Consider the following 72,089-nt stretch of genomic DNA (forward strand, 5'->3'; position numbering starts at 1 on the left):
CGACCATTTAGACGGCTTGTCCAAGGTCATCATGTATTGGGGGTGAGTGGTCAGGGTGTACCAAGCCCTCCAGCCGCCTGGGCTCCGGCTCAGGTAGTGCATATGAGCAAACGCCTCCCAGCCGGGGTTGAAACCCTGCATCTCGCAGGCGGCGATGTACCCTAATATATTCACCCAAGAATTCGGGGTGAGTTGCCAAACGCCTAAGCCATACCCCCTAAGTATGGCCTTGATCGTTTTGTGAAGGGGGAAGCGGACACCGGCTAGGAAAACCGCCTCATAGCATCCAAACCAACCGTTAGCGTTGGGCTGGTCATCTTCCCATACAACCGTCCCGAACTCCCCCGGTACGGTCATCTTGTATCCTTCACCAAGCGGCCGCCTGGTGATAAAGTCTTGTAGAGAAGACCGCATGAGGGCGCGGTCCTTCAAGGAGACGGCGATCATGAGAAGGTCATTTCTGCTTTGCCACGAAGGCCTCTCCGCCTCCTCGCTATCTTCTGACACGGTTAAGTAGCTGGAGATACTACTTTCAACCCGACCGTCATCAGAGCTGGATGGGGAGTTGGGAGCATCATTGGCAGCTTCTGGCTGCTCAGCCTCCTCAGCCGGAGAGGTCTCCTCGTTGTAGGAGCCTAGAATGTTATTTCTTGGAGTGGCGGGGGTACCGCCGGATGGTTCTCTAACCTCCCCGTCTGGGCCTCGAGTTTCAGGCGATAACTCGTTCGAGTCCCCGCCTCTGTAATTGGGGTCCATAGCCGTTCCCCTAATTTTGGCCATGGTGTCCTGCACAGACACGGAGTTGGTCGATACAGGCGTTGAAAAGGGGAAATTCCAAAGATCAGAGGCGGTAGATCCAGTTCTAGACTCAGCCGTACTAATTGACCGGCTGAGTTCACAATTATGGTCCGGGTACGGGTATAAAGGGTCCATCTACCTATAGGACTTGTAAACAAAAATGCAAGCAAAAGACGCAAACGAAAATACATGGAAAAGCAAGAAAGAATAGAGACGGTACCTAAAGTAAAGTGTTGAGAACCTCAAGAAATTTCTTGGGATGCTGGCGAAGACACAGGCGGTTTGAATACCGGCTGGGTTCTCTGAGGTACCCTCTCAAAAATCTTTTGCTTGCTTGCTACTGCATAGGCGGTCTGAAAACCGGCTGCTCTTAAAACTATGAAGTCTCCGTGCGCTCTGAATTTCAAGTACCGGATGCTCTCAAAATTCAAGAAATTTCACGAAGTTTGTAAATAAGGCTTCGTGTGCTTCCTCCCCTATTTATAGGGTTTGTCCCGGAAGGCGAAGGGGTGCGACCTTTCCCCTTTTGCTCTTCCCTCTTCCTTCAGTTAGAATTTGAAGGGGTTTCAAAAAAAAATAAAATATTTTCTCCGCCAGCTCTCTTCTCAGGTGCCACGTGGCACCTTGCCACGTCAGCACCTGAGAGGGGCAAATGTTTGGGGTAAAATTACCCAGCCACGTGGCCCAATGGCCGAGCGACACGTGGCACCTTGCCATTGGTCAGCAGGGCTCCAATCCCCTGCTGACACGTGTCCTAGGAACCCTAAATGGGGAACCAATGCTCCCTACTATAAATAGTGGATAATCCTCATCAATGGGGCATTCACTTACAATCAATTGGCATTCAATACTATCATAAATACATTTTACACAAAAACCGAGCAATCTTAATTAAGGAATTCTCCCATTACGCGAGAAGTAATTACTCTTTTACGCACTTTCTTCCTCCCGTACATCACTGACTTGATCGTCGGAGGCGGAGCTCCACCCAACCGGAGTCTTAGTGATTTTGCAGGTATAGGCGGTCGAAGGGCATTCTTGGAATTGTAACTCTCCCGCAGGACACTTCAGAAAACCCCGAAACAGTACCCTACTTGAGATACCGTTCCCCCCCCACTACATATAGTGGGGGCAGACCTCATTAATGGGGATCCAGAAATTAATTCCAACACCCAACCAACCAAAACCCGAGCAATATTCATTGCAAAACGCTCTCAATTCGAGAAGCATTTATTGTTCTATATAATTCTTAGAAAGAAACTAACTTAATCTTCGGAGGCGGAACTCCCCCCCACCCAGCCGGAGTCTCCGTTATTTGTGCAGGTACAGGCGCAGGAAGGAGCAGACTAGGAAATTGTAACTCTCCCGCAGGACACATAAAAAACCCCAAAACAACTGGCGCCGTCTGTGGGGAGAGTACTACTGAGATGACTTCACAGCAGTCTGTACCACCTCTTGACAGGAGGCGGCCTACGGTTGAGTTCAGAAACCGAGTGCCTCCTCCCTGTCCTAAATGTCTGAGCCGGCTCAAACGCCGCCCTACCCAGACATCTTCTAGAATACCTCAAATGCGGTATTCACAATCAAACCATGGGGGTTAGTCAGGCGACATTATACCACAGGCGTCGTGGGGCCGAATGTCTAGTACAGGAGGTGTCATATGACCGAATGTCAAGGGGAGGCGTCATATGACCGAATGTCAAGGGTCAGGCGGTCAAGCTTGTAAGATATTCTTATTTGTAAGCTGACCATCATTATTATGATTTTGATACCTAATCATTATTATAATTCTGATATCATTATTATTTTTAAATCATTATTATAATTTTTACATAATTATTATTATGATTTTTATCTTGTAAAATAAAAATAAAAAAAAATTAATTAATTACAAGGGTTAGGCCGCCTAACTCCCACTATATATATAATTATACAATGTTGGAGCCTCCACGTGCATATTGATATGCATTACAAGAGTAGTGCATGGTGGCCATGCATGAACCCCACAACACATGCACATCTGGCACTTTGACAACAAAGCATCTCATGGCAATCCACTACTATAAATTGCACGAAGGTTACTCTCATGCATGAGAGAAATAAAGCCATGCATTCTTGAGTAGTTTGTTACGACAAGCAACTACAAGCGGCATAAGTATGCGGCTCCGTCTTAAGCTATTTGCACCATATGGGCAGCCAGCATTCCCCGAGACACTCAAGCAAAACTGGCTGTGGTTCTACGTCTAAGTAAGCTAGCATTCGGTAGAAATCAGCATGGTCAGGCGCAAGCTCAACGGTTTGTTGCAACATGTTCGTTGTTTCGAGCACACACAAGCGGCACTTAGTGATCACCGGTTGAGTTGCACATGTTTAAAATATTGAAACCGACCATGAGTACTTGTTTAAGCATTCAGTTAAACACCCATACGGTGCTACGAAGAGTAGGTCAGGCGGCAAGCAGGAGAGCAGCCACCTACCCCATTCACGCATGAGCATTCGGTCATACAAATGCCAAAGTTCGAGTGCATAAGGCCATGATCAAACCGGTTGTACGTGCATGAGGCCATGAATAAGCCAATGCTCAGAAGAATCAATCTTAGTGATTGTAACATCAAGCGGCAATGTGACCAATCCCAGCCTTGCCTTGCATTGTGAAGAACAACCGGCAATATTAAACTCACCATAGCAGCTTTAATCTTACAACCGGCTGTGTATGTTGGGCATTAGTATGGGTTTTTTGAAGCTCTTAATAGCCAAGGGGTCAGCCGTCATTTAGCACGATACACAAGTCAGGTGACAAAGCACAATAAAGCAAAGCGCTCCGTATGTGTGGCTGTGTAATGCTCGAGCTGTCTAGGCAGCAGCCGCATACACCCAGCCAGGCGCATAAGCTACACCCTCAAAGCCGGCTGTAGTGTACTTACCTAATAATACGGTTGTGTACTCGAATAGAAGCCCGGTTGGGTATCATAAGGGAGCTTACTTGCTAGAGTTGGTTGTGAGCGTTTGAGCAATGACCGGCTCCATACCAACCATATCCGGCTGTGTACAAAGCCACAGCGAGTACAAAAGGCGCCTGGGCTCCTTTGATCTCCAATCTTGCACTAACCCAGCCAGGCAACTCACGCACATAGCCAGGCAGCCAGCGAGCACCGCCTTTCTCACGGCTGTGTGTAGGCAAAGTGTCACGGTCCGGGAGTTTGGACCCCAAAACGTGCGGCGCGCTCTAGCCTTTTGGCGGCAAGAACGCTAGCCTTGAGCGGAAGAGGGGCTTGTGAGCACTGATAAGTGTCATTTATGTCGCTATTTTTAAGAGTTTTCTAGTTATTTTTTCATAGTTTTTATATCTTTTTACTTGGTTTTAATAACATTTTATTACATTTGTCATGATTGCGTGTGAAATGTCGTTATTGCTCAATTTTGGCTTTTCTTGCATATTTTAGTTGCTTATGGCATTAGATTAAACTTTATTGGTTTATTCTTATGTTTAGGAACACTTGGATAAGTTCATTGCTCAAGATTGAAGAAATATAAAACATAAAAGAACAAGTAATGAAGAAATGTGCACTTGATTTGCAATGATCGAACTTCAAACGCCTATATCTTTTGATCTACAAAATATTTTGGGGCAATTCCAATTGGAGATGAAATCTTATCTTGAGAGCTTTCCAAAGACAGGTCATATGCCCAGTTCCGTTGTAAAACGTGGGAGATATGCTCATTTGAAGCTGAGCGGTTTAACTAGTCCGATAGGAGCGGGCGCGCATCCTATGAGGAGCGCCCGCTCTAAACTTTCTGGAACGATTCTGCCATATTTTTCTGCAGCTAGGAGCGCCCGTGTACGAAATTGGAGCGCCCGCTCCTCTGCACGCTGCTCGACTTTTTGCGGAGCTTCCTAGGCAATTTAGTAAGGGGTATAAATAGATTTTTTGCTCATTTTAGGGGGAAAATTCATATTTTCAGTAGTTTTAGGTTAGTTTTAGGTTTTTAGAGAGAGAAACTCTCAAATTTTGGAGAGAGAAAGTGAGAGAAACAATGGTTTTCATGGATTTTGGATAATCAAAGGAGGAATTTTATGATTTGAAGATCTCCATTTTATATCAATGAGCATTTCTTACTCTCTTCTCTCTTTATGCTTTATTAATTTCTTTGTTAATCATGTTTGAGTAGATTTCCTTCTACTAGGTGTTGAGTGAAGTTTTGTTATGGTTAATTGAGTTATTTGAGATAAATTTGATGATAATTGTGTGATTAAATTGATTGAATTGATGATGGCATGTTGTTTGTTTTAGATTGGATTGATCTCCCAAGATAGCAAACTTAATTGCATGTTAGTTCTAGTTTGACAAGGGATTGTGAATTAGAATTTATATATTTGATTGCATTTTGTGTAAATTTCTTCTATGCACCTAGTCAATGAGGGATCTAGGCTAGGAATTTGAGAGATTGCTCTTGATGGTAATTAATTCCCATTTTAATTCTTTCTTTGCATGATTGATTATCAAATCGATTCCCATTAATTTGTTAATTGTTCAAAGTGGATCTTTGCCCCTAGTAGACTTTGTAATATCTTGATCTTTATATGTGTGTTAGTGTAGTTGTAGTGTCCACTATCCATAAACCGACTTCGGCGTAGCTTAAGCATTAGATCGAGAACAATCCAACATTATCGTTCCTTGTGGTTCGACTCCGAACTTACCACTAGACTTGTTTAGGGGTTAGTTTAGGATTATAATAAATTTTGTTTGGCCGTGAGGAGGTTAGTCAACGACATAATTTCCCCGCGCTCAAAATGGCGTCGTTGCCGGGGAACGGTGTCAATGCTTGATTGTTTTTGATTTCTTGAGTCTAGGTCTTTGTGTATACTTTTCCTTTTTTTTTTCTTGTTTTTGTAAAAAAATGGCTAGTAACTCGTTTCCTCAATATGACAAGGAGCCTTTTTGTGAATATTTCAATAGACTTGAGGGATATTTGGATTTTGATTGTTGTAGTCTTTGGGAGGCTTGTGAGATTTGTTATTTTGGTTTGAATGAGCAAACTAGGGATGAAGTTGAATGCATGCATAATGGTGAATTTAGAGCATTATCAATTGATGATGCTTGGGATTTTTATGTTTGGTTTGCTTGGGATGTCTATAATAAGGGTAATCATGATTCTATTATTGATATGCAATGTGTTGATACTTCTAATATTAGCATGAATTCCCATGATTTGTTACATGATCCCTTAAGTGAACCTAAAACACATGATTTCAACTCTATTTCCTCTTTTGTTCATGATGATGAGGTACATGCTCAAGTTGATGCTAATGGTGTGTTTCAATATTCTTCATTATTTACCATGCCTTCTTGTGATGTGCTTCGTTCCCTTAATGATGAATCTCATGTGTTTGATTGTGCCCCCACTCCCCAATGTGATGTATATGCTCATGATCTTAATTTTGATTTTTCCAATCTTGGTTGTACTTCTTCTTCTCTTGTTGAGCCTCAACCTTCAACACCTTTTGAATCCCTTATTGCTACTTTTGAATCTCAAATTAGGTGCATTGAGCTTGATAATGAGCTTGAGCCTAGTAAGGAAATGATTCTTAATTCTATGAGAGGTCAATTAGAGATAATGAAAAAGAATGAGGAGCGTCTTGAGGAGGGAAGGAGAAGAAAAGAAGAGTTAGAAATCCAATTGTCACCCTTGATGCTTGTTTGTGAAAAATCCCAATTTAATGTGTGTGTTGAGGATGATGATGATGATTTTGAGCAACCAAGAGAGTGTGAGGATCCCATTGGTGAGCATATGAGTGATGGTGAAGGAGTTGAGAATGAAGAGAGTGTTGATTTTGAAAATCCTAACCCTCTTTCCCATCTTGATGAGTCTCAAGTGCATGATTGTGATCCTTTTATCCATGAGTATTTGGATTCATTTGAGGTTATGTCTAATGTGTTTATTGAGTGTCAAATGAAAACCCATAGCCTTTTGAGTGAGTTCATTAAGAATGCTTGATGGGAGAGAGATGATTTTGAAATGAATTTGCATCCATTCATGCATGGCTTTGAGATTTTAGGCTTTAAGGAAGTTGAGGGAGTTGTTGTTCATGATTGTAGTGAAGGGGATTATTTAGTTCCTCTTGGAAGTTGGATGTTTGAGGGAGATCATGATCATGAGTGTTCTTCTTTTGAGGATTCTATGATTGATTTTCATGCTCATATTGGTGATTTGAGGGATGGTGGTGAAGAAGAGACCATTTGTGAGACCATTGCTCCTATCCCCTTCTCTCATGTCCCTTTTTCTAGGAATTTCAACCATATCCCCTACACTCCTATATCCCTTCCTTCCTTTGTTAATGAGCCTATTGGGGAACCCCTTGCCTATGAAGATTTTCATGTCCCTCATTCGTCTTCTATTGAGGAAAAGGGTGATTTTGCCACCCAAAAAGATTTTTGTGAAGAGAGTTTGCCTTTCTATTCTTCTTCTTATTTTCTTGAATTTTCTTTTGATTCTTCTTCTTCTTGGCAACTCCTTCTTCACCTTCTTTTGCATGCACTAATCTTGGTGCATGCCCTTCTTATATCATTTGCTTACTTGTTATCTTATGAGATGTGTAGTAGTGCATTTGACAATCTCTTGCGATCGTTGCAATATTATTTACTAGAGCGGTCAAGCTTGGACCTTAAGCAAGCCTTTCTCGGGAAGTAACCCGTGTTTTATTGCTTTCATTTTCTTTTCTTTTTAGAATAGATTTTCTCTCATGGAAATTTTTTTGTGCCTTTTTCTAGGTACATAACTTGATATACTTTGGTGCATTGGTTTGGATCAAGAATCAAGGAAGTTTGGCACCACAATTGCTAGCATATGGAAAACAAGATTCAATTCTTGAGAAGAGTGGCTTTGAAAAGTTTAATTGGGTCATTTGCGGGTATATACACCCACCTAAAATCCGGTAATATCATTCCTTGCTCTTTCTCCATTGGTTGATACCTAAAGTGGCTTTGAAATAGGAGATATGTTGGGTTGTTGGATTGATCTCCTTGTTTTCCCCTCCCATGGATTATTTGATTTATGTTTGAGCATGTTGTCTCATTCAAGCTTGGGGGAGGGGATTCTATCATATTTGGTAGATTTTGATTCATATATATTCCATGCACATTTGTATATGCTTTTCCATTTTCTATGTCTTGAAAATCACAAAAAGATTTTTGTTTCTATCAAGGCAAATTTGCAATGTATTTTCTTTTGTTCTTGCTTTGGACATAATACTTTTGGACTTGTATTCTTGAATGTCTTTCTTCCTAAATTTTAGAGGTGTGCACGGTTTGAGAATGTGTTAGGTAGACTCTAGGATATGGTATGCTAAGGTAGTTGGCTAAGAACTTTGGGACCATGAAGCTCTAGTTCACTTGCTTGTGGTAAGATGTAGTTGCTCTCTATAGTGGATATGAAATCAAGAGTTAGTTATTGCTATCCATAGTGAGGTATAATTGTTCTAGCCTTCATCATACTTTGTTGAGCGGCATATTTGGATCCTTGGCTATTGCATTCTCATATCTAGAACTTGACTTTTAGCTCCCAAGATCGCGACTGAGCCACTTTAGGGGATGACGAAGACATTTCTCTTTTTATAGGATTAATTTTAAATTTTAGATTTGGTTTGCATTTGCCCCTATTACTAGCCCATTTGAGCCATATACATTCTTTTCTCTAACCACAATACAAGCCTTCCAGCCTTGGTTTCACTTTAACTCCTACCTTTAGTTTGTGAAGCAATTTTGTTTTGGAGCTTGTTTTATTGTTTATGGTGCAAGTTTAGAATTATGAGTTTATTTGCAAAGCAAGTATATGTTGTATATAATTTTTTGCATAAAACCAAATGCATTTTGAGAAAAAGCCGCCCAAAGTTAAAAGAGGCAAGGACATTAAAAAAAATAGCAAAAGCAAAAGCTTGGAAAAAGAAAATATCGAAAAAAAGTAAAGAAGAATGTAAAGGACAAAAAAAAAAGAGGTTTTGTTATTGTTGTTTTCCCTGTTTTTGTTATTTTGTGTTAAATAAGCTTGGGGGAAAGTTATTTAATAAGCATACTTGGCACTTTTGTTTTGGAATCGTTTGGATCTTGTGGAAGAATTTCCACCCGTGCTTCACATAGGTTTACCGCCAATTTCAAGAGTTCTCCACACCCTTACTCTCCTAGCTTATATGTTACAACCTTGAAAGTCCTTTTGATCCTAGAGGGTTAAGTCATTCAATGATGGCGGGAAATAGGAATCAAGCCTATAGAGCGAGTTTGCATAGCCAAGATGTCGGGTAACCTTCTCAATGTTTTTAACTTCTTATTTATTTTCCGGTTCCTTCGTGGAATCATGAGAAGCTAACTTGAAATTGGATTTGAAACTAGTAGAGAGAACGTGGTTTGATTGGTTGGAACAAAAGGTGGAATGTGTTTCCTTTAGTTCTCTATGCTTAGCATATGTTATGTTTCAACCAACCTTGGACATCTTAGAACGTGCATACCTTTAGTATTTTAGAAATATTGACATTCATTAGTGTTTGTTCCATCATAAAAGTCCACTCTAGAACGCTTGTAACTTTTCTCTTACTTCGATTTATTTTATTTTATTTATTTATTGCTTTGCCTTGATTTTTTTCAAGAGTTATGGGTTAAACTCTTAGGACACCCTTACGAGAGCTTACTCGTCCTCTAGAGAAATCTAAGGGTTTAAAGTGCTTGATGCATACGCTAAATGTATTCGTGATTCCTACGAAAGTGAGTTAGTGTATATTCTTCCCCTTTTAGTTTTCTTTGTTTGTATAAGATGCATCACATTCCCTTGTGTTTCTTTTGTTTTGCTCGAGGGCGAGCAAAAGTTAAGCTTGGGGGAATTTGATAAGTGTCATTTATGTCGCTATTTTTAAGAGTTTTCTAGTTATTTTTTCATAGTTTTTATATCTTTTTACTTGGTTTTAATAACATTTTATTACATTTGTCGTGATTGCGTGTGAAATGTCGTTATTGCTCAATTTTGGCTTTTCTTGCATATTTTAGTTGCTTATGGCATTAGATTAAACTTTATTGGTTTATTCTTATGTTTAGGAACACTTGGATAAGTTCATTGCTCAAGATTGAAGAAATATAAAACATAAAAGATCAAGTAATGAAGAAATGTGCACTTGATTTGCAATGATCGAACTTCAAACGCCTATATCTTTTGATCTACAAAACATTTTGGGGAAATTCCAATTGGAGATGAAATCTTATCTTGAGAGCTTTCCAAAGACAGGTCATATGCCCAGTTCCGTTGTAAAACGTGGGAGATATGCTCATTTGAAGCTGAGCGGTTTAACTAGTCCGATAGGAGCGGGCGCGCATCCTATGAGGAGCTCCCGCTCTAAACTTTCTGGAACGATTCTGCCATATTTTGCTGCAGCTAGGAGCGCCCGTGCACGAAATTGGAGCGCCCGCTCCTCTGCACGCTGCTCGACTTTTTGCGGAGCTTCCTAGGCAATTTAGTAAGGGGTATAAATAGATTTTTTGCTCATTTTAGGGGGAAAATTCATATTTTCAGTAGTTTTAGGTTAGTTTTAGGTTTTTAGAGAGAGAAACTCTCAAATTTTGGAGAGAGAAAGTGAGAGAAACAATGGTTTTCATGGATTTTGGATAATCAAAGGAGGAATTTGATGATTTGAAGATCTCCATTTTATATCAATGAGCATTTCTTACTCTCTTCTCTCTTTATGCTTTATTAATTGCTTTGTTAATCATGTTTGAGTAGATTTCCTTCTACTAGGTGTTGAGTGAAGCTTTGTTATGGTTAATTGAGTTATTTGAGATAAATTTGATGATAATTGTGTGATTAAATTGATTGAATTGATGATGGCATGTTGTTTGTTTTAGATTGGATTGATCTCCCAAGATAGCAAACTTAATTGCATGTTAGTTCTAGTTTGACAAGGGATTGTGAATTAGAATTTATATATTTGATTGCATTTTGGGTAAATTTCTTCTATGCACCTAGTCAATGAGGGATCTAGGCTAGGAATTTGAGAGATTGCTCTTGATGGTAATTAATTCCCATTTTAATTCTTTCTTTGCATGATTGATTATCAAATCGATTCCCATTAACTTGTTAATTGTTCAAAGTGGATCTTTGCCCCTAGTAGACTTTGTAATAACTTGATCTTTATATGTGTGTTAGTGTAGTTGTAGTGTCCACTATCCATAAACCGACTTTGGCGTAGCTTAAGCATTAGATCGAGAACAATCCAACATTACCGTTCCTTGTGGTTCGACTCCGAACTTACCACTAGACTTGTTTAGGGGTTAGTTTAGGATTATAATAAATTTTGTTTGGCCGTGAGGAGGTTAGTCAACGACATAATTTCCCCGCGCTCAAGCACAAAACAACACAAGCGGGCAATAGAATCTCAGGAGCACTCACGTCTATCTGGGCGACGGAGTGCGGGTGGTCGGGGCTTGTGACGGCCGATACTTCAAAGCGGGCACAAGCGGGTCCGAACCACGAGTCCTTAGCGCATCAAGTTGGGTTGGAGGGGAGCTAATATGCAAGTAAGACACAATATCTATAAAGGTCTAACAACAAACAAGCATAAAAGCAAGGCAACACTTGGTAGAAGGCTTTAAGATTTCATTAATCATTCGCCCTCTAAAGAGCTTTAAATGACATACAAGGAGAATCCCTAGTGAACACTGATCTGACAGTAACACAATAATGGGACCTCAAGCTAAGAAAACATAACCTAAACTCTAGGAAAGCACTTAAATGGAATCTAATACATCAAAAGGAGTTGGATTCTAACATCCTCCCCCACTTAAGCTGTCGACGACCTCGTCGACTTACAAAAGTTACAATCAAAATTAGAAAACCCTAAACTATCTCAAGTTTCGGATGCGCCGTTGGTGCGGCTATCTTCTGGAATCTTATCTGACTCTTAAGCTGGATCTTCTTTGTTGACGAGGAGCTTGTCTCTGGAGTCGCTCGGCTCGAACATCTTGTTGAGAGCTTCATCTATAAATTCAGGAGGGTTATTGAGCAGTCTTCATTGCAGAACCCTCCTGACTCAAGAGGGGTTATTACTTATAGTACCCTCCTGACTCAGGAGGGGTTATTGAGCAATCTTCATTGCAGAACCCTCCTGAATCGGGAGGGGTTATCACTTTCCGCACATTACTCCTCAAACACGTTCTAACTTAATCGTCGGAGGCGGAACTCCCACCCTTGGGAGTCTCCGTTGTTTTTGCAGGTACATGAAGCTGTAGGTCAGTCTCAGTGTTGTAACTCTCTCGCAGGACACCTCAAAAAACCCCGAAACAGTATTGCTTGATTATTATTCATCAATAGGTTGAGTATTTATACAACACCAAAGCTCATAAGATAGGAAACAATCTTCCTAAAAGATATACTAGAATAACCATAAATCTTAAAGATATTCTCTAAATAATATCTTAACATAAATATCCCAAATATATTATTCTCTTAATGATATCTACAGAAAATATATCACACATATATTTTCCAATATCTTATATTCTCTTCATGCTATCTACAGAAAATATATCACACATATATTTTCCAATATCTTATATTCTCTAATACTTTGTCTATTTTCTGATTTCATACGGTCCTTGCAATTCATGGTTTTTTTCTTTCCCGATGGATTTTCTGTTCCTGCTATGAGGTCTGCTCTTTTTTTTCCTGCTATGATCTTATAATGAATAAACTTACTCTCAAAGCAGCATCAAGTATAAAGCTTTTCTTAATTCCAGAATTCTGCAATCATCATGCCATAGTTAAATATCCTCCATATATTATGTCAATAAGTCTCTTGAATCCTGTTCCCTTAATTGAACCAGGTATATCCTTAGATTGAAGGTCTTTGATTGACTATTCTGATTTATTTTTTCGCGTTCAAACACCTTATCTTAACTCATAATAAGTGTTCAATAGAGATCACTCAAATCAAGGAGATTTACATAATTAACACAGACTAATCAAAATATTGTTGATTTTACAGTACTAGAGGTGGATAATACTGAAGTTGAAGATGCTTCACGAATTGCTTTGCGAGAAATTGGAGAAGCAGGAGAAAGAAATGATAATGCGGTCCAAAGAATTGCCGAAAATATTGTTTGGTAGACAAAATGATTTAGTTTTAACTTTTGATTGTTTTTTTTCTTAGTTTAACTAGTGATAATTTAATTTTGTAATTTTCCTTATAGATAACAATGTACAAACATTGAATTCATATTAATAAAATTCTAACCTTTTTTTTCTGAAAATTCTGATTTTAATTGTATTATTATTATTATTATTATTATTATTATTATTATTATTATTATTATTATTATTATTATTATTATTATTATTATTATTATTATTATTATTATTATTATTATTATTATTATTATTATTATTGGCATTAGGTATATGCATTGTGTGGCATTAGGTATAGGGAACCGTGGCATTAGGGTATATGCATTGTGTGGCATTAGGTATAGGGAACCATGACATTAGGGCATATGCATTCTGTGGCATTAGGTATAGGGAACCGTGACATTAGGTATAGGAAACCGTGACATTAGGTATTATAGCTAATGCCACGACAATAATGTTTCCGTTGCATCAGGTATTGATCTAACGCCACGGATCATTGATGTCGTGGCATTAGGTGTCATATGCTAGCTAGCTACATCATTACCATGTAAAATGTTACTAACAAAGCTAGCTACATCATTACCAACAATATGCCAAAATCTCTAATAAAAAATAGCACGCATACCGTCAAATCCAGGGGCCTTGCAGGGATGCATCCGTTGCAGAGCTACAAATAGTTCCTCTTTTGTACACGGCCTCATAAGCTGAGCATTATTTTCTTCGGAGATGACTAACTTCACATGGCTCAAAACTTCTTGTATGTCCGCATCTGAGGGCTCCGAAGAGGTGAAAAGATCCCTGTAATACTTGCTAACAATGCTCTGAATCTTCTTCTCATTTTCCTGCCAAACACCATCGGAGTCGAATAAACCCAAGATCGAGTTCTTCTTTTTCCACTGCGATGCCTTGTGATGAAAATAACTCGTGTTTCGGTCTCCATCTCTAACTTCCAAAACTCGAGATCTAAGATACCAGTATGCTTCGTGTTTACAATGTAAATCGTCCAACATTATTTCTAGCTCAGTCTCCTTCAAGATAGGCTTTCTTTCAAAGCAGCTTCTGTTTTCTCAATTTTAGCACCAAGATCATCGAATTTTTCTTTGCTCCACCTCAGCAAAGTAGCGCCTGTGACAGTAAGCTTGCCAACCACATCATGCATTACAGAAGAAGTCCAGGCTTCACGGACAGTAGCTTCACACGAGTCGTCTACGAGCCATGCCGTTTCAAATTTGAACCTCTTTTTTCCCTTCTTCTTTTTCTCCTCCCTCCCCTTAGTTCTCACTATTATTGGAGTGTGGTCCGACCTGTACCGAAGAAGGTGCTCAACACTAGCATTCGAATAGAGTTGAAACCAAGGAGTGGCAATAAATCAATCAAGTCTTTCACGCACTCGGCTTTGGACAGAATTACCCGTCTCCCACGTCCACCATTTACCTTCAAAACAAGATCACGCAATCCACATTCATTCATAGCCTCTCTGAATTGCGTAGAGAACTATGTGAGGTGAAGGGTCAAATTTCTGAGTGCAGAGAAGCTAAAGAAAAAGAAAGAGGCCGCAAAAGGGTTAGGGTTAAAATTGATGATGATGTTGAGGTTTTTCCTAATATTGGACTTGTTCAGACGAAGGTAGCTCAAGGTAAGGTGCATGCAATGGGAATTGAGGTTGCGGTGGTTCAAGGTGAAGCAATTGTTGGTCAGGCTGGTAATGGTGATGGCACTGTTATCGATATGGAAATTAGTTCGGAAGAAGATGAGCCTCAAGTGGCTGGTGCAAAGGAAGTTCGAGGAAATGAGCAGCAGGAAGTGCAAGCTGATGAGGATGAAGGTGTTCAAGCTGATGATGAGCAGCAGCAGGGCAATGCTGATGAAGATGATGAATTTGAAGGTGACGAGGAAGAGGATGCTGCACGTGATGAACAGAGGGGGAGTGATTTCAGTTCCACCAGCAATGGCTATCCGTATCACTATAGGTCGCCAGAAGTTTCAGATGAATTGAAGATTCTGCTGCGTATGGTTTTAAATCAGATTAGAGAAGTCATAGTTGTGGTGGTTTAGGCAGTCTATTATTAGTTAGCTCTATCTAAGTCAATTCATTTTGTCAATATAAGATGAATATTAGTAGTGTAATTATGGGATTGTCTTAGAGTTATAGGTATTGAGACTTTTCGATTTAGGTGTATTTTGCAAAGGACTTTCTTTTTTTTATGTAATGTTTATTGGTTTATCTTAATACATATATATATGTAATAATCTTGAATGTTTGGGCTGTGTTTTTTTTTATTTTATTTTTTTTTTTTATAGTTTTTATAGCTGTATTGTAATTTGTTAGTATTAGTTTCATGATTAAAATTAGAAATGTCTTTGGTTGAGGTGCTCACTTGTCTAATTGATATTACTATCAAGACTATCTAAATGCTTTCTAAGTGCTATAATTAGTATGATGTCAATCTTAGATTATAAGACTTATCCAATGTAAGATAGTATAATCTTAGATTATAATTGGTATATAATTATTGTAATGACTTGTAGTTAGCTGCTTGCATTATAAAACTTGACATCATACATAGTAATAATTATTGTAATGTCAACCTTAGCCTCAAGACCAATCAAGACTATCACACACAATAATTACAATAGCTTAGATTAGATGCTGAAATTATAAGCATTGTAATAGAAGGTAAACTTGTTGAATTATACAATCATTAATTTTAAGTGCTTGTTTTATAGTTTTAATAGTTGATCAAATGCTATAATTATATCTGTTGTATATAGTTAGGGGGGTAAATTTGGCTTAATGGTTTGGTTTGAAGTTGGGCTTATTGGTTTTGGTTTTGATAATAATTTATGATGTCATTTTGCTCTTTATTTCTGATTGTGTGTATGATTATGCCTTCTATATGGGAAATGAACTGTGAGTTTGAACTGTAAACATGTAGGATTGTGGAATTTGGTGCCTTTAACTATGCCAATGTAAAGCTTCCTACTGCCTTACATGTAAAGTTTCAATGTTCTGTTTGATTATAAAATCAGTAAATTATAAACTTAGAAGCAGTTAAGGTGTTTAAGTATTGTATGCAATATCTCTATTAACATGGATAAAGTTATTGGGAAATAATATTCGAATTAGATAGGGTTTAGTTAAGGCTTAGTAAAGTTGAATGGTCAATCAAGCATAGAACTCATACCTTAATTTTGTTTTTAATAATACAATTTTTAAGCTATAGTATAACTGTCAGCACATAAAAGTTTAAGGTCTTTTATTGAAATGTAAAGCTATGTTGGGAAAGCTAATTTTCCATTTATTATAAAGGAATTTAGATGTGAACTGTTCAATTGTAACTGTTGAATGTTTCAATTGAGTTTTACTGCTATTTATAATTTCCTGAAAATAATGTAAAATATGTTTAAACAAAATAAAGTCACTCTGAAAACTTATTCTGTGTTGATTGCTAAGGTAATTTGTTTGTCTATAAATATAGGTTCTTTTTCGTCATTAGCTATTTCACATATTCTGTGTGGGAAACAAAAGTAAGTGGGTGACTGAGGGTAGCTATTCTATTCCTTAACCTCTATATGATTCATTGTTTGTTTTTTGATGAATGATTTATGTTGATTTCTATATAGGTTTTTAAGGATATTATATAATATATGTTTCCTGATTTATACATAGGTTTTTAAGCTATTGAATGCCTTAAGTTCATAAGGGTAGATATTTCTTGTGTTTAAGAGTTTATGTTAGTAGGATTGTGTTTCTCTTTGCTTAGCTATGTCTTTGTAAAGAGGCTAATAACATTAGTATGATGTGTGGAAGGTATTTCCTGTTTTAGGAGTGGTGCTTAGTGTAACCGTACTTTTGTCTATTTACTTTATGCTATGTAGCAAGACAAATAATGTAAGTTAAGAAGTTATTTTTCTTGGTATGTCTTTTTTCCTGGTCAATTATAAGAGTTACTCTGCCGGAGTTTTATTGAGCTATACGTTTGTTCTTAAGTTTAACCTCTGTTGTGATTTTGCTACTATATGAATTATAGCATAGTTTTTGTAAAAATAATAGAATGACTTTGATATCTGTTTAAGAAATTATGTCTAGACAGGTGCTCACTAAAGATAGATAGGTGAATTAAAGTTGGCTAACTAGAACTAAAAAGCAATTAACAATTTTAAGATACTTTGGAGAAGTGTGGGCAAGATTGGTGCTGCAAGCCTGCAACTATTTCCATTATATAATGTTGTCTTCTTCACAAAATGGCAATTTCTCTCTTCCCCATGCATTCTTTCTCTCTCTTCTAATCCTATGCAGCCCCCACCCACACCAACACAACCACACTCTCTCTCCTTCCTCCGCCCCTGCCGCCGCCCCTTACCACCATCACAACAAAGTTCACTCACCTTCCTTCGTACTTGCTGCCACAACAACCCACCACCACCAAACGAACTCCCTTGTTCCCCCAATTCACCAACACCAAATCGCACCACAATAGCAACCGCAATTTTTACCAGGCCACCTCATACACTCCCGCACAGCCCGCAATTGAGCCACCACCGAACTCCAAGCCGTGTAAAACTGCCCATGTTAACCCATACACACCAAATCACCACCAATCACCAAATCGCCACCACCGTTCCACCTTCAGCCCGCAATTGAGCCACCAAATCGCCACCATTTAATCGCCACCAAATCGCACCAAATTGCCACAAAATCGACCAAATCGCCACCACCAAATCGAGACCACGAGGAGAGAGAAGATTGTTGTGATGATTCCTCCTGCATGAGTTGATTTGATGAAGAAGATGATGAAATTGAAGATTGAGGAATACTTCCATTGATGGTGTTGTTAGATAGGTTAGAGTCCGGAGGAATATTGGGCTTCTTATTGGGCTGCCGGGCCGCACCCAATAGTTTGTGTTAATTTATATATATATTTAGGATTTTCGTTAAATTCGGTTTCACCGCCGGAGATGGCGGGGTTAGGGTTTTCTGTGGTGTCGGTGGTTTTGGGCATGATGTTGGTGGTAATGGACATGGTGTTTATTATGGTATTGCAATTCGTTCGTCATTGATGATGGTAAAGGTTGAAGAAGATAAGGAAGGTGGAAGGAGGAGGGAGAGGATGAGTCAGCCACAAAAAAGAATAAAATATTTATAAAGTTGCTATTATTTACCATTTTGCCATGTTAAAAAACATTGATGTTGAGAAACTGAGACATGCCCTCTAAAAAGGTATTATGTAATATGTAGTATGTCACAGTTTTCTTAACCCCAAGTGTTGGATCGGGTTTATCAAAGGTATTATGTGGTATGCCCTCATCAAAAACTCAACTATCATTCTTGTTATTTTTGTCCATGTTTTTTGCATAATTATACAAGATTTCATGCTATTGGTAAGCCCTGGCTAATTCCTGGCTAGCTGATCTTATGATGAGTAATAATTTCTTCCTTTTTTCACTGCATTTGTGCGCATCAAGTAGAGTGTAGTGAACATGCATTGTCTAATATTCAATTCAATTATTAAGTTCTCTTCAATCTTGTTATATCTTGACAACCTTGTAAATGTCTCTCAATTGATGTTATTTGTGATAAATTTTGTGCCGTTGTAACGTTTTTGTGTTGCCAACTTTCAATTGTTTAAAATAGAATTGATCATTTTGTTGAAATCATTATGCTTTAGTTCTCTAGATAACGAAGTCAATTATTGTAAACATTTGACTCACAGTAATGTGGAATGATGCATGCATTTCTTTTTGCAGCCGTGGGAAGATAGAGTTCTCGTCCACTTGGTTACTTGGTTTTGTCTCCTTTTTTAAAAAAAATCAGAAAAAATGGTTTGAACTTTTTTATTGTCGGTTTTCAAAATCACGATGATTCTAATATATTTGACTAATTATTACACTAAAACCAAGAAACTGGAAACTACAATATAATAATACCAAATGAGTCCTTAATATTACATATGTTCTTCCTGTTGGCAGGACTATTTAATACATCTGACTCTAGTGTCCATTTTTATTTCTATATTCATGAGTGCATGAATAGTGTAAAAGTTAAACTGTCGCAGCTAAATAAAAACGGAGAAAAGAAACATATTACACTGTATCTGTTTCGGGGTTTTTTGATGTGTCCTGCGGGAGAGTTACAATTCCAAGAATGCCCTTCGACCGCCTGTACCTGCAAAACCACGAAGACTCCGGTTGGTTGGAGCTCCGCCTCCGACGATCAAGTCAGTGATGTACGGGAGGAAGAAAGTGCGTAAAAGAGTAATTACTTCTCGCGTAATGGGAGAATTCCGCAATTAAGATTGCTCGGTTTTTGTGTAAAATGTATTTATGATAGTATTGAATGCCAATTGATTGTAAGTGAATGCCCCATTAATGAGGATTCTCCCACTATTTATAGTAGGGAGCATTGGTTCCCCATTTAGGGTTCCTAGGACACGTGTCAGCAGGGGATTGGAGCCCTGCTGACCAATGGCAAGGTGCCACGTGTCGCTCGGCCATTGGGCCACGTGGCTGGGTAATTTTACCCCAAACATTTGGCCCTCTCAGGTGCTGACGTGGCAAGGTACCACGTGGCACCTGAGAAGAGAGCTGACGGAGAAAATAAATTTTTTTTTTTTTGAAACCCCTTCAAATTCTAACTGAAGGAAGAGGGAAGAGCAAAAGGGGAAAGGTCGCACCCCTTCGCCTTCCGGGACAAACCCTATAAATAGGGGAGGAAGCACACGAAGCCTTATTTACAAACTTCGTGAAATTTCTTGAATTTTGAGAGCATCCGGTACTTGAAATTCAGAGCACACGGAGACTTCATAGTTTTAAGAGCAGCCGGTTTTCAGACCGCCTGTGCAGTAGCAAGCAAGCAAAAGATTTTTGAGAGGGTACCTCAGAGAACCCAGCCGGTATTCAAACCGCCTGTGTCTTCGCAAGCATCCCAAGAAATTTCTTGAGGTTCTCAACACTTTACTTTAGGTACCGTCTCTATTCTTTCTTGCTTTTCCATGTATTTCCGTTTGCGTCTTTTGCTTGCATTTTTGTTTACAAGTCCCATAGGTAGATGGACCCTTTATACCCGTACCTGGACCATAGTTGTGAACTCAGCCGGTCAATTAGTACGGCTGAGTCTAGAACTGGATCTGCCGCCTCTGATCTTTGGAATTTCCCCTTTTCAACGCCTGTATCGACCGACTCCGTGTCTGTGCAGGACACCATGGCCAGAATTAGGGGAATAGCTATGGACCCCAATTACAGAGGCGGGGACTCGAACGAGTTATCGCCTGAAACTCGAGGCCTAGACGGGGAGGTTAGAGAACCATCCAGCGATACCCCCTCCACTCCAAGCGATAGCATTCTAGGCTCCTACAACAAGGAGACCTCTCCGGCTGAGGAGGCTGAGCAGCCAGGAGCTGCCAATGATGCTCCCAACTCCCCAGCCGGCTCTGATGACGGTCGGGTTGAAAGCAGTAGCTCCAGCTACTTAACCGTATCAGAAGATAGCGAGGAGGCGGAGAGGCCTTCGTGGCAAAGCCGAAACGACCCTCTCATAATCGCCGTCTCCCTAAAGGACCGCGCCCTCATGCGGCCTTCCCTTCTAGACTTTATTACCAGGCGGCCACTTGGTGAGGGGTACAAGATGACCGTGTCGGGAGAGTTCGGGACAGTTGTATGGGAAGATGACCAGCCCAACGCTAACAGCTGGTTTGGATGCTACGAAGCGGCTTTCCTAGCCGGCGTCCGCTTCCCCCTTCACCACACAATTAAGGCAATACTTAGGGGGTATGGCCTAGGCATTTTGCAACTCACCCCGAATTCTTGGGTGAACATTTTAGGGTACATCGCCGCCTGCGAGATGCAGGATCTCAACCCCGGCTGGGAGGCGTTTGCCCATATGCACTATTTGAGCCAGAGCCAAGGCAGCTGGAGGGCCTGGTATACCTTGACTACTCACCCCAAATATATGATGACCTTGGACAAGTCGTCCAAGTGGTCGGACTGGGAGAACCGGTTCTACCTGGTCAAAGCTCCGTCTGAAGAGGAGAACAAGGAGTACCGGACCTACAACCGGAAGCCAGAGCTTTTGGGGCAGAAGTGCCGGCTGCCCCCTGTTCCTGATACCGACCGGGTGGCCATTCTGGATTCTGGTTTCTTCGAGCTGACCTCTACCTCTTTCACATCCGGAGAGATAATAAGGGTACCCAAGAACTGGGTGCCCAAACACGAATTTTTCAAGGACGAGTGTTTCTTGTCCGCCTGTGGGCTTAGCGGAATGTGGAAGACCAAAGGTTACGAACCCCTGCCGGTTAATTTGTTGCCGGCTGAACTTTTTCTCTTGATTGCAATGTAAGATTCATATATCTGACCGGATGTACTTTCGTTTTGCAGAAGAAGCTAAGAAGATGCTACCTTCCGCCAAGACACCCGCAAGGAAGGCTTCAGATATCCGCAAGGAGAATCTGGAGAAGAAACTTGCCGCTCAGGCAGCTAAAAAGGTTAGACCGCCTGACCTTCTATATGTGCTTGGCTTTGATGTTGCTTTGGCTAGTTATTCATCTAACCGCTTGTGGACTTGTTTCAGGATGGTGTTATTCCCCGTTCTTTACAAAAACAGATCCGGCAAAGGCCGTCTGTTGAGGAACCGGCACTCAAGGTGCCGAAAACTGCTTCTACCGACCGGGCTACTACCGGCGGTAAATCAATAAAGACCCCAGGCGGGTCTAACACTGAGAAGGCCTTAGAGGCCACTCCAATAAGGACCGCAACCGGTCCATCTGCTTCTGGAAGCCAAAAGGCTTCCCAAAAAGGTACAAACCCTTTCGACCTCACATTGCTCGACATACCCATGCGGGTAAAATCGTACTCCTCTTCGCAGCCGGGAGATTCTCCGATCAGCCGGCTGTCCGTTGGTGGAGCGTATGCAGCATTCTCACCGTCTGTTTCTGGTGCAGATAGCTCACCACGCTGGCCGGATGCTGCTCAATACGCCCGGGCCATGCTGAAAGCCGTCCCCTGGGACGAGAAGGAGGCGATTCCTGGAATCAATACCTTCAATGCCGACCGGGTTATGGTCGACCTGACCGATGTAAGTAACTGAGTGCCCACCCGACATATAATTTATAATATACCCATCCGGTCATTCAACTAATGCCGGTTGTGTTGTTGTTGCAGGCACTGCTCCGCGTGGAGGGGCTTAAGAAGGCGTACATCCGCAAACAGGAAGAGCCAAACGTTCTGCGGATGACGCACTTAGCGTTGCTCACTATTCCATGATTGTGCATGACTTAGAAACTAAAGCTATAATCATGCAACAGGCGGATCAGGTCAAGTCCCTCCAACGGGCCCTCTCAGAGCAAAAGCTCAAAATGGACAACCTCCAGGCGGCCCTGGATAACGCTGAAGACGAGCTGAAAAAGCATGAAGAGCCCCTCAAGCGGCTCGACCAGGCGGAAAAGGACAGCAAACGGCTGCAATTAGAGAATGACCGCCTGGTCAAGGAGGCTGCCGCTGCTCAGCGTAATTTCCAGTCCACCCTAGAGGCTGATCAGAGCCGGCTCATCGAGAAGAATGAGCAGGACTGCCAAAACAGAATGAAGAGGGCGTTCTCCATCATCCACCCGGGTGCAGACTACAACGTCTGGGAGCTCGCCTACAAGTACGCAGACCTGGCCATTCTAGCTGAAGAGGAGGGCCCGGACCGTATGAGCAATGGGTGGAAGCCGAGTTCCAGCGATTACAGGCGGAATCGGCTGCTTTAGAGACGACAGTCGAGGATGAGGATCCCGGCTCCGTCCCCAACACCGACCCAGCTCATCCGGAAGGGAGCCAAGCTCAAGGCGACCGGGTTACAGTGAATGTAGAGTAGCAATGACCTCCTGGCCTGCGCGCCGTGCATTATCTTGTAATAGCGCCGGAAGGGTCGGATTACTCTGATATTGTCTTCTATTTTGAGCACTGATATTTTCACCGGCTATGCCGGTTTATTTTGTAAACAATTTTAACATTTTCACCGGCTACGCCGGTTGTTTCTGCTATATTTCAACCGGTTGGTCCGGTTTTGAATGAACTTGCTTCTTTTCCTTTTGCTGCTTTGAATGTCTTGAATATTGCATTTTTCTTGCTTTGATAATTTTTGCGAGGATAGCTAAGAAAACCTAGCCGGCATCACCGCCGTCTGTGTCTTCGCAAGCTAGGCAAAGAAATTTTTGAAGGTAGGCAAAGAAATTTGCGAGGGTAGACAAGAGAACCCAAGCGGTACCATTACCGTCTGAGTCTTCGCAAGCAACTCTATTTTTTGCCTTGTGTAAACCATGAATGTTTTTCCGCATGCTTTTTGAATGAAAGTGTTTCCGCATGACTTGTTGGGGTTAGGGTAGGTAATTGCCCCTGGATAGGAGACTGGTATAGACGAAATGGTGCCAGGCGGCTATCCATATGCTATAGCGCAAATGCTAGGGTTTTAGCTAAGTGCTAAGTGTCAACCGTTTGTAACAATTGCCGGTTGGGTTTTCGCAAGAACACCCTTCATAGATTCTTGGCCTAACCCAGATGCTTGCCTGCATGCCTTCTCTTAGTCGATTAGGCTGGACATTAGGTACCGGCTGTCTATTTTGAGATCAGCCTTAAATGGTACTCGATCCAAAGAGGGGGCCGGATGCATGTTTGGGAATGCTAACCCGCAATTCTTTGGTGTTATGGATCAATTAGGCGGTTAGGGCCGCCTGATTTTTGATCACTAGAACAATTTTCCACCCAAATGGGAGATGTTCTCTTCGATGAATTCACCCGAATGGGCGTCACCGACTGATTCATTAAATTTCCGGGCCCGCTTGTGTTAGGCACAAGACAAGGCGCATGGGAAATAAGTAAAGGGAGCCGCTTGTGTTAAGCCCAAGACATGGCGCATGTAAGCACTATATGTAGTAAATCTTTCTCATTAATTATATAGAAATATACAAAAACTATATAATTTCTAGAAGTAGTACTTTTTGAGATTATCTACATTCCAAGTTCTAGGCAGTTTTCTACCGTCTGGGGCTTCCAGGCGGTATGTGTCGTCTCATACCTCTTCAGATATCCGGTAGGGTCCCTCCCAATTTGGAGTCAGTTTGCCTTGTTCATTGGCCCTACCGGTTGCTTCCATTTTGCGAAGCACAAAATCTCCTACTTTCAGGGGTCGTTTGTGAACCCGCTTGTTGTAGGCTCTTGTCATTCTCAGGCGGTAAATCTCATGACGCAGAGCTGCGTTGCCCCTTCGCTCTGGGAGAGCATCCAGGGCAAGCCGCATGGCTTCCCAAGTGGCTGCCTCATCATATAGCATGATGCGAAGCGTTGGCTCATAATGTTCAATGGGGAGCACCGCCTCAGTGTCGTATGTCATGAGAAATGTAGTTTCACCGGTTGCCCCTTTTTCAGTGGTCCGGATGGCCCAAAGGACATGAGGTAGTTCCTCTGCCCATAGTCCATCGGCTCTTTCCACCTTCTTCTTTATACTGTCTGAGATCAGTTTATTGAAGGCCTCAACTTGACCGTTTGCCTGAGGACGCCCAACGGATGCGAAACAATGGGAGATTCCTTGATCTCCCAACCAGCTCTTGAAGACAGGCATTTTGAATTGATGTCCATTATCAAAGACCATAGACATTGGAACCCCAAACCGGGTGATGACATTTCTCCAAATGAAGGAGATCACGTCTTTTGTTTTTATGCCTTTGACCGCCTCTGCTTCAACCCATTTGGTGAAGTAATCTACTGCCACCAAAATGTATCGGCGACCGCCTGTGGCAGGCGTATAAGGACCCAAGATGTCCATGCCCCATTTTGCGAACGGAACCGGACTATGGATGGCTGTCAAGTCAGTTGCCGGTCGATGTATCAGCCGGGCGAACTTTTGGCATTTATCACACCGTTTCACCAAATCCATGGCGTCCGCCTCAAGAGTGGGCTAAAAGTAACCCTGCCGATTGGTTCTTCTTGCCAAGGACCTGCCGCCTATATGTGAAGCACAAAAACCCGCGTGCGGATCCTCCAGAACCTCTCTTCCCCTTTCAGGGGTTATGCACTTTAGATACGGCTGTAGATAACCCTTCCGGAGAAGTTCTTCATGATGAATAACAAAGCTCAGAGCACGTTTCTTGAGCGCCATTGCTTCAGACGGGTCATCCGGTAAGGTACCGTCTGCCAAGTAAGCCCGGATGGGGTCCATCCAGGTGGCACTTCGGTCCAGGATACCTATGGGGTCATGATCGATGCTTCTTTTTCAATGACTTTCCAAAAAACCGTTCTAGGTGCATCACAGGAGGCGGATGATGCCAACTTGGAAAGGGCATCCGCCTGATTATTCTCGGACCGGGGCACCTGACTTAGATGAAATTCGTCAAGTGACACGGCCTCCTCTCTGACCGCCTGCAGATATTTGATCATAGCCGGATGGGTGGCCTCGTAGTCACCATTGTACTGGCTAACGATCAATTGAGAGTCTGAGCAGGCGGCAATCTTTGTTGCCCCTTCTGCCTTACACATGCGTATACCGGCTAGCAGGGCTTCATACTCCGCCTCATTATTAGAGGCTTGGAACCAAAACCGTAGTGCATACTCAAACTTATCCCCTTCTGGAGAATGACATATGACGCCTGCACCACAGCCGTTCACCGTAGAGCTACCGTCTACGAATAACTTCCAAACCTGATCAGGATTTTCCGGTTGCACCGACCTAGTCATCTCGACCTTTCACTGCCCGCCTGGGTTCAAAAGTTATCTCGAGGCTCTATATTTCAACAGCCCACTTGATCATTCTACCGGATGACTCGATGGTGGTCATTGGGTGCTTGAGCGGCTGGTCTGTATATACAATCACCGGATGAGCCAAAAAATAGGGCTTCAACCGTTTGACTACGACGAACAGGGCCAACCCAAATTTTTCGATCATGGGGTACCGGAGTTCAGCATTCTTAAGAACATGGCTGATGAAATACACCAGGAGCTGATTACCGTCTCTCTCAGCGAGGAGAACGGCACTAAGGGCATGATCAGAGACGGCTAGATACATATAGAGGACCTCCCGGGGCAGGGGGCTCACTAGCCTTGGCAACGAATGCAAATGCTGCTTTAGCTTCTGGAATGCCATTTCCGCCTCTTCACCCCACTCGAATCTGGAACTCTTCCGGATGGCTTAGAAGAAATAGAGGCACTTGTCACCTGACCGGCTGAGAAATCTTCCCAACGCCGCCAGGCAACCGGTCAATTTCTGGGCTTCTTTCACAGTGCGGGGAAACCGCATGTCAATGACCGCCTGTACTTTTTCAGGATTAGCCTCTATGCCCCTTTGATCGATCAAAAATCCGAGAAATTTCCCAGACTCAACACCAAATACACACTTCTTTGGGTTAAGCATGACCCGGTGCCGCCTGAGTGTGGTGAATGTTTCTCGGAGGTCCAGTAGGTGATCCGTCTGTAGCTTGGATTTGACTATCATGTCATCAATGTACGCCTCTACATTCCTGCCAATCTGATTGATGAAGACGGTGTTTATCATGCGCTGGAATGTAGCCGGTGCATTCTTTAACCCAAACGGCATCACCTTGTAACAAAATAACCTCTAATCAGTGACGAAGGTCGTCTTCTCTTGTTTTTTTTTCCATAGGGGTATTTGGTGGAAACCTGAGTAGGCATCCATGAAACTCATCAGAGCATGACCGGCTGTAGAGTCGACCAGATTGTCGATCATTGGAAGCGGGTAACTGTCCTTTGGGCATGCTCTGTTCAGATCTGTGTAGTCTACACACATCCGCCAGGTACCATTCGGCTTTTTCACGAGGATAACGTTTGCTACCCAATCCGGGTAGTAGCATTGCCGGATGAACCCAGCATCTAACAATTTTTTGACCTCAGCTGCTGCCGCCTGAGATCTCTCTTCACCGTGATCCCTCTTTTTCTGCCTGACCGGCTTCTTTCTAGGATCCACGGCAAGCTTGTGGACAGCTAGATTCGGGCTGACGCCTGGCATCTCCTCCACTTCAAAGGCAAAGATGTCTTTGAATTCTCTTAGAAGTTGGAGCAAGTCTGCACCCAACCGTTCATAAGCAACCGTCCTAACCTTGACAGTTCTGTCAGGACGGCTGTTATCGAGGACGACATCAATGCAGTCACCAGCCTGCAAAGGTCATAGGTCATCTGACCTTTCCCCGGCTAGTGATTGCTATTTTTTTTGCTTGACGGGATCCGTCTGGCCCGCCTTTCTTTTCTTACCGGCTGCCCTTGGAGCCGGGACTACTGCATCGCAGTTATCAAGGTCTATGGGGTTGTCGTCGGCGACTGCCCCCATAGTAGGTCTGACTTCAGAGAGATAGCACTCCCTAGCCGTCCTCTGGTCCCCCTTAAGGGAACCGACTGTACCATCGTCCTTTTCAAATTTGACAAGCATGAGGGAGGGAATGATGACAGCCTTTGATTCATTGAGGGTCGGACGGCCAAAAATCATGTTGTAGGCGGCAAGCTCTTCTACAACCAGGAATTTGATCACCATGTGGCGTCCTTCTCCCTTTTCACCCAGCCGGATGGGAAGATCTATGCTCCCAACCGGATGCACTACACCTCCCCCAAAACCAACAAGCGGGTAGGGCGCCTGGTGCATGCTACTGGATTTGTACTTGAGCTTGGTCAAGCACTGATAGCTGATTAGGTCAGACGAGCTCCCGGTATCGATTAGGATCCGGCCAACTCTCTGATTGGCAACCTTGCATTTAATGACTATGGGGTCATCGTGAGGCCGTCTGACCTTGCCCCGGTCCTTTTCAGAAATAAGGACCTCAGGAAATATGTCTTTCGATGCCTGGGTCTCCTCGACTGAGTTAACCAGCTTCCTGATGTCATCTTTGGTGCCCCGAATAGTGGGACCCCCTCCGGCAAAGCCGCCTGCTAATGTGAAGATAGTCTCTTCATCCGTTTCTGAATTTGCAAGAACAACTTTTGCCACCTACCCTTTCTTGGCCAGGGTGTTGCCCTTGGCTTTGGGCAGATAAGACTTTAGAGCCCCTTCATCAGCCAGACGGTCTAATAGCCGCCTGAGGCTATAGCAACCATTAGTGTCATGGCCAACATCCTCATGGTACTGGCAGTATTTGCTTTTGTCCCGGCTGCCTACGGGGCTTTTCATAACAGCCGGCTTGTCAAGAGACATCCGGTCCTTGATCTACATGAGGATAGAGGAGCAGTCCTTTGTGAACTCGTACTTGGGAACGTACGGTTCAGATTTCTGTCTGAGCTTCTGAGCCGGCTGACCAGATCGGTCTGCTGCCCAGACCTCCTTTCTCTTCTTTTCTTCCTTTTTAGCCGGTTGTTGTTGTTGTTGCCGGCTGTCTCTTCTGTCAGATTTTTTGAAATCCGACGGCTGCTTTACAGCACAAAGCTCCGTCGCCTGTATGTAGGCTTCAGCTTCCATTAATGCCTCTTGGAGGGTGGCTACCCTTTTCCGGACGAGGTCAAACTTGAAAGTCGACCCATCCTTCAGACCTTTAAAGAAGTCTGTGTAAGCAACCTCATCAGACATTCCTTGAATCTGAATTCTCATCAGATTGAACCGCCTGACATACGACCGGAGTCCTTCTCTGTCACCCTGCTGTATTGCCCCCAGATCGAGGGTTGTCTTTTTAGCCGAGATGTTCATTGAGAAGTTTGACGTAAACAAGTACGCCAAGGTCTTGAAGCTGTTGATGCAGCCGACTGGTAGGTTACCAAACCACCGTTGGGCAATGCCCTTCAGGGTAGCCGGGAAGCATCGGCACCAGACGGCATCATCCAACTCCTGTAGGTACATGAGGTTGGAATAAGCCATTAAATGATCTTCTGGGTTGGAGGTACCATCATAGGCCCCTACCAACACGTTTTTGATCTTAGCCGGCTGTGCCACCTGGGTTATCTCAAGGGAGAACGCCGAGGGCTGTTCTCCCAGATTTAGCAGGCGCTGCTGCCAATCCATGAGTTAAAACGGCTGCTGCACATTTCTGCCAAACGGACCCGTTTGGGTAAAAGGGGATCCACCCAGCCCATTCGGCGAACCAAACAGACCAGGTTGGATCACTTTGGGTCCAAACCGGGCGGATGGTTTGCCCGTCTGACTCCCTAGACTTGTTCCTGTACGCCTGTTAGAGGTGTCACGGAAACTGTCTGGAAAGGTCGACGTTGAAGCCGACGCAGACGCTAGACTTCTCTTTTCTTGAAGAAACGTCCGGGCGTCAGAGAATATCTTTTTTGAACCATCCGGCTGCAAGTGCCGGATGGGTTTTCTGGGTTCCACTTGCGGGAAGCGAAGCCGGTTTTGATCGAACCGGAGGCCCTCCCCCTCCTTCGGCTTTGGATGAGGAGTAGGGACCCGGTCTTTAATAGCCTTCTTGCTAGAAGAAGGCTTCTTGGCCGGCTGACTCTTCTTGGGAGTAGCTGACCGGATGAGGTTCTGGATCTCGCCCTTGAAACTATTCGTGAAGGTCATGAGTTCGTTCCTAGTAACGGGAGCAGAATCCTCTGCCGCTTGGGCAGCCCCAACCGTGTTGCCGGCTGGGTTGCTTGGAGCAGCTTGGATGTTTTCCCGTTCCTTCTTATCCTTGGAACGGGTGTGCTTTGTTCTGAAGGACCCGTCTGGGGTCACATAGGTGTTGAGGTCGTACTCATCACCGCTTTCATGGTCCGTCTGGACCTCAGGCTCAGCTGATGGCCGCCTGTCCTGATCCGGTGGTACAGGGTTAGAAGCCATCTCAAAAGTACTCTCCCCAAAGACGGCGCCAAATGTTTCGGGGTTTTTTGATGTGTCCTGCGGGAGAGTTACAATTCCAAGAATGCCCTTCGACCGCCTGTACCTGCAAAACCACGAAGACTCCGGTTGGTTGGAGCTCCGCCTCCGACGATCAAGTCAGTGATGTACGGGAGGAAGAAAGTGCGTAAAAGAGTAATTACTTCTCGCGTAATGGGAGAATTTCGCAATTAAGATTGCTCGGTTTTTGTGTAAAATGTATTTATGATAGTATTGAATGTCAATTGATTGTAAGTGAATGCCCCATTAATGAGGATTCTCCCACTATTTATAGTAAGGAGCATTGGTTCCCCATTTAGGGTTCCTAGGACACGTGTCAGCAGGGGATTGGAGCCCTGCTGACTAATGGCAAGGTGCCACGTGTCGCTCGGCCATTGGGCCACGTGGCTGGGTAATTTTACCCCAAACAATATCTTTTTTAAGATCAGATGTAGTGTTTTATTTCCCCCTAAGGGCTAATCTGGTCTCAAAAAACTTGGAAAGAAAATCTTAAATCAATTTTAGCCTTGTAAAACTAGAAAGTATCTGAAAACATCCTTAAATTGTTAAGTAACAAAGTTTGTAATTGAGAACAAGAACACTTTGAGCTTTGTTATTGTGAGGCAAAACGATTCATTGTTGTGATGGCAAAGACTATAATAAGAGTACAAAGATATGATGACCTTAGGAAATATTCTGGCTAAGATCAAATAATGCTATATTCTATCCTATGCAAATCATAACATAACATAATTATCATATCTCCACATAATTCTATCTTAACATTTTTGTATGTAAGAGCCTCATATCTTTCAGATACCTAGCACATATTCCTGCAGACTGTAAGAGCCTAAAATTTCAACAAGTGCAGCATAGAAACCTAAAAAATGCATTGCTTCAACAACGCTTAGCTCTTTAAGGAACATCTCCTGTGTTATTTTTAGCTCTCTAATGGCATCTTCGATTCTCATTCGATCTTGAGGTGATCCCACAGAACACTTCACGCCGATGTCTATGACAGACCATACACATTTAACATAACAGTCATATCGTGCCAAAGCTACATATTGACTTCCACTGCTTGCAACAACATTATCATCAAAAAGCTTTGGGTCGATAATCTCTGTTAATTGGTCAGCCAATGCTGATTTTGCATACTTATGAAGGTCTAAATCTCCCTCGAACATCCTATTTGTGGGATATATAGTGCTCATCATCTCTATCAACACGATGCCACAGCTGTACATGTCACCTTCCTTTGATACCATACTTCCTAGGCCGTACTCTATCCAAAACAGAATGTTTCAAAAGTCAGATCAGTAAAAATAATAATAATAACTTGTGAAAAATGCTAAGTTTTCCTTTACTGATTTTTACTCAACTGAAGTAATTTGCACATCAAAACTCATTTTTCGCGTAAATTAAACAGAATGACCTTAAAAGAAGTAGTGTAGTTACCTGGAGCAGCATATCCAATTGTCCCTTTAACTGCAACTGAATTGCTATTATAAGTCCTTGCATCCGAGTGAAATGTAGCTAACCCGAAGTCTCCAACATGGGCAACCAAGTCACTGTCAAGAAGAATGTTGCTTGGTTTGAGGTCACAATGGATTATAGGAACATCACAACTGTTGTGCAGATAATCAAGTGCACAAGCAACATCGATGGCAATGTTCAATCTTTGGAGGAGGCTTAGAGGTTTCGTATGTTGTTCAATGTGAATCCATTGTCTAAGGTTTCCATTTGGCATGAACTCGTAAATTAATGCCTTAAAATCATTCCCTTGGAAGTCAGTACTCGAGCAAGCAGTGACAATCTTAAGCAGGTTCCTATGACGGATATTTTTCAATGCTTCACACTCTGCCATGAAACTCTTCCTCGCTCCTTTCTGTTCAAGGCTGATAACCTTAATGGCTACAACCATGCTGTTTTCTGGGTCAAGGACTCCTTTATAAACAGAACCAAAACCGCCTGCACCTATTAAGTTTGCTTCCGAAAATCTGTCAGTTGCCTTCAGAAGAATATTATAAGATACTTTTGAGAAAGGCTCCTTCAAGTTCAACAACGATTCCTGAGATAGCTTGTTCTTTTTATTCCTAATACACATCAGGAAATATATTGCTGAGATTATCGACACACCAACAACTAATGAAGCTACCGCGATAATCAGGGTCACAGCAACAGAGAATCTACCCCTCCTTTTAGACCCTCTTGCCAAGGTAGTATTGGTTGAACATTTTGGCAAATGAATCTCAGGAATCCCTCCACAAAGCTTTTTATTTCCCAAAGTTGTCACAGCACTTATATTTGTGAAAACTCCTCTTCTCGGAACCTCTCCCTCTAAATCATTAAAAGATACATCTAATCCTAGTAATGAAAAATTAGACAAGAAATCCGGAATTTGGCCTGACAGTCTGTTATGAGATAAATTCAAGGTCTTGATACTAGTTAGAGACTTGAAAGATTGAGGAATCGAACCAGTAAAGAAGTTTTCTCCCATTTGAAGTTCAAGAAGGCCAATGCAACTAGCAATGCTAGATGGAACCTTTCCTGAGAACGCGTTTCTTGTTATGTCTAACACCACTAAATTCCTCAACTGACCAATCTCCACAGGGAAGACTCCTTGCAGATGATTTTGATCCAAATGAAGTTCGAGTAACATTGAAGCATGGAACAGTTGAGAAGATACAGGCCCACTGAGGTTGTTTTCTGAAAGTGTCAAGTATAATAAATTTGTGCACTCTCCTAGACTCGAGGGAATAGCTCCTTCAAAGCTATTGTTATCCATATATAACTCACTCAACCGCGATAAATTTCCTAATGAATAAGGAATATCTCCAATGAGGTGATTGTTACTACAGGAAAAGTGTTCTAATTTGCTAAGATTTTCAATCTCAAGTGGAAGATGTCCTGTTAGTTCATTGCCTGACAATTGTAGTCTTTGTAAGTTAATGAGGTTGAACAATTCAGTTGGAATGGTTCCAGTTATTTTGTTTTGTTGAAATCAATCCCAGTAATTTCTGTTGACAGATTACCAAGAAAGCGCGGCAGACTCCCACCAAATCTGTTAGAACCACATTCTAACACACTTAACTGACTACAGTTAACAAGAGTTTGTACAAAACTCAGATCATCAGGTTCTCCCATCCCCAGATAGTTCATGGTGATCTCTAGGAATCTAAGATCGGGCATGTCTCGAGCACTAAACATGAATTTTCCTGTGAAATTGTTAGAATAAAGTGCTAGAACTTGAAGCTGAGTAAGGTTAGAAAGAGACAGAGGAAGAGTTCCATGGAAAAAGTTTCCACTTATTTTAAAGTTTGTAAGCTGAGGAAGTCGAAACCCAATATCGAATGGAAGAGTCCCTTCTAGTCTATTAAGGTCCAAATCAACAACAAAGAGAGATGAAAGGTTGTAAAACGACGAAGGAATAGTACCTGAAATCTCATTTTGTGCAAGACTGATGTAAACTAAATTTGTTAAAACACTTCCAATGTTGTCAGGGATGCTTCCTTCAAAAGAATTGACAGCTGCAGACAAATAGCTTAACGAAGTCATGTTCGTTACAACTGTATTAAGGAGGTCCCCTGTGAATCGATTTTCTTGCAGTAACAAGTAATTCAAGTTTGACAGACGGCCAAGTTCACGAGGAATGCTTCCTGTTAGACGGTTTCCTCCAAGACTAAGTCTCTCTAGTTTCGAGCATTGAGATATATTGGCTGGAACTTCTCCTTCAAAGGAGTTCCTCTGTAAATTTAGAGACCTTAGACTAAGAAGATGACCAATTTGAGGTGGTATATGACCTTGGAAAGTATTATTAGACAGACTCAGATTCTGAAGGAAACTCAGGTTTCCAACAGAAGGTGATAAGGTTCCTACTAAACCGTAGGAGACAAGTCGTAAGCCAATGACTCGTTGTGAAGGTGTTGCATCACAAGTTACACCGAGCCATTGACACACGGAAATGGTGCTGTTCCAAGAGTTCAGAACACCTTGAGGGTCATTAGTAATTTGAGATTTGACTGCTAAGAGGGCGAGACGGTCTACTGAAGAATTGGCAGAAGTAAGGCAGGAATTTGGCAAACAGAAATAGAACATGAAAAAAATTATGAAGAAGATGAGATTCATGACTGATATATGGTTTCAGACTTTCAGGTCAGCTAACTGCTATAACTAGCTGAGTTATTCCTGATTTCTGAGTATATATCAGTATATAATTATATGAATTAATGAATATATATACACACACGGATACGGTTATCCTGGTAACTTATATAATACTCATTTTTATCAGATTGGAAAGGTACACGACATTGATGGTAAGGAAAGACGAAATGCTAAGTAATTGCATAAAACTATACTTGATACAATAATGTGTGGAGATGTGTTGACTCTTGACTACTAGGGTAATTATTGTACATTTCTAGATGCAATACTGTGTAGGCGTGTAGGAATGTGCTGACTAATTGGATTATTAGTCAGTATTTATCTTTGTAAATATGACAAATAGATGTTCAAATTGGGTATAGTTTGGGTCAATACGTAACAGTCAAATTCAAATGATAAGTCATTCAGCCTAATTTTGAATTACTTTGGGTCATATTTAGATAAAGTAATTTGGTCTTTTGTCAACTTGTTAAGTATTGCCAAAAAAAAGACTACTTTTTTTTGGTGTTTAGAAAGTCACAAGGGCGGGTGATGAGAATCGATCTCAAGATCTCTTGAAATCAGGAGGGAGCTCTAACCACTTGAGCTATACCTCACTCTCCAAAACAAAAAAAACTACTTGTGATATATAACAAAATAATAACCAAAGTCAAAAAAATTAATAATAATTACCAATGTGAATCAAATTATCTTTTAGACTGATGAAGACATGAAGTTGGTTAGTATTGAGATATCGTTGAGATGATAATTTAAACTTAAGGTATCGAACACGAGTTAATTTTGTCAAATTCAATCATTAGTTACGCAAAAGTAATGTTGCTTAATTTCATTAGAAGAACTGTTTTCCTGTTCAATAAAGTTTTGCTGCCAAGTGAGAAACTTCCTGTGAGATTTCGAGGAAAGCATAACCTTTTGAATATTAGTTATGCAAAAGTAATGTTGCTTAATTTCATTAGAAGAACTGTTTTCCTGTTCAATAAAGTTTTGCTGCCAAAGTGCCAAGTGAGAAACTTTCTGTGAGGTTTCGAGGAAAGCAGAACCTTTTGAATATTAATGCCTAGTAGTAATGTAAAAAGGATCTGACAGTTCGGTTTCGATTCGGTTTTAAATCGGGTCGGTTTGAAATCGGTTCAAATGTCTTATGAGTCGGTTTTAGTTCGGTTTAAATAATTATCGGTTCGATTCGGTTACGGTTTATTCTTGAACGGTTTAAATTCGGTTCGGGTTGTAAACGGTTCGGTGCAGACGGGTTGCGGTTTTTTAACGTTTCGGTGTAAACGGTTTTTATCCCAGTTTAAATCCGGTTCGGGTTGTATACGGTCCGGGTAGTAAACGATTCGGTACAGATGGGTTGCGGTTTGTTAACGGTTCGATGTAAACGGTTTTTATCCCGGTTCAAACAGTTTCGGGTTAGAAACGGTTCGGTTCTTTTTTGGTTCAGTTATTTTAGTTCGGTTTATAACTAGTTCGGTTCATTAACGGGTTCGATTCTTCTACGATTTAACATTATTCAAATTGGTTTTATTTCAGGTTTACTAAATTACGGTTCAGGTCTGTTTTTTATTTCAAAAAATCGGTTTTTTATCGAGTCGTTTGGATTCGGGCAATTAAACAGTTTTGGTTTGAAATTTGATACTACTTTCTAACTTTTTGCTGCTTAACAAGCTTTATATCAAGCCGAGACTTCATCACTTCATATTGAGGCATCATATTATATGCAAATTCTCATTAATTTTATAAATACATATCATGTTATGTTTCACGTTTAGCCATACTGATCTTACTAGTTTATTACGAAGTAGATTATAAAAGTTTAGTGCATTAATGTATTATTGTTTTACTATCAGATTGTTATGCGCTTCTTATTTGATCATTTAATTAATAGTGTCATAATCATGATTTGATGAGTTGTTGTGACATCGAAATTTGCAATTTGGTATTCGATACTTAATTAGTCAACAAAACTGATAATTAAGACTTGTTTATCATTATATATTTGCATAAAGTTATATATGAAGATATTACAAAGTAGTTTGATTTGTATAATGAAAGAAAACATTAGTGAATAAGAAGGTAATATTGATTCTTTCAATCGATTATACATATACATAACATCTAACCATCTCATATTCTCATAATTAAATATTTATTAGTACAAAGGGATGAGAATCATAAGATTATTACATTTTTGTATATCCTTTACTAGTTTACCCCAAAGGCTTAAGTCACTAATTAAGTAATTACTAATTACTTAATTAGACTAACAAGTTAATAAGAAAGAGTAACTTTTAACTTGAGTCTAATAGATCAAATACTGAAATGCTATTAGTATATTGCCGAGTAGGATAGTCTAGTACACTGTTAATCTGTTATGCAACTATGCTAAATTGACAATTGCTCATAATAGTCATATTAGTCAATCACTCATGTAGTCATATCTAATTAAGTAATTTGTAGTTATGTACTAATCTACTAGTCAATTCTATCATTTATAAGTTTTCACGATTACAAGTGTATTGCTTACAGGCACAGCTAAACTGATATAAATATAATCATATAATAAATCCATTGTATTTCTAACTCTCTAAGATATGACGTCATTATATTATTTTACGGTCTTCGATTTTTTATTAATCGCAACGCTAGACATTTACACGCTAACCGATTCACATTTTATAATTTAAATAACTTAATAAGTTAATGTGTGTGATAAAAAAATATAAAAGCTGATATATTATGAAGGTATATGTCGTTTTATCGAGATTCGAGAAATGTAATTATTTTTTTTTTTTTTTTGAAGCCATGTAATTAATTAATTGTATAAAAGTTTGTTTAATGTTATTAAAATAAAATTAAAATTTTGATTTTTACAAAGTGGAAAATTGATTTAATTTTTTTTTTTGGGTTGACAATTTCATCAAAATATGAATGGTGGGAAATTTCCCTCCAAAAACCAAAAGGCAAAACAAATTTTAGATTTAGAATTTAGATATTTTGATTGTTAAATAATTAAATAAACATGTGGTTCATATTTTAAGCAAAAGGAAAAAAAAAAACAAAAAAAAAAAAAAAAAAAAAAAACCTTGAAAGTGTGAAACTGAATTACTGAATTAGGTTAGCTGGTTAGGTCCTCTAATGGTTCATCTTTTCTTTTTCTCTCTCCTTCTCTTTCCTCATTTATCTTCCTTTTGTGAAAGTGTGAAACATGTCGTTCATCTTTTCTATTTCACCAAATGCCACTGAGTAATTGCAAAATTTACCAAATGCCATCAAAGTTTTCAAAATTCACCAAATGCAACCGAGTTTTAAGAAAATTCACCGCGTGCCATTAATGACTAACAGCCGTTAGTTGACCGTTAGTTGACCCCACCTCTTGCCACGTGTCACCTTCTGATTGGTCCGTTTTTAAAAAATAATAATAATAAAACAAAAATTAAAAAAATTTCCAAAAAAAAAACCAAAAACATTAAAAAAAAGAAAATTATAAAAAAAAAAGAAAAGAAAAGAAAACCCCAACCCCAGCCACCACCTCGGCATTTTTTTTTTTTAATTTTTTTTAATGTTTTTGGTTTTTTTGGAATTTTTTTTTAATTTTTGTTTAATTATTATTTTTTTAAAAACGGACCAATCAGAAGGTGACACGTGGCAAGAGGTGGGGTCAACTAACGACTTTCAGTCATTAATGGCACTCAGTGAATTTTCTTAAAACTCGGTGGCATTTGGTAAATTTTGAAAACCTTGATGTCATTTGGTGAATTTTACAATTGCTCAGTGGCATTTGGTGAAATAGCCGTATTTGAAAAGTATCTTTAATAGTATTAAAATGTTAATAAAAGTTACATATTTGAAAAGTACAACGATAACACGTATCTAACAAATACTAATAGCGAATAGCTGAATATCCCTATAGTTAAGAATGACAATTGTTTCGGGGTTTTCTGATGTCCTGCGGGAGAGTTACAATTCCGAGACTGGAACCGGACGCCTGTACCTTCAAAACAACGGAGACTCCTGGTGGTGGGAGCTCCGCCTCCAACGGTAAAGTTAGTACTTGATTAAGGAGTAATTAATGCGGAAATTAAAGTGATTGGGTCTCTCTAGGTGAGAGTGTTTAATGTAGGTAATCTGCTTTGTTAGCGTGATCAGCCTGTTATCTCCGTAATCCCTCCTTAATGAGGATTAAGGGAGGTATTTATAACCTTGGGAAACGTGCCCATCCTAGGTTTAGGTTAACCTAGGGCTGATTGGGCTTCCCTCGGAAGTTGGGCCTGGGTGGCCGGTTTCTCCATTAGGCATGGAGTATGCCACATGTCATGACATAATAGGTCCAAGGTGGACGAATAAGCGTGTGCCACGTGGCAAGCCCTGACAGTTCCAACTAGGGGACACTTGGCAGGACCTGATTGGCCCACGTGGCGCATTCCGATTGGTGGGAGCAAAACCCCCTAATCATTTGCCCCTCACAGGTGGCACGTGACTGGTCACGTGTTACCTGTGATAGGTGTCGCACTGTAACAGGCGACGGCCTGCTACAGGTGTCAGTCGGCGAAAGGCCGAGAGATTTTCCCGCCCAAATTTTGAATTCTGAAAGTGACCCTTCGCCTTCTCACTTCGCCTATATAAGGGAGTGTTGACTTCAGTCATTTTCACACTTGAGAACTTTGTGAGAGAACATTCGGACCCCTGAACTTGCTCTGACAATTTGGACCTTTTCTGCCTACCGCCTGTTCTGACAAGCCGACTGCAAAGGATTTTCAGAACTTCATCAATCGTCACTCGTTCAGGTAACCGTCGGTTCTCTTACTCTTAATTTTTTCTTTATTTTATTCTTTTTTGAAATGGCACCACGGAAGCACACGACACGACCTAGGTTAGTGATCAGCCGGTCACCGGGGACGGCTGAATCTAGGACTAGGAGTGCCGCCTGCCCTTTTCCGGACCCATCTTTGCCCTTTATACAAAGTCCGACTGTATCTGTGTCTATGCAAAGCATGATGGCCAGAACAAAAAAGACTGCCAGGATCTCAAACTCAGACGGCTCCTCCCACAGGGTGCCGATTAGTGAAACATCTGACCAGGCGCCAGATGTGGAAGTGAAACAAAGCGGCTTGAAAGCCGGCAGTTCTGAGGGAGGAGTCAAAGTGACCCCTTCCCATTTTACAGTTGACGATTCTTCATTCTTTCCTGCTCCTTTTAAAGGAGAGGAGGCGGGCCCCTCCGGGAGAGGGGAGGAGTCGTCCTCTTCGGACTCGTCAGAGGACGATTCCGAGTCTAGCTCTTCTAGCCATGCTTCTCTGGACACAGAAGAGAAAAACAGTCGCCTGCAGGAGGCGAGGCTTTCTCACGCGGTTGAGAAGGGGGACGATTGGGCGGAGCCATCCGCCTCTCACCGAGAGCAAAATACCCCCTACTACTGCACGGTACCTCGGAGTCGGATCACAGCCATGCAAGAGAAAGTGGAGAGCTTTGTCGCAAACCACACCATGGGCCCCGCCTTTTTAGTGTTTGTGCCGGATCTAGAAGACACAGTCGTCTGGCCGGCTGGTACCAGTTATGATAGCGCCTGCTTTGGCTGCTACGAGGCGGCCATCAAGGCTGGGCTGCGCTTCCCATTACATCCGGCTGTTCAGCGGATCTTGGATGGGTATGAGTTGGGGTTATGGCAGTTAGCCCCGAACTCCTGGGTCAACGTACTCGGCTATGTGGCCGGGTGCGAACTGCACGGGGTGGAGCCGAGCTTCGAGGCTTTCGCCCACATGAACTACCTCAGCCGGACCCCTAAGGCAGGCGGTACCGGCTGGTATCAATTGACTAGCCACAGGGGCTACCTCATGACCAGAGGTAAAGCAAACAAATGGAAGGACTGGCGGAGCACCTTCCTCATCATTGAGAGTTCAGACACAGAGCTGAACAAGCGCTTCAACAGGTGGAACAGGAATCCGCCCCTTCTTGCAGGCGGCCGTAGCATGCCGCCTGTTCCCCCCAAGCCTAAGAAAGAGATCCTTGATAAAGGACTCTTTAAAGTAGAGTCGAAGGTGAACTCTACTTCAGGGCGTCCCGAGCTTCAAATGGCTCTACGACGAATAATTTTTGGCCGCCTGTGGCCTCAGCAGTCGCTGCTCAAGAGGTAGTCGGCCTGTCGAATACTCTGCTGTTCCGTGCATTTTGTTACAACTTTTATTAACTTGCTGTTTGTTTTTGCAGCGGACGCCATGAGCAAAATTACCGCCTCCAAGACTGCGGCGGCCATGTTGCGGGCCTCCATCATGCAACAAACTTCAACCGACTCCCCCAAGAAGGGGGCACCCTTGGTAGGCTTTGAACCTTTCACCCTCTTTTTGGAGTTGTGTTTATGCATATACTGACTTTTTTCTTCTTTTTTAGACAGGCGCTCCAAGAGCTTCTTCTTCCCAACAGCCGGACCCCAAGGCCCGGAGGACGACTGTTGCGAGCTCTCCTGGTTCTGCCAGGAAACATTTGGCGGCTGAGAAACAGCCGGCCACTTCTTCCAAAACTCCAGCTGGGCCGCCTAGAAGTATGAAGTTGTTCTTGTAAATTGTAGACTTGCTCCCTTATTTACTAGGTCTAATCCGTTTGTTTATGCTTGATGCAGCCGGCCCTCAGGAGCCTGACTTGGTCGAGGTGGCCAAGTCTATGATCAAGGCCGTTCCTCCAGCTGAAAGGGAGGCGGTCAGGGGTGTCGGCACCCTTGACCTAGACGGGATTGCAGGGGTCCTTGCTGAGGTACACTTAGCATATTTTTGAGTATTTGAATTCCAGGACGCCTGTTTTCTTTTTTGTTTGGAAACTGACGCCTGTTCCCCTTTTTACTTAGGCCCTGCTCCGAGTGAACGGCCTTCGCAAGCCGCTTGACCGAAAGAACAAAGAGGTAAAGGCTGCAAAAGCTATGGCCGCCTCTGACTGTGATAAGGCAATGTTTCAAATTGCCCAAAATGAAGTTCTGACCATTGATATTCTTTATTATCAGGCGCAGGCTACCGCCGCTATTCGGGCTCAGTTAGAGGAAGCCCAGAAGAGGAATGGCGAGCTGGAGGCGACCATCACCAATCTCAAGGCCGAGCTGAAACCTCTTCGCCTAAAGATGTACTCATACGAAGCCTTGGAGAAATCCTTGGCCAACGTAAAGGAACGCCTGGTGACCCAGGAGAAGAGTCTTACTCAGGAGCTCTCGGAAAAGGCCGAGCAAGAAAAGAAAGAGCTGGTCCGGGAGATGATGGAAGACTCTGCTCAAATCCAGCGCATGACTTGGGGCCGCCTCTTCCCCAATGCCGACTTTGCCTCATGGGAAAAAACGTACCGCCAGTGTTCTGATACATATAATCAAGAGATCCTGGCGGCTGCTGAGGAAGAGGCGTTGGAGGAAGCGTTGGAGGAGGAGGAGCCGGTAGTGGCGCTTGTGCCGTTTGGGGGTAATGCATCAAAGAAGAATGCAGCTGAAGCCGAGTCCAGCAAGAAGAGTGCTGACCAGGCGGCAGCTGCTAATATTGAAGATCTGCCCCCTTCTTAAGCTTTATGTATTCTTTCCACGGCCTGCGTGCCGTTTTTTTTTGTATTTACCCGGCCGGGGGGCCGAGGCTCTGAATATTTTGCCGGTCTTTAATGACCGGCTTCTTTTTAATGAATTTATTTGTTTTGCTTCAAATTTGTCTAAGTATTGAATATTCTGATATCCAATTGTTCACTATACCGACTGTTTTTATATGGCCGATAGTTGCAGACAGGTACGGATAGTTAGTCACGCAGCCTATGCCCCTGGACGACTGGTTGTCTGTTTCAAGGCTAGACGATCAGTCGGCCATTTATCCAATCGGTATTCGAACTATTTTAAAGACTGGATCCCCTTTAGGCAGGCGGTCCTATCATTTGTAAATTTAACCAAGTAGGAAAGTGGTCTAACCAAGTAAACGTGATTGTTACCTAGTTGCCAAGGAACTGAGTAGTAGAGGTACCAGGCGGCGGAGGCCGGCTGATCCCCTTGATTCGCCAATGTTTGTTGGCTGTTAACCCGAGTGGTTACCTAGTAGGAATAGGGGTTTGAGTGCCCCTGTTTGCCAAAAAACAGGCGGTCTACTCAAACCTTTTAGGTTCCATACCAAGTTTGAGGGAGTGACTGAGTTAACGTTGGTGTTACTCAGTCGCCGTCACTCTTGCTTGAGAAGTAGAGGTACCAGGCGGCGGAGGCCGGCTAGACCCCTTGATTCGCCAATGTTTATTGGCTATTAACTCAAGAGGTACCCCCTGCATTTATCCCAAGTAATACAGGCGGTCATCTAACTCAGATGTCAACTGTTACCACTGGTTTGGTTAGTGATAGAGTTATCCTTGTCTCAAAAACGGCTACGTGGTTTCCCTTGGGGACAGTCGTATAGGTGCCGTGTAATTAGTTTATAGAGCAATGTTCCACCCAAAAGGGAGCTGCTCTCTGCGACGAATTTCATCCGGAGGGATGCCGCCGGACGCCTGCTATGATGTTGGGACAGGTCGTATTAGTTTTGAAGATTGGATCAGTTGGCTTGGCGCCTGGTCTGATCATTCGTCCTGTGGCCTTGGTTAGTTCTTGGTGAACGTAGGTGCTAAGTAAGAGGAGGGTAGCCGCCTGTTTAGGCACAGGGTCGGCCAGGCCCTAATCTTTTTTAGCTAAGTATAAGGGGGTGGCTGTGTGTTTGGAACCAGTCGGCCCTCTTCTATGGAGAGTAGCCGACTATATGTCCAGACAGCATGCCCCTATGGTGAGTAAAATAATCAATGGAGAGTAGTCGACTGTAAAGGTACAGACGGCATGCCCCTCTGAAGAGAGTAAAATACTCAATGGAGAGTAGCCGACTGTAAAGGTACAGACGGCATGCCCCTCTGAAGAGAGTAAAATACTCAATGGAGAGTAGCCGACTGTAAAGGTACAGACGGCATGCCCCTCTTAAGTAAGAATAAAAATTAAACTTGGAGAGTAGCCGACTGTTTGTCAGTAGGCGTGCCCCTCTTAGTACCAAATTGAATAGTAAGTATGCAAACTTTTATTAAGTAGCTCTTGACTATTTACATCATTCAAAAGAAATATTTCTTAAGATTATCTACATTCCAAGTTCGAGGCAACGGTTGTCCGTCTGGTGTTTCCAGCCGGTAGGTACCGTCCCTGACCTCTTCACAGATTCGGTAGGGTCCTTCCCAGTTGGGAGTTAGTTTGCCAGACTCATTAGCCCTACCAACTGCTTCCATTTTTCTAAGTACAAAGTCCCCTACTTTGAGTGGACGCCTGTGTACTTTTTTGTTGTATGATCTAGTCATTCTCAGGCGATAGATCTCATGGCGCAAGACAGCATTGCCCCTCTTTTCAGGAAGTGAGTCTAATGCCAGGCGCATGGCTTCCCAGTTTGCCTCTTCGTCATATAGCATTACTCGAAGAGTCGGCTCGTAGTGTTCTATTGGAAGAACAGCTTCCGCACCGTAAGTTAGGAGGAATGGAGTTTCTCCAGTTGCCCCTTTTTCAGTCGTCCTAATGGCCCAGAGAACATGTGGTAGTTCATCCGCCCATAGGCCGCCTGCTCGTTCAATCTTTTTCTTGAGACCGTCTGAGATGATTTTATTAAAGGCTTCTACCTGGCCGTTTGCTTGTGGACGGCCGACAGATGCAAAGTAGTTTGCAATTCCTTGATCACCCAACCAGCTTTTGAGAACAGGCGTCTCAAATTGGGGACCATTATCAAAAACCATAGACATGGGAACCCCGAACCGAGTGATGACATTTTTCCAAATGAATGAAATTACATCTTTCGTCTTGATTCCCTTTACAGCCTCCGCCTCTACCCATTTAGTGAAGTAGTCGACGGCAACAAGTATGTACCTCCTTCCGCCTGTAGCAGGCGTATATGGACCCACAATGTCCATGCCCCACTTAGCAAACGGTAGTGGGCTGTGAATGGTAGTGAGGTCAGTAGCCGGACGGTGAATTAGGTTGCCAAACCTTTGGCACTTGTCACATTTTTTCACCATCTCCATTGCATCTGTTTCCAAAGTAGGCCAAAAGTAGCCCTGCCGCCTTGCCCTTTGAGCAAGCATCCTACCACCTATATGAGAAGCACAGTCACCAGAGTGAAGATCGTCTAGTATCTCTCGTCCCTTTTCTGGAGTAACACACTTTAAGAAGGGTTGAAGGTACCCCCTTTTGTGAAGTTCTCCCTTTATTATTTCAAAACTGGTTGCTCGTTTTTTCAGTGCTGCCGCCTGTTGATGATCATCCGACAGGGTACCGTTTGTCAGATATGCCCTGATTGGATCCATCCAGGTTGAGCTTCTGTCTAGGATTGCAATAGGTTCTTCCTCAATGCTTCTCCTCTCCATTACTTCCCAAAAAACAGTTCGAGGAGTATCAGAGGAGGCGGACGATGCTAATTTTGACAGTGCATCCGCCTGGTTGTTTTCTGATCTCGGCACTTGGATCAGATGGAAATCCTCAAGGGAGCCGACTGCTTGTCGGACCGCCTGTAAATACTTGATCATGGCCGGATGGGTTGCTTCGTATTCGCCATTGTACTGACTCACTATCAATTGTGAATTGGAACAGGCGTCTATTTTTCTTGCCCCTGCCGCCTTGCACATGCGGATTCCGGCTAGTAAAGCTTCATACTCTGCCTCATTGTTTGAGGCCTGAAAACTGAAGCGTAACGCATACTCGTACCTGTCACCCTCTGGCGACTGACATATGACGCCTGCTCCACAACCATTTGAGGTAGAGCTTCCGTCCACATATACCTTCCAGACCTGGTCTGTAACTTGAGAGTCAGGAGGACGAGTCATCTCAACAATAAAGTCAGCAAAGGCTTGCCCCTTCACTGCTTTTCTAGGCTCGAAAGTAACTTCGAGGCTCTGAATTTCTATTGCCCATTTGATCATTCGGCCGGACGAATCCATGATGGTCAGTGGCCGCTTGATAGGTTGGTCTGTATACACGACGACTGCATGTGCCAAAAAGTAGGGCTTCAATTTTTTAACAGCCATGAAGAGTGCAAGACCAAATTTCTCCACTAAGGGATACCTCAACTCGGCATTTTTCAGTACGTGACTGACAAAGTAGACCGGGAGCTGACAGCCGTCTCTTTCAGCAAGGAGAACAGCGCTTAACGCATGATCAGAGACGGCCAGGTACATGTAGAGTATTTCTTTGGGCAAAGGGCTGACCAGCCTCGGCAAGGAATGCAAGTGAACTTTCAATGTCTGGAAGGCGGCCTCAGCATCCGGCCCCCATTCAAACCTTGCCTTTTTCTTAATTGCCTGGAAAAAGTATAGGCATTTGTCGCCTGATCGGCTTAGAAATCTTCCCAAGGCCGCCAGACAACCTGTTAACTTCTGAACCTCTCGGATGGTACGAGGCGACTGCATGTCAATGACCGCCTGCACCTTCTCAGGGTTCGCCTCTATTCCTCTCTGATTGATAAGGAATCCGAGAAATTTCCCAGACTCAACTCCAAAGACACATTTCTTGGGATTGAGCATGACATGGTGCCGCCTGAGTGTGGCGAAAGTTTCTCGGAGGTCCGATAGATGATCTTTCTGTAGTTTAGTCTTGACAATCATATCATCAATGTATGCCTCGACGTTTCTCCCAATCTGATCAAAGAACACAGTGTTTATCATTCGCTGGAAGGTAGCCGGGGCATTCTTAAGACCAAACGGCATTACCGTGTAACAGTATAACCCCTGATCAGTGACGAAGGTTGTATTCTCCTGATCTTTCTTCCATAAAAGAATTTGATGGAAACCAGAGTAGGCGTCCATAAAGCTCATCAAAGCATGGCCGGCTGTTGAGTCGACCAGGTTATCAATTTTAGGCAGAGGGTAACTGTCTTTGGGGCACGCCTTGTTTAAGTCTGTGTAGTCTACACACATTCGCCAAGTACCATTCGGCTTTTTAACAAGCACCACATTTGCAACCCAGTCTGGGAAGTAACATTGCCGAATGAACCCTGCATCAAGTAATTTTTTAACTTCGGCGGCTGCCGCCTGACTTCTTTCTTCGCCATGGTTCCGCTTCTTCTGCCGTACCGGCTTCTTTTTCGGATCCACGGCCAGTTTATGTACCGCCAGATCAGGACTAATGCCTGGCATTTCATGGACTTCGAATGCAAAGATGTCCTTGTATTCTTTCAATAGTTTGTGAAAGTCGTCACCAAGGTCTCTCAGAGCAGTCGTCCCAACTTTGACTGTTCGATCAGGACGTGAGTCGTCTAAGATCAGGTCCGTATGCTCACCAGCCGGCTGAGGGCGGAACTCATCCGACCGCTCCTCTACCAATGATTGCTATTTTCTTTCTTTTCTTGCGGCCCTTGTCTGGGATGCCTTTCTCTTCTTGCCGCCTGCTTCTTGAACAGGCGCACTCTCCTTGACATTGTCAAGGTCTGTTTTTTCACCACTTGACCCAGTGGCCATAACAGTGGGCTTGACATCCGAGAGATAGCACTCTCGGGCCATCCTCTGATCTCCCCTTAGGGAGCCGACTGTTCCATTATCCCTCTCAAACTTGAGCAACATAAGAGATGGGATTATAACAGCCTTAGAATTATTCAGGGTTGGTCGTCCCAGAATCATGTTGTAGGCCGAGAGTTCTTTTACTACCAGGAACCGGACTACCATGTGTCGTCCTTCCCCTTTTTCGCCCAGGAGGATGGGTAAATCCACTCGTCCCAGTGGGTGGACGACTCCTCCTCCAAACCCTACTAAAGGGTGGGATGCTGGATGTATGCAATCAGTCTGATATTTTAGTTTCGACAGAATTTTGCTACTGATGAGATCTGAGGAGCTTCCGGTATCTATGAGGATTCGGCCAACTCTCTGGTTGGCCACTTTACATTCAATAACGATAGGGTCGTCATGTGGCCCTCTTACCCCTTCTAGATCTTCTTCAGTGATGACAATCTCAGGAAATGAATATTTGGACGGCCGTTCTTGGTGAACGGAATTTATATCTAACCGCCTGATATTGTCTTTGTTGACGACTGCATCATCTGTATCGGAGCTGTCGGCCTGTTGATTCTTTTTGGCCGACTGCTTTTTTGAGGAAGTGTTCCCCGTAGATTTCTTGACATAAATGTCAAGATCACCTTGCTCAGCCAGGCGGTCCAGATACCGCATGAGACTGATGCAATCATTGGTGTGATGACCAACATCTTCATGATAAGCACAGAATTTTTCTTGGTTCCGGTTGTTTGCAGAACCCTTCATGGGGACCGGCTTCTCAATTGAGATCCGTCCCTTGATTTCTTTTAGGATAAACTGGTTATCCTTGTTAAACGCATACTTTGGGGAGTATGGTTTGAATTCTTTTTTCTTTTTCTGGGCCGGCTGTTTAGAGGAATCAGCCGCCCATACCTCTTTTCTCTTCTCGTCCTTGTTTGACGACTGTTTCTGTCGTCCTTCTCTTTTGTCGAACCTTTTTCCATCCGACTGTTTTACCGTACTGCAAAGATCAGTCGCATGTATATAGGCTTCCGCTTCAATCAAGGCCTCTTGAAGAGTCGCCACCCTCTTTCGAACCAAATCAAATTTAAGGTCGACCCGTCTTTGAGACCTCTGAAAAAGTCAGTATAGGCTACTTCATCCGGTAACCCTTGAATCTGTATTCTCATCAGGTTAATCCGCCTGATGTAAGAACGAAGCCCCTCCTTCTCGCCCTGCTGAATTGTTCCTAAATCAAGGGTCGTTTTCTTCGCAGGGATGTTCATGGCGAAGTTGGAGGTGAATAAGTAAGCAAGCGTCCCGAAGCTATTTACACAACAAGTCGGCAGGTTGCCGAACCATTGTTGTGCGATTCCTTTGAGAGTCGCTGGGAAACACTTGCACCAAGTGGGATCATCCAACCCTTGAAGGTACATCAGGTTGGTGAAGGACATCAGATGGTCTTCTGGGTTAGTAGTGCCGTCATAGGCGCCTACTAATACATTTTTCACTTTGGTCGGCTGAGCGGCTTCAGTAATTTCCTTGGAGAAAGCCGACGGCTGTTCGCCAAGTCTAAGCAACCGTAGCTGCCAGTCCATAGGTTGGACGTTTTTTGCTGCATGACCACCAAACGGAGGTGGCTGTAAAAAATACTGTTGTTGCGGTACAAACGGTAGGTTTGGTACCGCCTGGTCGCTATGAAAGCCGGACTAACGGGAGGTGTCGCCTGTCTGACTCTCACGATACGACTGAGTATGCCTCATTGAGGCATTTCGCAGACTGTCTTGGAAGTTTGAAGTAGAGGCCGACTCTGACAATCGGTCACTCTTCTTCTGCTCTAGCAGTAGCCGAGCGTCTGTGAATGTTTGCTTCGACCCGTCCGCCTGAATATGACGAACAGGTTTCCTATTTCCTGGAGTAGGAAAACGGTATTTTGTGAAATCAAGGGCAGGCGGCTCCCGCTTCCTAGATTTAGGATGAGGAGTCGCCTATCGCCCTTGAACTGGCTTCCTCTTCAGTGAAGTGGAAGGTTTCTTAGCCGACTGCTCCTTGTCCAGAGCAGGCGGCTTCTTGTTGAACAATTCTTGAATCTCTCCCTTGAAGTCCCTCATGAAGGTCATGAGTTCGTTCCTTGTGATGGGAGCAGACCCATCAGTCGGCTGCTGCCGAACAGGCGGTGCGCCTGCTGGCTCGCTTCCTGTATGAAGATGTTCCCGTTCCCTCCTTTCGGTATGACGGGTACGTCGGGCCCTTAGGGTCCCGTCTGAAGCTGTGTGAGCTTCAACTTCAAATTCATCCTCAGTATGGTGGTCCGACTGAACTTGAGGGTCGTCTAGGGGACACCTCTCTTCAGGAGTCGGTACAGACTTGGATGCCATCTCAGAAGTACTCTCCCCACAGACGGCGCCAAATGTTTCGGGGTTTTCTGATGTCCTGCGGTAGAGTTACAATTCCGAGACTGGAACCGGACGCCTGTACCTGCAAAACAACGGAGACTCCTGGTGGTGGGAGCTCCGCCTCCAACGGTCAAGTTAGTACTTGATTAAGGAGTAATTAATGCGGAAATTAAAGTGATTGGGTCTCTCTAGGTGAGAGTGTTTAATGTAGGTAATCTTCTTTGTTAGCGTGATCAGCCTGTTATCTCCGTAATCCCTCCTTAATGAGGATTAAGGGAGGTATTTATAACCTTGGGAAACGTGCCCATCCTAGGTTTAGGTTAACCTAGGGCTGATTGGGCTTCCCTCGAAAGTTGGGCCTGGGTGGCCGGTTTCTCCATTAGGCATGGAGTATGCCACATGTCATGACATAATAGGTCCAAGGTGGACGAATAAGCGTGTGCCACATGGCAAGCCCTGACAGTTCCAACTGGGGGACACTTGGCAGGACCTGATTGGCCCACGTGGCGCATTCCGATTGGTGGGAGCAAAACCCCCTAATCAACAATAGTACGGAGTAATAATTAATAAATGAGAAGGAGGCTTGGCTCAGTTGGCCAAGTCTCTCGAATTCTAAGTGAGAAACCTCAAACCTCGGTTCAATTCTCATCAAACTTACTTGGGATGATTTCCCTTATTCCTCCTCTCAAGGTGAGTGTTCACCTTATCTATATAGAAATATTTCTTACAAAAAGAAAAATCTATACAAAAATACATTATGAATGCATTTTAAAACCTCATATTATATTTTTATTATATGAGTTGTTTATATGCATTTAGACATTTGCATTTCATCAAGCTCATATATTAGTCTCACTGTAAATATTTCAAAAGAATTAAGAATTTTGAAACATATCGTAGTATTTGCAATTACTACTTTATTAGTAATATTTTATATTTTATTTGTATATGTATGGCTCATTCTTGCACTAAAAAGGGCAATTGCACTAACGACCTCTTGAAATTTTGTGGGGGAAGGAAAAAAACATAATAATTCAATTTACCATGATTTTGTGGGGTCCACATTTTAGGGTGGGAATAAATACGTGATCCTTTTTGTATTCTTGTATCGAAAAATAAACGGTTGTTTGCATGAAATTTGCAAGTATTGGTAATTTGGTATAGCTGTTATGCTTGTATGGGCTCCACACTTTCTCCTAATCTCCTTGACTCATAGAAGTTGATAAATAAACGGTTGTTTGAATGTTTGATAGGCTCGTAGAAGTTGATAAATGAATGTACAATAATATGACTAATATCAAGAAAGTACTCAAAGTAGGTTAAGTAACATCATATTGACCATAGTAAATTATCTTTTTATTTTTAGTAAAAACCTATCAAAAATAAGTAATGTTATCTTATCAAGAGATTTAATAAGAAAAAGGAAAATTTGATAGGAATAATCCCAACTTTTCCTTATTCGTTTAAAATAATCTCAATTTTGAATTATTTTTTAATAATCTGAACTTTAATGTGAAATTTCTTTTAATAGTCCCAAGTGACCTGCAACTGGTTGAATAGGTAAATTTTTTTACAAAAAAAAAAAACTTGCACATGCCACTACGTAATTGGTCAAAAACACTAATTAACACTTAAAAAAATTATTAGTTACTAATCAACACTTAACTAAGTAAATATAATTAATTATTTAAAACTAATTTTTTTTTTTAGAAAAAAACCACCACCACCAGCCACCCTCCCTGCCTCCACACGCCCAGTCCTCCGCCGCAGCCCCCATTCCCGGCCGCGCCCAGACCCCCCTTGTGCCGGTAACCTCCCGGAAACTACAAGCGTCGCCCCTTAACCACCAAAACTCCACCACGTAACCCCTCTCCCTTCCCCGAAAAATCCCTAAAAAACCCCTCCCTCCACCGCATGAAACCTCCAACCGCCTTGCATCAACTTAATCGGAGTCTGTGGTTCTTGCTCGAATTATTTAACAGATCGGATAATTTGTTTTTTGTTTTTTTTTATAAACTATCAAATCGGTGATGTTTTGTTAATTGGTGAATTGGGGGGTTTCGTGGTGGGGGTTTCGGTGGTTAGGGGGTAGGGGAGGGGGAGGGGGAGGGAAAGCGCCGACGAGGGGAAGGGGATGGGTATGGGCGCGGCGGCGGGCCGGAACCAGGGTGGGAGAGTCCGGCGGGCGTGAGGGAAGGGAGGTGGTTGGGCTGGTGGTTTTTTTTAGTTAATTATTTATTTATTTTATTGTATTTAAATTTTTGTTTTTTGGCCAGTTACACGCTTACACAGCCAACTTGTTATAACAAGTAAATTGATCGGTTGGGATCATTAGAAAAAATTTACCTTAAAGTTTGGATTATTAAAAAATAATCCAAAGTTGGGATTATTTTAGGAGAATGAGGCAAAGTTGAGATTACTCTTGTCAATTTTTCCTAAGAAAAAACATCAACAATTGAATATTTCGTTTATCTTCAACTTCAGAAAAAACTTGAAATTTGACACCTAAAATAATACAGTACGAAAAATGAAGAACAAATTAGATAAGCAATCAAAAATATTAGTTTAATGTGTATATTGATTCAAGATTTCAAGTGGATAAGGTTGCGTGCAAAGCTTAATTAAAGGGGTAGTGTGCTACAGAGTAGTGTAAATTGTCTAGTAAAACAGTACTAAGTCTAATAAAAATAAGGAAAATTTCACTTTTGATACCACCAAAACACATGTTTCATTTTTGCTACCCATTTAAATTTTATTTTTATTTTACTACCACCTAAAAGCACATTTGTTAAAATTTGCTACCAGTTGACGGAATCTGTTACTATTACCGTTTGTGGGCCCCACGTAGTTAACTAACCTCCCTTTTCTTCTTCTCTCTCCTCGAATCTAATCCTCTGCCAACCTAACTCTTCCTTGTCTCTCCATTGAATACTCCCAACCCCCAAATTTAACTCCATTGAAGGCAGGGTTAAATTTTTTTTTTGCCCATGAATCTTTCTCTCTCCTCTGTCACCATCTCCATCTCTCTTTATCTCTACTTTTCTGCAAATTGAAGCTTAAAGTTGCGCGCGTGGAAGGTCTTAACTGGGACAACAAAGCAGGGGAAGACAAACAGCTGCGAGGAAGCGTCATCTCCATTGTTGGAAGCTGAAGATTCGCCTGACAACGACGTATTGGAAGGTACGAAACCCTATCTATTTATAGTGGTCCAACAATGGTGGTAATTTCGCAATAACGCAGGGTATTTTTGGGAGAATCTGTAGTAAACCCTAGATTAGTGAGCTTTGATTATTTTAAGCAACGTTGTTTGACTAGTTAAAAATTGATGCTTGCACAGTCATGTGGTAGGGTATGGGGGTATATTGAGATTGCCTTTTTTTTAATCAATTGAATTGATTTAGTTACTGATTAGGGGATTTTGCTCCCACCAATCGGAATGCGCCACGTGGACCAATCAGGTCCTGCCAAGTGTCCCCCAGTTGGAACAGTCAGGGCTTCCCACGTGGCACGCGCCTATTCGTCCACCTTGGACCTGTTATGTCAAGACATGTGGCATACTCCATGCCTAATGGAGAAACCGGCCACCCAGGCCCAACTTCCGAGGGAAGCCCAATCGGCCCTAGGTTTACCTAAACCTAGGATGGGCACGTTTCCCAAGGTTATAAATATCTCCTTTAATCCTCATTAAGGGGGATTACAACAAAAAGAGAACAGAAACATTACGGAAAAAACACATTAATTACACACAGTAATAACCGGCTGATCTCGCTAACAAAGCAGATTACCTACATTAAACACTCTCACCTAGAGAGACCAAATCACTTTAATTTCCGCATTAATTACTCCTTAATCAGGTACTAACTTGACCGTTGGAGGCGGAGCTCACAGGAGTCTCCGTTATTTTGCAGGTATAGGCGTCCGGTTCCAGTCTCGGAATTGTAACTCTCCCGCAGGACATCAGAAAACCCCGAAACATTTGGCGCCGTCAGTGGGGAGTGTACTTCTGAGATGGCATCCAAGTCTGTACCGACTCCTGAAGAGAGGCGTCCCCTAGACGACCCTCAAGTTCAGTCGGACCATGATACCGAAAGTGAATTTGAAGTTGAAGCTCATACAGCTTCAGACGGGACCCTAAGGGCCCGACGTACCCGTCATACCGAAAGAAGGGAACGGGAGCATCTTCAAACAGGAAGCGAGCCAGCAGGCGCACCGCCTGTTCGGCAACAGCCGACTGATGGGTCTGCTCCCATCACAAGGAATGAACTCATGACCTTCATGAGGGACTTCAAGGGAGAGATTCAAGAGTTGATCAACAAGAAGCCGCCTGCTCCAGTCAAGGAGCAGTCGGCCAAGAAACCCTCCACTTCACTGAAGAGGAAGCCAGTTCAAGGGCGAGAGGCGACTCCTCATCCTAAATCTAGGAAGCGGGAGCCACCTGCCCTTGATTTCACAAAATTCCGTTATCCTACAGGAAATAGGAAACCTGTTCGTCATATTCAGGCGGACGGGTCGAAGCAAACATTCACAGATGCTCGGCTACTGCTAGAGCAGAAGAAGAGTGACCGATTGTCAGAGTCGGCCTCTACTTCAAACTTTCAAGACAGTTTGCGAAATGCCTCGATGAGGCATACTCAGTCGTATCATGAGAGTCAGTCAGGCGGCACCTCCCGTCAGTCCGGCTTTCATAGCGACCAGGCGGTACCAAACTTACCATTTGTGCCGCAACAACAGTATTTTTTGCAGCCACCTACGTTTGGTGGACCTGCAGCAAAAAACGTCCAACCTATGGACTGGCAGCTACGGTTGCTTAGACTTGGTGAACAACCGTCGGCCTTCTCCAAGGAAATTACTGAAGCCGCTCAGCCGGCCAAAGTGAAAAATGTACTAGTAGGCGCCTATGACGGCACTACTAACCCAGAAGACCATCTGATGGCATTCACCAACCTGATGTACCTTCAAGGGTTGGATGATCCCACTTGGTGCAAGTGTTTCCCAGCGACTCTCAAAGGAATCGCACAGCAATGGTTCGGCAACCTGCCGACTGGTTGTGTAAATAGCTTCAGGACGCTTGCTTACTTATTTGCCTCCAACTTCGCCATGAACATCCCTGCGAAGAAAACGACCCTTGATTTGGGAACAATTCAGCAGGGCGAGAAGGAGGGGCTTCGTTCTTACATCAGGCGGTTTAACCTGATGAGAATACAGATTCAAGGGTTACCGGATGAGGTAGCTTATACTGACTTTTTCAGAGGTCTCAAAGACGGGTCTACCTTCAAATTTGATTTGGTTCGAAAAAGGGTGGCGACTCTTCAAGAGGCCTTGATTGAAGCAGAAGCCTATATACAGGCGATTGATCTTTGTACGATAAAACAGTCGGACGGGAAAAGGTTCGACAAAAGAGAAGGACGACAGAAACAATCGTCTAACAAAGATGAGAAAAGAAAAGAGGTCTGGGCGGCTGATTCCTCTAAACAGCCGGCCCAGAAAAAGAAAAAAGAATTCAAACCATACTCCCCAAAGTATGCGTTTAACAAGGATAACCAGTTTATCCTAAAAGAAATCAAGGGACGGATCTCAATTGAGAAGCCGGTCCCCATGAAGGGTTCTGCAAACAACCGAAACCAAGATAAATTCTGTGCTTATCATGATGATGTTGGTCATCACACCAATGACTGCATCAGTCTCATGCGGTACCTAGACCGCCTGGCTGAGCAAGGTGATCTTGACACTTATGTCAAGAAATCTACGGGGAACACTTCCTCAAAAAAGCAGACGGCCAAAAAGAATCAGCAGGCCGACAGCTCTGATACAGATGATGCAGTCGTCTACACCATTGCAGGCGGCTTCTCAGGAGGCGGCCCCACTATTAGGGGCAACAAAGACAATATCAGGCGGTTAGATGTAAATTCCGTTCACCAAGAACGGTCGTCCAAATATTCATTTCCTGAGATTGTCATCACTGAAGAAGATCTAGAAGGGGAAAGGGGGCCGCATGACGACCCTCTCGTTATTGAATGTAAAGTGGCCAACCAGAGAGTTGGCCGAATCCTCATAGATACCGGAAGCTCCTCAGATCTCATCAGTAGCAAATGTCTGTCGAAACTAAAATATCAGACTGATTGCATACATCCGGCCTCCCACCCTTTAGTAGGGTTTGGAGGAGGAGTCGTCGACCCACTGGGACGAGTAGATTTACCCATCCGCCTGGGCGAAAAAGGGGAAGGACGACACATGGTAGTCCGGTTCCTGGTAGTAGAGGAACTCTCGGCCTACAACATGATTCTGGGTCGACCTACCCTGAATAATTCCAAGGCTGTTATAATCCCATCTCTTATGTTGCTCAAGTTTGAGAGGGATAATGGAACAGTCGGCTCCCTAAGGGGAGATCAGAGGATGGCCCGAGAGTGCTATCTCTCGGATGTCAAGCCCACTGTTATGGCTACTGGGTCAAGCGGTGAAAAAACAGACCTTGACAAGGAGAGTGCGCCTGTTCAAGAAGCAGGCGGCAAAAAGAGAAAGGCATCCCAGACAGGGGCCGCAAGAAAAGCAAGAAAATAGCAATCATTGGCAGAGGAGCGGCCGGATGAGTTCCGCCCTCAGCCGGCTGGTGAGCATGCGGACCTGATCTTAGACGACTCACGTCCTGACCGAACAACCAAAGTTGGGACGACTGCTCTGAGAAACCTTGGTGACAACTTTCACAACCTATTGAAAGAATACAAGGACATCTTTGCATTCGAAGTCCATGAAATGCCAGGCATTAGTCCTGATCTGGCGGTACATAAACTGGCCGTGGATCCGAAAAAGAAGCCGGTACGGCAAAAGAAGCGGAACCATGGCGAAGAAAGAAGTCAGGCGGCAGCCGCCGAAGTTAAAAAATTACTTGATGCAGGGTTCATTCGGCAATGTTACTTCCCAGACTGGGTTGCAAATGTGGTGCTTGTTAAAAAGCCGAATGGCACCTGGCGAATGTGTGTAGACTACACAGACTTAAACAAGGCGTGCCCCAAAGACAGTTACCCTCTGCCTAAAATTGATAACCTGGTCGACTCAACAGCCGGCCATGCCTTGATGACTTTTATGGACGCCTATTCTGGTTTCCATCAAATTCCTTTATGGAAAAAAGATCAGGAGAAGACGGCCTTCGTCACTGATCAGGGGTTATACTGTTACACGGTCATGCCGTTTGGTCTTAAGAATGCCCCGGCTACCTTCCAACGAATGATAAACACTGTGTTCTTTGATCAGATTGGGAGAAACGTCGAGGCATACATTGATGATATGATTGTCAAGACTAAACTTCAGAAAGATCATCTGTCAGACCTCCGAGAAACTTTCGCCACACTCAGGCGGCACCATGTCATGCTCAATCCCAAGAAATGTGTATTTGGAGTTGAGTCTGGGAAATTTCTCGGATTCCTTATCAATCAGAGAGGAATAGAGGCGAACCCTGAGAAGGTGCAGGCGGTCATTGACATGCAGTCGCCTCGTACCATCCGAGAGGTTCAGAAGTTAACAGGTTGTCTGGCGGCCTTGGGAAGATTTCTAAGCCGATCAGGCGACAAATGCCTATACTTTTTCCAGACAATTAAGAAAAAGGCAAGGTTTGAATGGGGGCCGGATGCTGAGGCCGCCTTCCAAAAATTAAAAGTTCACTTGCATTCCTTGCCGAGGCTGGTCAGCCCTTTGCCCAAAGAGGTTCTCTACATGTACCTGGCCGTCTCTGATCATGCGTTAAGCGCTGTTCTCCTTGCTGAAAGGGACGGCTGTCAGCTCCCGGTCTACTTTGTCAGTCACGTACTGAAAAATGCCGAGTTGAGGTATCCCCTAGTGGAGAAATTTGGTCTTGCACTCTTCATGGCTGTTAAAAAATTGAAGCCCTACTTTTTGGCACATGCAGTCGTCGTGTATACAGACCAACCTATCAAGCGGCCACTTACCATCATGGAGTCGTCAGGCCGAATGATCAAATGGGCCATAGAAATACAGAGCCTCGAAGTTACATTCGAGCCTAGAAAAGCAGTGAAGGGGCAAGCCTTTGCTGATTTTATTGTAGAGATGACTTGTCCTCCTGACTCTCAAGTTCCAGACCAAGTATGGAAGGTATATGTGGACGGAAGCTCTACTTCAAATGGTTGTGGAGCAGGCCTCATATGTCAGTCGCCAGAGGGCGACAAGTACGAGTATGCTCTACGCTTCAGTTTTCAGGCTTCAAACAATGAGGCAGAATATGAAGCTTTACTAGCCGGGATCCGCATGTGCAAGGCGGCAGGGGCAAGAAAAATAGACGCCTGTTCCGATTCACAATTGATAGTGAGTCAGTACAATGGCGAATACGAAGCAACCCATCCGGCCATGATCAAGTATTTACAGGCAGTCCGACAAGCAGTCGGCTCCCTTGAGGATTTCCATCTGATCCAAGTGCCGAGATCAGAAAACAACCAGGCGGATGCACTGTCAAAATTAGCATCATCCGCCTCCTCTGATACTCCTCGAACTGTTTTTTGGGAAGTAATGGAGAAGAGAAGCATCGAGGAAAACCCTATTGGAATCCTAGACAGAAGCTCAACCTGGATGGATTCAATCAGGGCATATCTGATAAACGGTACACTGCCAGATGATACTCAACAGGCGGCAGCACTAAAAAAACGAGCCACCTGTTTTGAAATGATAAAGGGAGAACTTCACAAAAAGGGGTACCTTCAACCCTTCTTAAAGTGTGTTACTCCAGAAAAGGGACGAGAGATACTAGACGATCTTCACTCTGGTGACTGTGCTTCTCATATAGGTGGTAGGATGCTTGCTCAAAGGGCAAGGCGGCAGGGCTACTTTTGGCCTACTTTGGAAACAGATGCAATGGAGATGGTGAAAAAATGTGACAAGTGCCAAAGGTTTGGCAAACTAATTCACCGTCCGGCTACTGACCTCACTACCATTCACAGCCCACTACCGTTTGCTAAGTGGGGCATGGACATTGTGGGTCCATATACGCCTGCTACAGGCGGAAGGAGGTACATACTTGTTGCCGTCGACTACTTCACTAAATGGGTAGAGGCGGAGGCTGTAAAGGGAATCAAGACGAAAGATGTAATTTCATTCATTTGGAAAAATGTCATCACTCGGTTCGGGGTTCCCATGTCTTTGGTTTTTGATAATGGTCCCCAATTTGAGACGCCTGTTCTCAAAAGCTGGTTGGGTGATCAAGGAATTGCAAACTACTTTGCATCTGTCGGCCGTCCACAAGCAAACGGCCAGGTAGAAGCCTTTAATAAAATCATCTCAGACGGTCTCAAGAAAAAGATTGAACGAGCAGGCGGCCTATGGGCGGATGAACTACCACATGTTCTCTGGGCCATTAGGACGACTGAAAAAGGGGCAACTGGAGAAACTCCATTCCTCCTAACTTACGGTGCGGAAGCTGTTCTTCCAATAGAACACTACGAGCCGACTCTTCGAGTAATGCTATATGACGAAGAGGCAAACTGGGAAGCCATGCGCCTGGCATTAGACTCACTTCCTGAAAAGAGGGGCAATGCTGTCTTGCGCCATGAGATCTATCGCCTGAGAATGACTAGATCATACAACAAAAAAGTACACAGGCGTCCACTCAAAGTAGGGGACTTTGTACTTAGAAAAATGGAAGCAGTTGGTAGGGCTAATGAGTCTGGCAAACTAACTCCCAACTGGGAAGGACCCTACCGAATCTATGAGGAAGTCAGGGACGGTACCTACCGTCTGGAAACACCAGACGAACAACCGTTGCCTCGAACTTGGAATGTAGATAATCTTAAGAAATATTTCTTTTGAATGATGTAAAGTAAAGAGCTACTTAATAAAAGTTTGCACTTACTATTCAATTTTGTACTACGAGGGGCATGCCGTCTGTACCTTTACAGTCGGCTACTCTCCATTGAGTTTTTCACTCTATCTTCAGAGGGGCATGCCGTCTGTACCTTTACAGTCGGCTACTCTCCATTGAGTATTTCACTCACAATAGGGGCATGTCGTCTGGGCATATAGTCGGCTACTCTCCATAAGAAGATGGCCGATTGGTTCCAAACACATAGCCACCCCCCTAATACTTAGCTAAAAGATTAGGGCCTGGCCGACCTTGTGCCTAACAGGCGGCTACCCTCCTTTTACTTAGCACCTACGTTCACCAAGAACTTACCAAGGCCACAGGCCGAATGATCAGACCAGGCGCCAAGCCAACTGATCAAATCTACAAAACTAATACGACCTGTCCCAACATCATAGCAGGCGTCCGACGGCATCCCTCCGATTGAAATTCGTCGCAGAGAGCAGCTCCCTTTTGGGTGGAACATTGTTCTATAAACTAATTACACGGCACCTATACGACTGTCCCCAAGGGCAACCACGTAGCCGTTTTTGAGACAAGGATAACTCTATCACTAACCAAACCACTGGTAGCAGTTGACATCTGAGTCAGATGACCGCCTGTATTACTTGGGATAAATGCAGGGGGTACCTATTGAGTTAATAGCCAACAAACATTGGCGAATCAAGGGGTCTAGCCGGCATCCGCCGCCTGGTACCTCTACTACTCAATCTAGATTGTGACGAAGACTAAGTAACTCCTATGTTAACTTAATAGTCACTCAACTTAGTATGGAGCCTAAAAGGTATGAGTCGTCCGCCTGTTTTTAACAAACAGGGGCTCTCAACCACTACTCTTGCTAGGTTAACAAATTATGAGTTAAAAGCCAACAAACATTGGCATTAAAGGGAAACAACCGGTACCCGCCGCTTGTTATCTCTACTACTCAGTTCCTTGGCGACTAGGTAATACTCTATTTACTTGGTCAGACCACTTTCCTACTTTGTTAAATTTACAAATGACAAGACCGCCTGCCTAAAAAGGATCCAGACAAAATAGTTTGAATACTGATTGGATAAATGGCCGACTGATCGTCTATCCTGGAAACAGACAACCAGTCGTCCAGGGGCATAGGCGGCGTACTAACTATCCGTACCTGTCTGCAACGTTCGGCCATGTAAAACAGTCGGTCTAGTGAAAAATTGGATATTAGATATGGAATACTTAGACAAATTTGAAGCAAAACAAAAATTCATTAAAAATAAGCCGGTCATTAAAGACCAGCAAAATATTCAAAGCCCCGGCCCCCTGGCCGGGTAAATACAAAGCAAACGGCACGCAGGCCGTGGAAAGAATACATAAAGCTTAAGAAGGGGGCAGTTCAGTATTAGCAGCTGCCGCCTGGTCAGCACTCTTCTTGCTGGACTCGGCTTCAGCTGCATCCTTTTTTGATGCCTTACCCCCAAGCGGCACAAGCGCCACTACCGACTCCTCCTCCTCCAACGCTTCCCCCAACGCCTCTTCTTCAGCAGCCGCCAGGATCTCTTGATTATATGTATCCGAACACTGGCGGTACGTTCTTTCCCAAGAGGCAAAGTCGGCACTGGGGAAGAGGCGGCCCCAGGTCATGCGCTGGATTTGAGCGGAGTCTTCCATCATCTCCCGGACCAGCTCTTTCTTCTCTTGCTCGGCCTTTTCCGAGAGCTCTTGGGTAAGACTCTTCTCCTGGGTCACCAGGCGTTCCTTTACGCTGGCCAAGGATTTCTCCATGGCTTCGTAAGAGTACATTTTCAGGCGAAGAGGTTTCAGCTCGGCCTTGAGATTTGTGATGGTCGCCTCCAGCTCGTCATTCTTCTTCTGGGCCGCCTCTAACTGAGCCCGAACAGCGGCGGTAGCCTGCGCCTGATAATAAAGAATATCAATGGTCAGTACTTCATTTTGGGCAATTTGAAACATTGCCTTATCACAGTCAGAGGCGGCCATAGCTTTTGCAGCCTTTACCTCTTTGTTCTTCCGATCAAGCGGCTTGCGAAGGCCGTTAACTCGGAGCAGGGCCTAAGTACAAAAAAACAGGCGTCAGTTTCCAAACAAAAAGAAAACAAGCGTCCAGAAATTCAAATACTCAAAAATATGCTAAGTATACCTCAGCAAGGACCCCTGCAATCCCGTCAAGGTCAAGGGTGCCGACACCCCTGACCGCCTCCCTTTCAGCTGGAGGAACTGCCCTGATCATAGACTTGGCCATCTCTACCAAGTCAGGCTCCTGGGGGCCGGCTGCATCAAGCATAAACAAACGGATTAGACTTAGTAACAAAGGGAGCAAGTCTAAAATTTACAAGGACAACTTCATACCTCTAGGCGGCCCAATTGGAGTTTTAGAAGAAGTGGCCGGCTGTTTCTCAGCCGCCACCTGTTTCCTGGCAGAACCAGGAGAGCTCCCAACAGTCGTCTTCCGGGCCTTGGGGTCCGGCTGTTGGGAAGATGAAGCTCTTGGAGCACCCGTCTAAAAAAGAAGAAAAAAGTCAGTATATGCATAAACACTCCAAAAAAAAGGTGAAAGGTTCGGAGCTCACCAAGGGTGCCCCCTTCTTGGGGGAGTCGGTTGAAGCTTGTGTCATAATAGAGGCCCGCAACATGGCCGCCGCAGTCTTGGAGGCGGTGATTTTGCTCATGGCGTCAGCTGCAAAAACAAACAGCAAAGTTAATAAAAGATAAACAACAAATGTATGGAACAACAGAGTATTCGACAGGCCGACTACCTCTTGAGCACCGACTGCTTAGGCCGCAGGCGGCCAAAAAGTACTCGTCATAGAGCCATTTGAAGCTCGGGACGCAGTGCAGGGGTACTTGCTCTCGTACCCCTGAAGTAGAGTCGACCCTCGACTCTACTTTAAAGAGTCCTTTATCAAGGATCTCTTTCTTAGCCTTGGGGGGAACAGGCGGCATGCTACGGCCGCCTGCAAGAAGGGGCGGATTCCTGTTCCACCTATTGAAGCGCTTGTTCAGCTCAATGTCTGAACTCTCAATGATGAGGAAGGTGCTCCGCCAATCCTTCCACTTGTTTGCTTTACCTCTTGTCATGAGGTAGCCCCTGTGGCTTGTCAATTGATACCAGCCGGTACCGCCTGTCTTAGGGGTCCGGCTGAGATAGTTCATATGGGCGAAAGCCTCGAAGCTCGGCTCCACCCCGTGCAGTTCGCACCCGGCCACATAGCCGAGTACGTTGACCTAGGAGTTTGGGGCTAACTGCCATAACCCCAACTCATACCCATCCAAAATCCGCTGAACAGCCGGATGTAATGGGAAGCGAAGCCCTGCCTTGATGGCCGCCTCGTAGCAGCCAAAGAAGGCGCTTTCATAACTAGAACCAGCCGGCCAGACGACTGTGTCTTCTGGATCCGGCACAAACACTAGAAAATCGGGGCCCATGGTGTGGTTTGCAATAAAGCTCTCCACTTTCTCTTGCATGGCTGTGATTCGGCCCCGAGGTACCGTGCAGTAGTAGGGGGTATTTAGCTCTCGGTAAGAGGCGGATGGTTCCGCCCAATTGTCCCCCTTCTCAACTGCGTGAGAAAGTCTCGCCTCTTGCAGGCGGCTGTTTTTCTCTTCTGTACCCAAAGAAGCATGGCCAGAAGAGCTTGACTCGGAATCGTCCTCCGACGAGTCTGAAGAGAACGACTCCTCCCCTCTCCCGGAGGGGCCCGCCTCCTCTCTTTGAAAAGGAGCAGATTTGTTAACTGTTAAATGGGAAGGGGTCACTATGACTCCCCCCACAGAATTGCTGGCATCCAGGCCGCCTTGTTTCACTTCCACATCTGGCGCCTGGTCAGATGTTTCACTAAGCGGCACCCTGTGGGAGGAGCCGTCTGAATTTGAGATCCTAGCTGTCTTTTTCGTTCTGGCCATCCTGCTCTGCATAGACACAGATACAGTCGGACTTTGTATAAAGGGCAAAGATGGGTCCGGAAAAGGGCAGGCGGCACTCCTAGTCCTAGATTCAGCCGTCCCCGGTGACCGGCTGATCACTAACCTAGGTCGTGTCGTGTGCTTCCGTGGTGCCATTTCAGAAAATAAAAAGAAAATTAAGAGTAAGAGAACTGAGTTACCTGAACGAGTGACGGTTGATGAAGTTCTGGAAATCCGGTGCGGTCGGCTTGTCAGAACAGGCGGTAGGCAGAAAAGGTCCAAAATGTCAGAGCAAGTTCAGGGGTCCGAATGTTCTCAAAAAGTTCTCAAAGTGTGAAAATGACTCAAGACAAATCTCCCTTATATAGGCAAAGTGAGAAGGCGAAGGGTCACTTTCAGAATTCAAAATTTGGGCGGGAAAATCTCTCGTCCTTTCGCCGACTGACACCTGTAGCAGGCCGTCGCCTGTTACAGTGCGACACCTGTCACAGGTAACACGTGACCAATCACGTGCCACCTGTGAGGGGCAAATGATTAGGGGATTTTGCTCCCACCAATCGGAATGCGCCACGTGGACCAATCAGGTCCTGCCAAGTGTCCCCCAGTTGGAACAGTCAGGGCTTCCCACGTGGCACGCGCCTATTCGTCCACCTTGGACCTGTTATGTCAAGACATGTGGCATACTCCATGCCTAATGGAGAAACCGGCCACCCAGGCCCAACTTCCGAGGGAAGCCCAATCGGCCCTAGGTTTACCTAAACCTAGGATGGGCACGTTTCCCAAGGTTATAAATACCTCCTTTAATCCTCATTAAGGGGGATTACAACAAAAAGAGAACAGAAACATTACGGAAAAAAACACATTAATTACACACAGTAATAACCGGCTGATCTCGCTAACAAAGCAGATTACCTACATTAAACACTCTCACCTAGAGAGACCAAATCACTTTAATTTCCGCATTAATTACTCCTTAATCAGGTACTAACTTGACCGTTGGAGGCGGAGCTCACAGGAGTCTCCGTTATTTTGCAGGTACAGGCGTCCGGTTCCAGTCTCGGAATTGTAACTCTCCCGCAGGACATCAGAAAACCCCGAAACAGTTACTATTAGGAATAAAATAGTGTTTGATTTGTTTGTTTTTTGCTATTTAATTGTAGATTAAACAAATGGCTGATGGTGATGATAATGTTGATATTAAGCTTAGAATATTTGGGGATTTTGTGTTTAAGAGTCGTAGGGGAGTCCGGTACCAAGTGTATGAAGCTCGGTTCACTCATTGGGAAAGGAATGTATCTCTGACTTACTTGACAGTAGGATATCTAAGATATTTATGTACTGAAGGGATTAGGGACATGGGATGGGATGTACCTAACATATATGTTCTCTGGTACAAAGAAAATGGTAAGACTTGGATGACTGGTAAAAGGAAGATAGAAATTGTTGAGGATGTACAAGGGTTATTAGAAGCTAAGCACAGGGATGGGTATTTAGAGGTATTTTGTACAGTTTCTGATGACCCTACCCCTAGTGAGGACCCCTAGAGCATTGTAGTTGAAGATAATAACCCCACCTCAAACCCACAACAATCCAACTTCAATGAAAGTGCATCCAACTGCACCGCCCATGTGTCTGCCCATACTGGTACTGGATCCAACCCAACCCAAAAACAGCCATCCCAAACACAACAATGCTCTACCCCACCTAAAACCCAAAACAAAACACATAAACCTACTAACCTTGTCTTGAGAAAGAGCCCTAGAGTTTCTAAAGTACCTAAAATAGAAGCTGGTGTGGGCAAAGTGAGGAGAAGCCCTAGGTTTTCTAGATCTGTTGATAAGGGGAAGGGTAAGGTTATAGAAAAAGTAGGTGATGGTGGTGTGAGGCTGCATAAGGGTAGAGGGAAGGGAAGTGGGAAAATAAAAGCAAAGAGGGCTCTTAAATTGAGTGAAGAGGATGAATCAGGATCTGGGTCATCAAGCTCAGATGCAACTGATCTAGGAATTGATTGGAAGCCTGGGAAGAAGAGGAAAACAGTGATGATGATGAGTGGCATAGGCAAACTAGAGAAGGCATCTTAACTGCTGTAGAAAGTAGCTTGGAGGTTGTGAGACATAGGGCTGAAACTTCAGAGGGTGTAGTTGTGGAAAGGGAGGAGAAACTGAAACAACTGATTAAGGACATTGGTTGTAAGGAAGTGGAAGTGCATGATGAAGGTTCTGAATCAAATGAGCTTAGAAGTTTACATGGGTCAGATGAGGAAGAAGATGATAGTCCCTGGTTTCATGAAGAAACTGATTTCAAAAAAGCAGTTGTGCTAGTGAAGAAGATGCAGTTCTACCACAGCACCATTCTAAGGAAAGCCTTGAGGACACATGCAATAGAGAACATATATAAGTATTACTATCTGCACTATGGTGGTGATAGGATAACCACATTCTATAAGAGAAGGTGTAGGTGTGAGTGGAATTCCAAAAGAAGCAAAGTGCCAGGGAGCTGCAAGTGTAGTGATAAGGTTAAAAAGTGCAATTTTAAGGTGGCTGTTAAAAGATTGTACAACAGTCATGCTTGGCAAATCAAAGATTTGAGGCTAAAGCATAGGTGTATGAGGAGTACAATGAATTCAATGGTGAATGCTGAGTATCTTGCTGAGAAGTATGTTGAGGAATGGAGGCACAACCCAAGTTAGAAAATAAAAAGTTTTAGGGCTAGGGTGTTGAGTGACTTGGCATAACAGTAGGGTATTCCAAAGCTTGGCTTGCTAGAGCTAGGGCAAAGCTGATGATTTATGGGTTAGCTGTAGAGCAATATGCCAGGGTTTGGGATTATGGAAAAGATGTAATTAAGTACAGTCCTGGCTCTAGGGTGTGCATAGTGGTAGCAGGGGAACAAAGCAGCCCTAAACCACCACTTTTTATGAGGATGTACATTTGTCTTCAACCATTGAGAAGTGGTTTCATAAAAGGATGCATACCTCTGATAGGTGTTGATGGTTGTCATCCAAAGGGAGCCTACCTAGGACAAATACTTGTGGCTGTTGGAAAAGATGGAAACAATAACATATATCCACTTGCCTGGGCTACAATTGAAGTGGAGAATAAGGATACATGGTGCTGGTTCTTGGAGTGTTTGAAAAAGGACCTTGGTGATGTGTGTGAAGGCTGTGGTTGGACATTCATGTCTGACAGACAAAAGGTGAGCTTACATACCCTAATTAGTCTAATTATAGTAACTAATATGATATGAGTAGTTACGCACTAATGTGTTGATTGTTAATACAGGGTCTCCTTGAAGCCTTTGAATTGCAAGTCCCATTTGCTGAGAAGAGGTTCTGTGTCAGGCATATCTGGGCCAACTTCAAGCTTCAATTCAGTGGATCAACCTTCAAAGAGCTCTTCTGGAATGCTGCTAGGGCTACAATATTGGTGAGCCACTAAACTTGAGTTGAATGTAGGAAATGCTTGAGCTTTGATTGATTGCTTAAACTGAGTTGAATCCAATCTGCTTAAACTGAGTTGAATGTTTTCTTGCTAAATCTTTGATGTCAACCTTGTGGACTGTGTTGAATGTCAATCGTTTCACCTGAGTTCAGTGTGCTTTGATTCATTTTGCTACTTTTGGCTAAATTTGGACACATTGGTCATATTTGGTACAAGAAACATTGATTTTGTTCTGCTGTTTTTTGTATGATGTGGTAGGCTGACTTTGAGGTGGCAATGGAATCAATAAAATTCCTGTCTGAAGATGCATATGTGTATCTAGATAACATTTATGCTAAGCAGTGGTCTAGGCGTGCATTTTCTTCTGATTGCAAATCAAATATGCTATTGAACAATGTATGTGAGACATTCAATGTTGTTATAAGAGATGCAAGGGACAAGCCGATACTCACTCAGATGGAGTGGATAAGAAGGTATATGATGAAGAGGCATAATGAGAAATGGGAGGCTGCCAAGAAAATGGATGGGAAGCTAATGTCGTATGTGACTAAGCTTTTTCAGAGGGTTGAGAGGGCTGCAAGGCACTGCATAGTGCAGGTTTCAAGAGGAGACTCCTATGAGGTTGAGCTCAATGGTGATACAGTGCTAGTTGACTTAGGTAAGATGACATGCACATGTTACCATTGGCAGTTAACTGGTATTCCATGTGTACATGGGTTTGCATGCATATTGGACAAGAGGGTGGACCAAGAAGACTTTGTGGATGTGTATTACACAAGGCAGAAATATCTATGTTCATATGAGGAAGCTGTGAAGCCTATGCTTGGACCCAAGCATTGGGAGAAGCATCATCTCAGAGAGCCCCTACCTCCAGCAGTAAGAGTTATGCCTGGGAGGTCAAAGTCAAAGAAAAGAAAGCTGGAGAGAGGAGAGGGAGCACCTGAGTGCAGTGGCAGACAACCAAAAGCACTGAAAAGACAGAAGAGGTGTGGCAATTGTGGACAGCTTGGTCATTATGCCAAGACTTGTGGCATGCACCAATGCAAGCTCCTGCAGCTCCACCTGAGGCCAACAAAGCATGCAAACCAGTTTGCAAAATGATTGGATGAAGGAACAAAGAAGGAGGAAGGAGGCAAGGGCTACTAGGAAGGTGTGTAAATTATCCTGCCCAAACTGTTAGATTTTGATGGTTTTCCTTCTTCTTCTTCTTATTATTATTTTTTTAAATACAGACTGGTGGAACTCCTGGTCCATGGAGCATAGCTAACAACACATTCCCTTAAGAGAGACCATCCCAAGAACCTGCAGCCTACACCCAAGCATCCCAGGCATCAACAACAACAACAGCAGCAACACAGTCAACAACAAAGCAAGGGAGAGGGAAAAATAAGAAAAATTAGGCTTTTATCCATGTGTTTAATGTACCGTGCAACTATGCTACTTATTTTCTAAGGTGAACTTTGATTTGGCACTAATTTTCTGTACAACTAACTATCAGAATTTAACTTTGATGTTTTCCATGCACTTTAGTGCTTACTGCTATTGAAAGGAAGACTATTTTATTGCTACAAAATAACATTGCAACTTTCATTCATAATAATTCAAAGTCTTACATATAGAAGTTGTTGTCTTAAACCAACATCATCTAAATACGCAGTCATTACATCTAACCCACTTGCACTACCCTAATCTCATTTGAATACAGCTAAAACAAGTACAATCAGAAATACACAACAAAATGGTAATTGCTAGGACAGTTGTGCATCCACCAACACAGATTTGTTGCCCTTGCTTGTTGTATTTCTTCCTCTCAGAACTTAGAGCTTTGCACTTCACTAGCAGGTTGTCATTCTCAGTTAGCAAACACCTTCTTTGCCCACTTAAATCTTCAAATTCTCTCTGCACTGAGTTGATTTCTCCCTTCATCAATTTTTTGTCCAGTAGAAGTTGATTGATGACATCCCTTTGCCAGTTAGTGCCTTCTCCCTCATCCACCCACTCAAAGCACTTGCAACCCCTACTTTCTGTTTTAGGATCATAGAATTTGTAGGCTTTGAACTTCCTTCCAGGGTTCTCTCTTGTCCATGATGTCAGCCTAGCCATAGGAATCCCACAATCACACTTCCTCTGTTTGAAGGGAGAACATCTAATCAATGATATTATAGCCTGCAATTCAACCAGATTTATCAACAATTACATTCATACATTCATTATTCACCAAACATCACCATAAATTTCATCCATGCAAATCCCAATTGATAACCCCTAATTTCAATTGGGATATGAACCTTAATTCGATTGAATGAAACTAACTACCAATTAAACCAATTGAAAATCAAATTCAGATTCTGTATCATTTCTAAACACTCACAAATATAATTAACCAACAATAATTTGAACGTAAAGTGCAATTTAATCTTCTAATTGGTTTCGCATAAAGGAATTCATTGGCTTAATTAAAGGTGCTCACCTTAATAGCCCTAAATTTCGAACGCAATTTTCACCTTCTGAGCTAAATCGCTTCGCAATTGATTGAATTTGTCAAATTCTCCAACAAAATTCGTCTTTCGTCAAATGGGAATTGATTGATCTTTTTTTTCTGTAAGAGTACAACTTTGGAGAAGATACGTTAGCAGCAGTTATTTAAAGAGAGGAGACTGACAAAAGAACCGTTGAAGTGGGGCCCACGAACGGCAATAGTAACATATTCCGTCAACTAGTAGCAAATTTTAACAAATGTGCTTTTAGGTGGTAGTAAAATAAAAATAAAATTTAAATGGGTAGCAAAAGTGAAACACATGTGTTTTGGTGGTAACAAAAGTGAAATTTTCAATTCCTAAAAATAAATATAGGAAAATGACAATTCTTGTGTTGGTATGATTTTGTTAACATGGCACGCATATTTTTTAAAAGATAGAAAAGCAAAGTGAAGTTTGATGATTAAAATGGTAAAAGGCAATATATATAAAGGCACTTGTTAAACAAAAGAGTGGGCCAATGAAAATTGTCATTGTCAATAGCCATATTAAATAATTTATGCACGAGAAAGTGATATTGTGATTTTAATGCAAGAATGAGCTAGATACAAATAAAATATTACGAGTAATTGCAAATTTATGTTTCAAAATCCTTAATTTTCTTGAAATTTTTATAGTAAGACTAAAATATATGAGATTGATGAAATGCAAATGTCTATTTTATTATGATTATTTTTTTTTTTTTTTTTTTTTGTAAGAAAAATGAAAGCATTAAGAAATCTTCCTCACAAATACAAATATCCAAATGCATACACACAACTCATATAATAAGAATATAATGAGGTTTTAAGAATGAATACATTCATAATGTATTTCTGTATAGATAATACGGAGTAACGTTGAGTCAATTATTAGAAGTATACTGTATTTCAAAATTACAAATTTACAGTGCGGTCAATGGCCCTCAATGCCTAATAGGCTAATATATGCACCCGCTACTGTACACTAAAAGAAAGGGGGAATGAAACTACTCATTAGTTATTACTATTTGTTAGGAACTTGGGGATAGGAAAGAAGGAGAGAAAAGCCCACGCATAAACCCAAGTGAGGTTCCATCCCAAAACCATATGGCTATAGGAGGAGTAGCTCACTTAGTTTATAAATTAGTGGTTCTTTGTTTAGTTTTTCCATGCAGGACAATAGCTCACACTTGCAACTTAACAATCTCCCCCTCAACTGTGAGTTCGAAATACTCCCCCTTGAGCATAAACGAATGCACCCAAACCCTCAGAGCACTTCAGTGAGAAGCTTTTATGGAGGAAATTGGGGTGTAGACAAGAACCTCTAAGGAGATCGCCAATAAACAGGTCTTGGCGTCACAGACCCTACACAACAGCGTCTAAGAAATGGGTGCGAGAGGCCCAGCTGAACAATCGGCTCTGGTACCATTGTTTAGAAACGGGGAGAGACAAAAAGATGAGAGAAAAGCCCATACATAAGCTCAAGTGAGGTTCCATCCCAAAACCATATGACAATAGGAGGAGTAGCTCACTTAAGTTATAAACTAGTGGTTCCTTTGTTTTAATTTTTCCATGTGGGGCAACAACTCACACTTGCAACCTAACACTATTGTCATTCTTAACTATAGGGATATTCGCTATTGGAATTTGTTGATACGTGTTATCGTGTACTCTTTAAATATGCAACTTTTATTAACTTTTTTTTTTATATTAATTAGTCATCCTTAAAATGACTACCATTATACAAATTTATTATTAGTTGATTTTTTATTTAGTTTTTATGTCAAAAATAATTATAAATATTAATACATATTTTTATATTGGAAAATTCTCTTTGGTAACAATGTAATTTTTTTTTCATTGCTAAATTGAAAAATATATATTATCCTTGATAAACTGTAATTACTTCAGTGCTAAATTGAAAAAAATTTATTTTTCTTGGTAAATTGCAATTACTTATACTAATCCAATAGTGGCATTAATGAAATTGTAGTTCAATAAATGAATTTAGTAATGTCACATTAATGAAAGCTATAATTGCAGTATTATATTAAGTTCTTATTTACTTCACCTTAAAATATGGAGTATATTAGCAACAAAAAAAAATTATTAGCATAAATTAGTTAAGATTAGCAAAGTTAATCATTTAAATTTAGTAAATATCAAATGAAGAACACAAGGTATTGATATCTACAAGGACTATTTTGTGTGTTTAAGAAATACTCCTTCCAAACTTATTGATGGTCCCTTATGCACAATTTTCACGAAAATTAATAAACATAAATAAGTAGTAAAAATACATTGAAAAGATAAATTTACATTGAGTATGCAAAAAAGTAGAGAGAGAAAATAATAAAAGTATATAGAAAAGCAAAATTTACATGAGAAAGTTAAATTTGCACAAATATTGTTGCAAATTGAAGAGAATTTTGGTAAAAAAATTAATTTTAATGGTTGTTGAAACAAATAAGGTGAACATTTTAGGACTAAAATTTGACCAAAAGGGACTATCATTAAGGGATGGAAGGAGTATAAAGTAAAAATTAAAGATTTAAGATAAAGCACATACTTCACATATCTTAATTGGTGTACTAAGTTTAATTTAACTTGACAATGCTAGCTAGCTAGGGGATATAAATTAGAGTTGTTAGTTTCTAACCCAAATCGTTAAATCCGACTATTTCAAACCAATCCCAAAAGAAAACGAACCATTAAAGATACGAAGAATAATGTTATTAGTGTATTTGATATATATCAAGGGTATCACTTGTTAGGGCCTAAGGAGAGTTTGTTGTACCATAGAAGCTTTTTTTTTTTTTTTTTTTTTTAAAGGGATGTTGTACCATAGTAGTTACAGTAACATTTAATTAACTAGATACTCTAACATTTTTTTGAACTACTTGTAGACCCGTGCGCGTTGCGCGCGGTTCCCCTAGTTATCGGTATTATCTTTTGGTCATTGTTTTGTCGTTATTTGTATGTTCATCATATACGCTTTCCCCTTAAGTAACAATACTATTCTAATTCCTCATGAAATAATTGGTTTATTTAATAAGAAATACAAAGAATTTGAGGATAAAAAATAGGTATGTATTTATTATTTCATTTAGATGGCCTTAGGCTTTTTAATATGCATTCAGACCATCATAACTTTAGTGATTTAAGTAGTGAATTTCAATTAGATGGCCCTAGGCTTCTTAATATGCATTAACCATGATGATTTTTTAATAAGTTTATCATTGAAGAACTCTTAAAAAACAAAGAGAGTACGACACTTTTAAAATTATGTATTTCTAGTGACCATCTCTCCCTCACTCTCCCCTCCTCGTACCATATCTTATGTTTTTGCACTATTTTACAAAGGTAATCCTTATTCGCTTATTCCTCCCTCTTGACGACTCCTCCCTTCTCTCTTACTCTCCACTCCTTGGACTTACATAATTTTATAAATTCTAGAATCTTTTTGAAAAGTACTCCTTTTTTCCTTTTTGATTACATTCTAAAAATGGCATTATAAATACTCTCTATCTCTTTCTCCTCCTCACTCTTTTTCTTTCTTCATTATTACATTCTAATTTCTCTAAATCCCCCCCCCCCTCTTTAGTCTCTATGTCTCTCAACAATTAAACATTAAGAATAATCTTTTAAACATGTTTTCCACCTCTTCCTTTCT

At 42.7% G+C, this 72,089-nt stretch overlaps 2 protein-coding genes across 2 annotated transcripts; both read right to left on the minus strand.

Moving 5' to 3' along the window:
- Positions 1 to 30,339: 30,339 nt before the first annotated feature.
- LOC110710386 (putative receptor-like protein kinase At3g47110) lies at positions 30,340 to 32,542 on the minus strand. Its single transcript, XM_021888677.1, has 2 exons — positions 31,184 to 32,542; positions 30,340 to 31,010 (listed from the first exon to the last, which is right to left on the minus strand). The coding sequence occupies exons 1-2, from the start codon at positions 32,511 to 32,513 to the stop codon at positions 30,538 to 30,540; spliced, it is 1,803 nt and encodes a 600-aa protein (XP_021744369.1). The 5' UTR covers positions 32,514 to 32,542; the 3' UTR covers positions 30,340 to 30,537.
- Positions 32,543 to 32,710: 168 nt separating this feature from the next.
- On the minus strand, positions 32,711 to 33,853 carry LOC110710424 (LRR receptor-like serine/threonine-protein kinase EFR). The gene has a single exon (XM_021888717.1). It carries the CDS (start codon positions 33,851 to 33,853, stop codon positions 32,711 to 32,713), a length of 1,143 nt encoding a protein of 380 aa, XP_021744409.1.
- Positions 33,854 to 72,089: the final 38,236 nt, after the last annotated feature.

Source organism: Chenopodium quinoa, unplaced genomic scaffold (assembly GCF_001683475.1).
Source record: "Chenopodium quinoa cultivar QQ74 unplaced genomic scaffold, ASM168347v1, whole genome shotgun sequence".
NCBI classification, from domain to species: Eukaryota; Viridiplantae; Streptophyta; class Magnoliopsida; order Caryophyllales; family Amaranthaceae; genus Chenopodium; species Chenopodium quinoa.

Bases quoted from the DNA above. Each gene is read 5' to 3' on its own strand.
- LOC110710386 (XM_021888677.1), bottom strand. From the start codon at position 32,513: ATGGATAACAATAGCTTTGAAGGAGCTATTCCCTCGAGTCTAGGAGAG. The intron at 31,011-31,183 runs GTAACTACACTA...TGTTTTGGATAG, and splicing joins AATTGGATATGCTGCTCCAG to AGTACGGCCTAGGAAGTATG.
- LOC110710424 (XM_021888717.1), bottom strand. From the start codon at position 33,853: ATGAATCTCATCTTCTTCATAATTTTTTTCATGTTCTATTTCTGTTTG.